Source organism: Oreochromis aureus, linkage group 4 (assembly GCF_013358895.1).
Source record: "Oreochromis aureus strain Israel breed Guangdong linkage group 4, ZZ_aureus, whole genome shotgun sequence".
NCBI lineage: Eukaryota > Metazoa > Chordata > Actinopteri > Cichliformes > Cichlidae > Oreochromis > Oreochromis aureus.
The window spans coordinates 22117155-22189243 of record NC_052945.1 but is presented as its reverse complement, the minus strand read 5'-3'; the positions used below and the strand labels follow the sequence as shown (position 1 = coordinate 22189243).

Sequence of the window (72089 nt, the reverse complement as noted above, 5' to 3'; positions counted from 1 at the left end):
ACACTGAACTCTATCAGTCTGGAAAGGGTTACAAACAATGTTCCCTATAAGCTGCGCACGTGCGCAATTGCGCACTGCTGGCACGGTCTCTGCGCACAAAAAATCTGTGTTGCGCACAAAGAAAATTAACCTGAATTGAAATTAAAATTAATACTTTAACAATTCTGTTTTGCAGTGTTAGTCAGTGAGTGACTGGCTGCTCCCATATTGTATTAGAAGATGCCACCTTATCCCATAGTCCAGCCAATAATGCGATTTACATTCGTATATACGCAGCTAATCAACGTGGTTGACAGGCTATGACAGCGTCCTTATGTGCCGACACCGGTGTTTTAGCTGGCAAAGCGGCGTGGCTGATGTGGAGTGAAGCCACGTTAATGACAACGTGTACAACCGTTGGAGATGTGAACAGGACAGACAGAACAATTGATGGAAAAAGTGTGGACTTTATACCAGTTTTTAAATTGTGTTGATAGGCCACGTAAAACCAGAGTTGTGATTAAAAAAAAATATGCACTGTTTGGTTTTCTTCCTGAATACTGTCATTGTTTATATTTACTGCGGAATAAACGGTAAAACAGCGTTTTATAAGAAAAAAGGCTCGAAAGCACTCTCCGCCTGTGAGCAAAAACAAACTCCACCCCCCTCTCCCTTTCCTATTCGTCCAAAAAAGTACCATGTTGACCAATCAAAAAATGATATGGCAACGTGGCATCTAGTTGTTAAGAAACGGGGGGAAGTTTTAGGAGTGACGGCGGTGCTTTGATATGTGAGAGATTTGCGACGTTTAGCGCAAATCTTGTGTAGTTAGTGTGTAGTGTAGTTTTGTTGTGTGTGTCAGAACAATGAGGCGGCTGCTGAACGTTACAGGTGTTACAGGAGTGATACATCTGCTGTTGTCAGGCCTGCAGGTATCAGGCTGTTGTTCTCCTTTATCTCATAGGGGACAGAAATTATTTTTTGGAGTGGCACAAATAATTTGTGTGGCATCAGATTTGATGCAGAACAGCTGATTGTTCTGTAAATAGTTTGAAATGTTTTTAAATAAACGCCTTGGCTGCATTTAAAAAAAAAAAATAGCTGCAAAACTCTTTGTTGTTTGCCAAACTGAGTTACTTTTTGAAGAAGTAACTATATAATTAATTGCCCAACATTGGTCATTATATACTGTATTTTGCAGACAGAGAGTTACAGGACTCTCTCCCAGACCACAGACTCATAATACAAGTCAGAGCTTTTTTAAAAGAGAGAAAGTTGTGTTTTCAAAACTGGAGTTCAAGTTATTTTTACTTCCAATACTGTTAACATACTACACAGGTCAATGACTAGATTTTTTACACATTTTCATTGTAAGTGGGCTTAAGCAGTTAATTAAAAGTAGTCTAACATAAATGTAAATGCTGTAATTTGATTATTTTAATAAACCATGTAAGTTGGATGGATTAGATATCGGCGCGACCACAGTGCACACGCCTGATGTCGCTCACAGTGGTCCAAGGATCGCTCACGGAGTTTGTGTGTTCGCTCAGACACGTGAAAAATTAGAGGAACATTGGTTACAAAGGCATTTCAAACGCTTTGGGAATCGAACCACGATGAGGGCCATTATCCAGAAAATGTGGAAAACCTGAAGGCCTCACTTGTCTCATTTAATGTGCCCTGAAGCTCAAGTGCACCAGGACAATAATGCAAAACACAGCAGCAAGATCATCTCTGAATGGCGCAAAAAAACAAAATGGAGGTTTTGGCCTGGTCAAAGTGCAGACTGGAATCAGATTGAGATGATTTAGCATGACCTTAAAAACTCAGCCTATGCTAGAAAAAGTGGCCGAATTAAAACAATTCTGCAAAGAAGAGTGGACCAAAATTCCTCCACAGCGCTGTAAAACACTCATCACCAGTTATTGCAAATGCTTGATTGCAGTTCTTGCTCGATGACAAAACCACTTATTAGGTTTAGAAGGATATTACTTTTTCACATGAGGTAAAGTTGGAGAGCTTTTTTCCAAACTAAAATGAAACCATCATTTAAAAAACTACAATCTGTATTTACTCTGACCATCTGTGTTAAAATTTGAAATTGGAAACATGTAAGTGTAACAAACATGTTAAAACATAAGAAATCAGGAAGGGCAAAAAAAAAAAGCTTTCTGCTAAAAAAGATTGAGAGCAGAAGTTTTTGCACTGCATTTTAAATGAAGATATATTGCATTTATTTGCAATTAAAGACAGACAGAGCAGAAAGTGTGTTACTGTTTTACATCCACAGACACACAAGAAAAGAAGCAGGCAACATGAGGTCTCATCAAGTTATGGCAATTTTATTTGTGTATTTAAGTACATGTATTCAGAATAAAGTTTTTAAAAACAAACAAACGTCCCAAGTAAAGTATGGGGGATTTTTAGGAGGAGAGGGACGGTGAAAGAGAAAGTGGGTTAAAGGTGAGAGGTGAGGGTAGAGAAGATGAGAGAGAGAGAGAAGAAGGATGGGGTGAAAGAAAGGTGGAGAGACGGGAAGGAAGAAGATGCTGCTGGGTCAGTTTTTCTCAGCAGTCTGCTCCAGAATCCACTCCTGTCCTCGGCTTTCTTTTCTTTTTCTTTTGCCTTCAGCTCTTTTACGGTTTTTTTAGCTGCTCCTCGGCATCTTGAAATTTTTCTTTCAGCTGCTGTTTGGCCAGTTTCCTTTCTGTTTGAGGAGCTCTTTAGCTTCCTGTTTGTGCTTTTTATTTCTTTAAGTGCATCTTTGCAGTCTTTCTTGGTCACCTCAGAGCCTGTCATTTCTTTCTTGAATACCTTCACCTCAAGTTTCTCTTCTGCAAGTTCTTCTTGCACTTTCATCAGTTCCTTCTTCAGAGTTTCACTTTCCTGTTTTGCCTCCCATTTTCCATGTGTCTCTTTTTCTAGAGCGTCTTGTGTTTCCAGCAACTTCTTCTTCATGTTTTGAGTGTAACTCTTTGTATCTTCCATTTCTTTCTCTGCTTCCTGTAGTTTAATTTTCTCTCCTCCAACACTTTTGAGCTTCCAGCAATTCTTTCTTGATATTTTCACTCTCATTTTCTGCCTCATGTTGACCTTTTTTCTCCTCTTCAAGTTCTTGCTTTACATGCAGTAATTCCTTTCTCAGTATTTCAGCTTCAGCCATTGCATTTTCAGCCTCTTGTGTTGCCAACTGCATTTTCCTTTTTTCCTCTTCAAAAGCTTTCTGCACCTCCTGTAATTCCTGCATCACATTTTCTGCCTCCTTCTTTGCAGTTTGATATTTATTTTTGGCTTCTTGTGCTGTGGTTTTCACTTCCTCCAGTGTTTTTTGAGCTTCCAACAGTCCTTTCTTGATATTTTCATTCTCATTTTCTGCCTGTTGTTTTCCCATTTTCTCTCCTTTAAGTCTTAGACTTACATGCAGTAATTCCTTCAATACTATTTCAGTTTCAAACTTGGAATTTTTAGCTTCTCCTCTTGATTTTTCTGCCTCTTCTTTTAATTTGACATTTTCAGCCTGTATTTTTGAAATTCCTCTTGTAGGTTAGTCAGCTCAGACTGTACTGTACCATATGGTGAAGCACTCACCAAGCCTCTTCTTGATCTCCCTTGATTCATTTTGGCCCTTTAAACAAAGAAACCAACGTATTGTGGAGAAGGGAAGTTTTCAATGGTTTTTTTTTTCCTCAACTGTCGTTTGTCCTGCACAGAGATGCTGCTGTAGATGTGTCTCTAGCCGTGTCTGGATACAATGAAAAATGCTGTAACTAAGTGCTTGTGTTGCACAGTTCTTCTAAACATTCCATTTCATGCATGCGCCGCCCACATTGTCAGGAAGGTCAGGTGCTGCATCACCAAATGCTGCTCCCGTTGCCTAGCAATAACAGCTGTTTACTTTTTGGGGTCTGGTTCATTATTTAATAAAGAAAACATGTCCAAGTATTGCAACCATGGTGCTGAGGCTCAGCGCATATTCTAGCCTGCTGTGTGGGTGGACAACCCGTTCTCACTCCCGAGGCGTAAAATACTGACGATTTGTCACGTCCCTCGGTTGAAATATAAACAATGACAGTATTCAGGAAGAAAACCAAACATTGCATATTTTTTTAAATCACAGCTCTGGTTTTACGTGGCCTATCAACACAATTTAAAAACTGGTATGAAGTCCACACTTTTTCCATCAATTGTTCCGTCTGTCCTGTTCACATCTCCAATGGTTGTACACGTTGTCATTAACGTGGCTTCACTCCACATCAGCCACGCCGCTTTGCCAGCTAAAACACCGGTGTCGGCACATAAGGACGCTGTCATAGCCTGTCAACCACGTTGATTAGCTGCGTATATACGAATGTAAATCGCATTATTGGCTGGACTATGGGATAAGGTGGCATCTTCTAATACAATATGGGAGCAGCCAGTCACTCACTGACTAACACTGCAAAACAGAATTGTTAAAGTATTAATTTTAATTTCAATTCAGGTTAATTTTCTTTGTGCGCAACACAGATTTTTTGTGCGCAGAGACCGTGCCAGCAGTGCGCAATTGCGCACGTGCACAGCTTATAGGGAACATTGTTTGTAACCCTTTCCAGACTGATAGAGTTCAGTGTTTCTTAGCTGTTTCTTTAGATGTCCATGATGTTGCTTTCTGAGATCTTTTAGTCAACTTCACTTTGTCAGACACGTTCTAGTTAAGTGATTTCTTGAGTAAAATATTTTGGCCATATTCCAGCCTGGGTGTTGCTCTAGTTAACTCCTCGTTGGAGGGGAGAGGAGGGGAACAGGAGGACAAATGAGGGCGGGAACAACTGAGCTGTAGTGCTTTTTTTCACTGTGCAATATTTGCAATATTTTTTTTGTGATATTCGACTGTGCAATAGACTCAGTCAAATGTGCAAACCACTGGTATTCCTATTTAACCCTATTATATGTTCTGTATTTATATATGTGTATATATGGTATATTTATGCTCATATCCTTACTCTCATTCCCTTTATTTGGTATTCCAACTCTGTAACATGCAACTTCTGTCGGTGCTGTGCTACTGGAAACGGTATTTCCCGGAGGAACCCACCCGAGGGATTAATAAAGTTTCATCTAATCTCTAATCTAATCTATACTTCAGTCTGGTATGAAGGTGTCTGTTTTGCAGAAGTCGGGTTTTTCTTGGTTTGCAATCTTGCAGTCCATTCCTGTGCAGGCTTCTAGTGATTGTCTTCTTCCAGACTACAATTCCTGACTTGACTAAGTTATTCACTCGTGTCTTAGCATTTTTTATTAGTCTTTAAACACATCTCTTACTAGTTTTCTTTCCAGAGTCTTTGAACTCTCTCGATTCCTGCCTCTGCCAGGCTTGTTCTGTACTGTGTGGCTCTCTTTGAATTTCTTCTCACTCCAGTTTGTCACACTTGGAAACATTGAAAAAACTCTGTATATCTTCTCCTGCTTTGTTAGCATCAACAATTCTTTTTCTCAAGTCTAAACTCATTTTGTTTGTTTTTGGCATGATGCTTTGTCGAGTGACAGCTCGAACTTTTACCTTTATACTGTTGGGTCACAGTTTTAACTTGATTTTAAAAGCTTTGCACATTACAAAGTTCAAGCACATCATTGCCCAGCTCAATGAAAAGGAACCTTTTTGTGGGGCAAATAATATTGACACCAGTCATTTTGTGTTTTTCTGAAATTATTCTGTTATTGTGTACAAAATATTTAAAAAATAAGCTATAGGAAATCCTCTACTTGAAAATCCTGTTTAAAAAAACAAAAGCACTTGGGACAATTGTGTTGGTGACAGCTTTTGTTATAATATTAATAATATTTATATGAATATGGGATACTGTTACATGTCTGCATAGACTTTTGTGGAATATGGAGACACTCCTGGCATTATATGAGCAAAGTGAGACCCATTTTTAGGGTTCGTGGAGATGAGTGTGAAGACCCAAACAATCCCTGTCAATGATGGAGAAGCTTTGATGAAAACATTTGGTAAAAACTTTTCTCCTCACTCATGTTGCCCACCAGTGATTTCTAGCTGTCCACACACACAGCAGGCTAGAATATGCGCTGAGCCTCAGCACCATGGTTGCAATACTTGGACATGTTTTCTTTATTAAATAATGAACCAGACCCCAAAAAGTAAACAGCTGTTATTGCTAGGCAACGGGAGCAGCATTTGGTGATGCAGCACCTGACCTTCCTGACAATGTGGGCGGAGCATGCATGAAATGGAATGTTTAGAAGAACTGTGCAACACAAGCACTTAGTTACAGCATTTTTCATTGTATCCAGACACGGCTAGAGACACATCTACAGCAGCATCTCTGTGCAGGACAAACGACAGTTGAGGAAAAAAAAAAAACATTGAAAACTTCCCTTCTCCACAATACGTTGGTTTCTTTGTTTAAAGGGCCAAAATGAATCAAGGGAGATCAAGAAGAGGCTTGGTGAGTGCTTCACTATACGTTACAGTACAGTCTGAGCTGACTAACCTACAAGAGGAATTTCAAAAAATACAGGCTGAAAATGTCAAATTAAAAGAAGAAGCAGAAAAATCAAGAGGAGAAGCTAAAAATTCCAAGTTTGAAACTGAAATAGTATTGAAGGAATTGCTGCATGTAAGTCTAAGACTTAAAGGAGAAAATGGGAAAACAACAGGCAGAAAATGAGAATGAAAATATCAAGAAAGGACTTTGGAAGCTCAAAAACACTGGAGGAAGTGAAAACCACAGCACAAGAAGCCAAAATAAATATCAAACTGCAAAGAAGGAGGCAGAAAATGTGATGCAGGAATTACAGGAGGTGCAGAAAGCTTTTGAAGAGGAAAAAAGGAAAATGCAGTTGGCAACACAAGAGGCTGAAAATGCAATGGCTGAAGCTGAAATACTGAGAAAGGAATTACTGCATGTAAAGCAAGAACTTGAAGAGGAGAAAAAGGTAAACATGAGGCAGAAAATGAGAGTGAAAATATCAAGAAAGAATTGCTGGAAGCTCAAAAGTGTTGGAGGAAGAGAAAATTAAACTACAGGAAGCAAAGAAAGAAATGGAAGATACAAAGAGTTACACTCAAAACATGAAGAAGAAGTTGCTGGAAACACAAGACGCTCTAGAAAAAGAGACACATGGAAAATGGGAGGCAAAACAGGAAAGTGAAACTCTGAAGAAGGAACTGATGAAAGTGCAAGAAGAACTTGCAGAAGAGAAAATTGAGGTGAAGGTATTCAAGAAAGAAATGACAGGCTCTGAGGTGACCAAGAAAGACTGCAAAGATGCACTTAAAGAAATAAAAAAGCACAAAAAGGAAGCTAAAGAGCTCCTCAAACAGAAAGGGAAACTGGCCAAACAGCAGCTGAAAGAAAAATTTCAAGATGCCGAGGAGAAGCTAAAAAACCTTAAAAGAGCTGAAGGCAAAAGAAAAAGAAAAGAAAGCCGAGGACAGGAGTGGATTCTGGAGCAGACTGCTGAGAAAAACTGACCCAGCAGCATCTTCTTCCTTCCCGTCTCTCCACCTTTCTTTCACCCCATCCTTCTTCTCTCTCTCTCTCTCATCTTCTCTACCCTCACCTCTCACCTTTAACCCACTTTCTCTTTCACCGTCCCTCTCCTCCTAAAAATCCCCCCATACTTTACTTGGGACGTTTGTTTGTTTTTTAAAAACTTTATTCTGAATACATGTACTTAAATACACAAATAAAATTGCCATAACTTGATGAGACCTCATGTTGCCTGCTTCTTTTCTTGTGTGTCTGTGGATGTAAAACAGTAACACACTTTCTGCTCTGTCTGTCTTTAATTGCAAATAAATGCAATATATCTTCATTTAAAAATGCAGTGCAAAAAACTTCTGCTCTCAATCTTTTTTTAGCAGAAAGCTTTTTTTTGCCCCTTCCTGATTTCTTATGTTTTAACATGTTTGTTACACTTACATGTTTCCAATTTCAAATTTTAACACAGATGGTCAGAGTAAATACAGATTGTAGTTTTTTAAATGATGGTTTCATTTAGTTTGGGAAAAAAGCTCTCCAACTTTACCTCATGTGAAAAAGTAATATCCTTCTAAACCTAATAAGTGGTTTTGTCATCGAGCAAGAACTGCAATCAAGCATTTGCAATAACTGGTGATGAGTGTTTTACAGCGCTGTGGAGGAATTTTGGTCCACTCTTCTTTGCAGAATTGTTTTAATTCGGCCACTTTTTCTAGCATAGGCTGAGTTTTTAAGGTCATGCTACATCATCTCAATCTGATTCCAGTCTGCACTTTGACCAGGCCAAAACCTCCATTTTGTTTTTTGCGCCATTCAGAGATGATCTTGCTGCTGTGTTTTGCATTATTGTCCTGGTGCACTTGAGCTTCAGGGCACATTAAATGAGACAAGTGAGGCCTTCAGGTTTTCTACATTTTCTGGATAATGGCCCTCATCGTGGTTCGATTCCCAAAGCGTTTGAAATGCCTTTGTAACCAGTGTTCCCTCTAATTTTTCACGTGTCTGAGCGAACACACAAACTCCGTGAGCGATCCCTTGGACCACTGTGAGCGACATCCATTGTGTAGTAGACTCAGAATGAGAAGACACAACATCATCACAGATAACTTTTTCTCCTCTTGCCCAGTGTGTCCTGGAGACACTATTATGAGGAGTCTACAGTAGGACAAGGCAGACATCCTTGCTCTGATGAAGGCTTCTGAGGTTTACAGCATAGAGTTTAAATTCACTGGCAGCCTTACTATGGTCAGTTATATCAGGAAGAAAGGACTGGCTATTGTATTTCTGAAAACAATTTATCACAGCAAAATGGTGAATGAAAACACCAGAAAGTGAAAAAACACAGTTGATCACTTTCTACAACAAGACCAAGGAGGTATAGACACCCTGGACAAGATGGTTGGCACCTCAACCTGCCAGTGTAAAAGATTGGCCCTTAACATTGACACCCTGAAAGCCTACACCTTTTTCTGCGCAGCATCCAGATGTTTAAGAATGGTATCATCAGTGCATGACACCTCTTTCTCACTGAGCTCTCAAAGGAGCTTTCCACAACATAAATGAGTTGACTGGGAATTTTTACCCAACTGCAAATCCCAACCAGTGATGCAATGGGAAGGTGTGGGGGTGACAAAAGCCACAACTTGGGCAAAGGAAAAAAGCAGACAAGGCCAAACAAAGCCAACAAAATTTCAGATCCAAGTGATGAAGATCTTAACATCAGCAGTTGGTACAGGAAATGCAATCGACCTGTGTGCAGGGATTCCAGCCAGACTTTGTCACAACTCCATACAGTGAGGGGACAAGGCAAAAAAAGAGAGAGGAACTGTTTAGACACACACACACACACACACACACACACACACACACACACACACACACACACACACACACACACACACACACACACACCTGTATTCTCTGCCCGGTGAAGCAGGACAGCAGGAGGTCTGAGTGACTCGGCAAGTTGGAGCCAGTCACGTAGTCAGCACCGCAGAGGAGCAACGCACCTGAGAGACGCAGGAAATGGTTTAATGATGTCATTATTAATATTATCAATGAATTGTATTATTATTATTAATGTTATCATTATCATTAACGTGATGGTTGCCTCCTCGCCCTCTGAGCTGCAGCTGGTGACTGTTTACCTTTGTGGCTCGGCTGGATTCTCCTCTGCAGGCAGCTGAACTCTTCTCTTTGACACTCTGACGGGGAGCTGATGGAGACAGACGGACAGGAAGGAAGGACGTTTGCTGTGAGTGTGTGTGGACATGAGGACTGCGTGATAACAGCAGCATATTCTGCATAACTACAGCTCACAGAAGACAGTTTATAGCATCAGTGTGAGAGTGAGCCGAGCTGAAGGCACTCGGTCATGCTCTGCTTTGTTTCATGGAACAGCAGCAGCTTTCAGTGAGTCCTCCACTTTAACTGTTCACCATATGTAGAATCATCCTACGTGGAGTCTGAGGACTTTCATAGATGATACGTACACTTTGTTTTCTTTATATGAAAACATCCAGCTGTGTGCACCGGGCCCCAGAGACCCACTCAGGGTTAGAATTCATCAGTGGGTTTGCCTTCATAATCCAGCTTCAACACCCGAAAACACTTTAAAGAGAAAACCTGACAAAATACTGAGACGTGACAAATTTACTCAGACTTGTCTGCTACAAATGTGTGTATGAGTGTGTGTGTGTGTGTCTGTGTGTGAGTGTGAGTGTGAGTGTGTGTGTGTGTGTGTGTGTGTGTGTGTGTGTGTGTGTGTGTGTGTGTGTGTGTGTGTGTGTGAGAGTTTCAAACAGCGTCGTTCTCGAAGCTCATCCCTGCTCTGTTCCTCTTCAAAGGCCCGTTTCAGGATCAGGACTCAGGTTCTGGGTCAAAGATGGAGTTATGTTAGCGTAAGGCTCAGGGAAACTGTGGTCTGCACTCTAGGGTGTGGTGTCACCCTCTTTGCAGCTGAGTCCACTCAGTGATGAAGGAATGTGTCCTTACACTGGACCAGACTGGCTGCACTGGCAGCGTCTGAGCTTCTCTGTTGTGGTGATTGTTCCTGTTTTTGGTGGAAGCCGCAGCTTTGACGTCTCTTTAAGATGAATAATCATAAAAGACCTTTAATGACTGAACATCAGCCCAGCGACATGCCTACGTGTGCATGTGTGTGCATGTGTGTGCCTGCGTGTGCATGCCTGTGCCTGCGTGCACTCGCTCATGTCCCCAGCAGTACGTCTGCAGGTGACGGGCTGCTCAGCTGTGGGGATAGTGGAAGCAGAGCAGTTATGTGTACATACAAAGATTTCTGGATTTATTAGGAAGATGCTAATAATGAGTAAACCATGCACTTGCTGGGAGACCGTATGCATGGCTCTTACTGATAGCTTGAGTTCATCTTTCATGCTCTGCTTCCTTAAATAGCAGCTTATGAAGTGCAGTTTCAGAACAGCACCACAAGGTGGAACCGCCTTCACCTGAGTGCTGCTGAGCTGGAGGGCACAGCACTGATGAGACAGTCATATATTTTATTCTGAAGCTCTTCCTGATGTCGACCAGCTCTATGATAAATCATTAAAACTTTACTATCTTATATAAAGTCCAGGATTTCTTTCATTTTAGTTTAAAGCGGTTTGATTTCATCGGGCTTTTCATGACTCATCTTCTTGGCCCTGTGGTGGAAACACAGGTCACCGTGTGCTGCTGGGACGTTCAGCCCTGAGAAGAAGATCCTCATTCAGTGACGAGCACATTTCCACCCAGAACAGAATAAAATAAAATAAAGCTTCCACTTCACTGATTTCAGAGTGGGCCATAATGGCTCCTGGTGCTCTTCATCCATCTAATTTCCCCTCATCAGGAAGTCCTCCAAACCTCAGAGTGACGATTCTTCAGTTAGCCAGTCACTCAGTGACCATCTCAGTCTAATGGCAGATGCACCTCTTTCATGTGTCCTGATGCAGTTGCCTTGGTGACCGGCCTCATCCTGGCAGCTCTTCAGCATCACTGCTACACCTCTGCTCGTTAATGTGAGCACCTTGTAGTGTTATTGATACAACGTGTGTGTGTGTGTGTGTGTGTGTGTGTGTGTGGTGCATGCTGTTAGCTTGCGCGCAGGCCCTCCAGGTGTCCAGCTCCACGGACAGCTGCTCGATCTTCAGAGGGACACACACCTCTCGCCGCTTCAGCAGCTGACTGAGAAACACAAAGAAACACGTTCACAGACGCTGGCGTGCAGCGGCAGAAGGATCAAAAACAATCATCGATGATAATTTCAAATCAAAAGCCGATATTAGCTGACGTCACTGCGCACATTTCATATCTGTTCTTGTTTCTGGAATGAATCAGGAGATGCTGAACGTTGATTTTGATCAAGGAAAAATGTAAACCTGTCTGAATCCTCCCTTAGTTATGCTGCAATAGACGTAGGCTGCCGGGGGATTCCCATGATGCATTGAGTTTTTCCTTTCCAGTCACCTTTCTCACTCACTATGTGTTAATAGACCTCTCTGCATCGAATCATATCTGTTATTAATCTCTGTCTCTCTTCCACAGCATGTCTTTATCCTCTCTTCCTTCTCTCACCCCAACCGGTCGCAGCAGATGGCCCCGCCCCTCCCTGAGCCTGGTTCTGCCGGAGGTTTCTTCCTGTTAAAAGGGAGTTTTTCCTTCCCACTGTCGCCAAAGTGCTTGCTCATAGGGGGTCATATGATTGTTGGGTTTTTCTCTGTATGTATTATTGTAGGGTCTACCTTACAGTATAAAGCACTATGAGGTGACTGTTGTTGTGATTTGATGCTGTATAAATAAAATTGAATTGAATTGTAGTACTCCAAAGCTTCAGCTAAGGTTTAAACCAGGGGTGTCAAACATAAAGCCCGGGGGCCAGAAGGGGCCTGGCAGAGACTCCAATCTGGCCCTTCGGACGGATTTTGAAAATGTAAAGGAGGGCGTACATGTTGGAATTTCAACTATGTTACAACTTTTCCTACTGATGTTTTAGTTTCCTCTTAAAACTAAAATTGTAAAAATTACATTACAAAACGTAAATAAACTAAAGACATTCAGGGACATTGATGCTAAACCAACGTAATGAAGTAACATAAACAGAAAGGATGTTTTATGATCGTGTACCAGACAAACTGCTGTTTTTCACAGTCGGTCACAGTAAAAACATTAATGTGGATTAACAAAAACTTTCTGTGAGTGAACCGTTGGGCTGCTGGTGACGGCTGAAGGTGATTCTTTGACGTGTTTTGCAGGTGAAGCCTTGGAGTGTCACTGTGGAGGCCAGAAGTTCTGTTCAAGCCCTGTGGAGACGTGCTCCAGCTCTAAAGATGTCTGCTCTACTCTCGTCATCACTTCTGGGCCGGGTAAGTCTCGCCTTCCTTTGCTGTGACATTTGTCCAAAGGAAAGAGAACAAATGCATTGCTGGACCGACTCACGGGCACTGTGAGCGGTTGGGATGATGTGATGGTCACTTCTGTCCTTTGATTTTCACAGTGGTAACGCACACAAGGGCTGCTTGAAGTCGCTGGCCTGCAGGATCCTGAATCGTCCGCCCGTGATGACTGTCAGCTGTTGCAGTTCTGATCTGTGCAACAGATAAACCGCTGCCATGCGGGACGTCGCCCGATTGGTCGACGGTCTGCTGCCGTGTGTTGTGTACTGTAGAACAATAAAGATCAGCTGACTGCATTTACTGTCTCTGCTCCATTTTATCATCAAACTGATTTATTTTCACTTTGAAATATTTCTGTCACATGTTACCATAAAGTGTCGTTACACGGTTAGCTCAGGTCGCTAATGATGAGACTTCAGGACGAGAAGCCCAGAAAACAGTGAGTGATGTCACAGTGGCCATGCCCATCGTTTATTTACAGTCTATGATGTCTCTCAACATTGAAACAGTGGCTTTGCTCGGACACAAGAGCCCACGGCCGCATCTGGAGACAGGGTGGCAAAATCAAAGCCTGTCTTTCAAACACATACGCAGGTGTTACATTATGGTAAAATGATTCAAATGCTGTAAGTTTACATGTTTTCACATACATATAGACTATAACTTAATTATTTTCTGCACCCCACATAATTAAACACTTTAGTTACATAAAACATGAATTTTGATGTTATGTACTGTGTAGCCTGTATAATAAATAAATATGTACCTAATAAGTATAAAATCCAGAAAGCTACACAACATGGGGCGGTTACTTTACAAACACAAGTCTAACTTCCGTTTCACGGTATTTGTTAGAAGAAAATCAAATTGTTGCTTAAATTTACACAAAATGTCAGAAATCTGCACCGTCATGAACAAAAATTTAAACCCAGTTTTTAATGATTTGTTGGTTAACCCTCTGAGGTCCAAAATATAAGAGGCCAGCTTTGACTCCTTTTGAGTTTACATTTGTATTTCACCTTCAAATTGTTTCATTTTATTTTCCTGCCTTGCTTGGTATCATTCTGTCCATCTCAACCTCACGCTGTCTGAATTTAGGTGTTTTGTCACTGATATACTGTGTTACTATTACTGATCTGAAATCACACAAAAAACTTAAAATCCTAGTAGTATGTTTTACTGTAAAAACCACAGACATGTTGAGTAAATTATTTGTATAACTTGAAATGCAAATATAAATTGTACATTTTGTAAATATATACAAGTATTTATCTAAAAATGCAGCCAATACACCTGGCCTTTTTAAATTTTGTACAACCATTTAAAAATATTACTAAAACTAAAATGAGACAACAATCAGGTGTCACAATAAGATGCCCCAAAATTATTTGTGCCAGTAAAAATGTGTTTGTCTGCCACAGGACAGAGGAGAACAGCACAGGGATGCACCTGCAGGCCTGACAGCAGCAGGTGTATCACTGCTCTGGGTTTCCACTGCAGTCTGCCTTTGTGACGTTCAGTCGTGGCCTCACTGACACACAAAACAAACAACGACTACACGCTAAAGGTCACAAATCTCCCACATCTCAAAACTCTCTCTCTCTCTCTCTCTCTGCCGTCACTCCCAAAACTTCCCACTGTTCCTAATCAACCAAATCCCACATGTTGACTTTTTCTTTCTCTACTGTTTTCGTTCTGTCCTTAGAAAATGCTTTTAAAAAAACGTGACAATAGTATTTAGAAAAAGCATGGCTGATATATACTTTTTTTAATCATCAGCTTAAATCATTCATGTGATTTGGAGGCACCGACACGTCCGTGGACCCCACAGGGTTAATAACACTCAGCTTTATTCCATTTCCAGAGTGTAACAACCAACCACCTGTGTGAAATCTGGAATTCCCGTGGTGTTCTTCAAAATGTGCTCTGGCACAATCATAAGCATCGGTTGCTACTGACAACAAGAAAAAAGCCGTTCTGCGCTGTGGGCTGAACCATTTGTTAATGGTTTGTGGGGGGGGGGCACTATGCAATATATTCAATTTAAGAATTTATATTCACTGTTAACTGTAACTACGCTCAAAGTGTTAATGCTATTTTATTAAACAACACTGTCATATGCAAACTAGGGCGGCACTTGGGGTGGCAAGAGATCATTTTAGGGTGGCACTTGCCACCCGATGCCACCCTTCTAGATCCGCCCCTGCAAGAGCCTGCGTTTAACCACACACTTTATCATCTTATTCATAAATAAGAACTCAGGAAAAGGGGAGGACTTTTAGAAAGTGTAAATATCAGCTGATGTCGACACCAACCTGCTCCCGTGGTTTCACACTTAATGCTAAACTGGATTTGTGGGTTTTCCCAAATTAGGCAAAAAGCAGAAATAAAAAGCCCAACAGAGAGATGGGATCATTGTCCAGGTGGGAAGTGTTTGTGGTTGAGCTTCCTTTTCTCACAGAAACATGAAGACTGTGATGCTCGCTGTGCTGCTGCTGCTGGCCGTCAGTCAGAGTGAGTTAACCTGCAGACCTGCTCTCTGTTCGTCTGTTTACATTTATTTGTTGTTTGTAAGACACTCTGTCGCGGTGTGAGTGAACCGTTGGGCTGCTGGTGACGGCTGAAGGTGATTCTTTGACGTGTTTTGCAGGTGAAGCCTTGGAGTGTCACTGTGGAGGCCAGAAGTTCTGTTCAAGCCCTGTGGAGACGTGCTCCAGCTCTAAAGATGTCTGCTCTACTCTCGTCATCACTTCTGGGCCGGGTAAGTCTCGCCTTCCTTTGCTGTGACATTTGTCCAAAGGAAAGAGAACAAATGCATTGCTGGACCGACTCACGGGCACTGTGAGCGGTTGGGATGATGTGTGATGGTCACTTCTGTCCTTTGATTTTCACAGTGGTAACGCACACAAAGGGCTGCTTGAAGTCGCTGGCCTGCAGGATCCTGAATCGTCCGCCCGTGATGACTGTCAGCTGTTGCAGTTCTGATCTGTGCAACAGATAAACCGCTGCCATGCGGGACGTCGCCCGATTGGTCGACGGTCTGCTGCCGTGTGTTGTGTACTGTAGAACAATAAAGATCAGCTGACTGCATTTACTGTCTCTGCTCCATTTTTATCATCAAACTGATTTATTTTCACTTTGAAATATTTCTGTCACATGTTACCATAAAGTGTCGTTACACACGGTTAGCTCAGGTCGCTAATGATGAGACTTCAGGACGAGAAGCCCAGAAAACAGTGAGTGATGTCACAGTGGCCATGCCCATCGTTTATTTACAGTCTATGATGTCTCTCAACATTGAAACAGTGGCTTTGCTCGGACACAAGAGCCCACGGCCGCATCTGGAGACAGGGTGGCAAAATCAAAGCCTGTCTTTCAAACACATACGCAGGTGTTACATTATGGTAAAAATGATTCAAATGCTGTAAGTTTACATGTTTTTCACATACATATAGACTATAACTTAATTATTTTCTGCACCCCACATAATTAAACACTTTAGTTACATAAAACATGAATTTTGATGTTATGTACTGTGTAGCCTGTATAATAAATAAATATGTACCTAATAAGTATAAAATCCAGAAAGCTACACAACATGGGGCGGTTACTTTACAAACACAAGTCTAACTTCCGTTTCACGGTATTTGTTAGAAGAAAATCAAATTGTTGCTTAAATTTACACAAAATGTCAGAAATCTGCACCGTCATGAACAAAAATTTAAACCCAGTTTTTAATGATTTGTTGGTTAACCCTCTGAGGTCCAAAATATAAGAGGCCAGCTTTGACTCCTTTTGAGTTTACATTTGTATTTCACCTTCAAATTGTTTCATTTTATTTTCCTGCCTTGCTTGGTATCATTCTGTCCATCTCAACCTCACGCGTCTGAATTTAGGTGTTTTGTCACTGATATACTGTGTTACTATTACTGATCTGAAATCACACAAAAAACTTAAAATCCTAGTAGTATGTTTTACTGTAAAAACCACAGACATGTTGAGTAAATTATTTGTATAACTTGAAATGCAAATATAAATTGTACATTTTGTAAATATATACAAGTATTTATCTAAAAATGCAGCCAATACACCTGGCCTTTTTAAATTTTGTACAACCATTTAAAAATATTACTAAAACTAAAATGAGACAACAATCAGGTGTCACAATAAGATGCCCCAAAAATTATTTGTGCCAGTAAAAAATGTGTTTGTCTGCCACAGGACAGAGGAGAACAGCACAGGGATGCACCTGCAGGCCTGACAGCAGCAGGTGTATCACTGCTCTGGGTTTCCACTGCAGTCTGCCTTTGTGACGTTCAGTCGTGGCCTCACTGACACACAAAACAAACAACGACTACACGCTAAAGGTCACAAATCTCCCACATCTCAAAACTCTCTCTCTCTCTCTCTCTCGCTGCCGTCACTCCCAAAACTTCCCACTGTTCCTAATCAACCAAATCCCACATGTTGACTTTTTTCTTTCTCTACTGTTTTCGTTCTGTCCTTAGAAAATGCTTTTTAAAAAAACGTGACAATAGTATTTAGAAAAAAGCATGGCTTATATATACTTTTAATCATCAGCTTAAATCATTCATGTGATTTGGAGGCACCGACACGTCCGTGGACCCCACAGGGTTAATAACACTCAGCTTTATTCCATTTCCAGAGTGTAACAACCAACCACCTGTGTGAAATCTGGAATTCCGTGGTGTTCTTCAAAATGTGCTCTGGCACAATCATAAGCATCGGTTGCTACTGACAACAAGAAAAAAGCCGTTCTGCGCTGTGGGCTGAACCATTTGTTAATGGTTTGTGGGGGGGGGGCACTATGCAATATATTCAATTTAAGAATTTATATTCACTGTTAACTGTAACTACGCTCAAAGTGTTAATGCTATTTTATTAAACAACACTGTCATATGCAAACTAGGGCGGCACTTGGGGTGGCAAGAGATCATTTTAGGGTGGCACTTGCCACCCGATGCCACCCTTCTAGATCCGCCCTGCAAAGAGCCTGCGTTTAACCACACACTTTATCATCTTATTCATAAATAAGAACTCAGGAAAAGGGGAGGACTTTTAGAAAGTGTAAATATCAGCTGATGTCGACACCAACCTGCTCCCGTGGTTTCACACTTAATGCTAAACTGGATTTGTGGGTTTTCCCAAATTAGGCAAAAAGCAGAAATAAAAAGCCCAACAGAGAGATGGGATCATTGTCCAGGTGGGAAGTGTTTGTGGTTGAGCTTCCTTTTCTCACAGAAACATGAAGACTGTGATGCTCGCTGTGCTGCTGCTGCTGGCCGTCAGTCAGAGTGAGTTAACCTGCAGACCTGCTCTCTGTTCGTCTGTTTACATTTATTTGTCGCTTGTAAGACACTCTGTCGCGGTGTGAGTGAACCGTTGGGCTGCTGGTGACGGCTGAAGGTGATTCTTTGACGTGTTTTGCAGGTGAAGCCTTGGAGTGTCACTGTGGAGGCCAGAAGTTCTGTTCAAGCCCTGTGGAGACGTGCTCCAGCTCTAAAGATGTCTGCTCTACTCTCGTCATCACTTCTGGGCCGGTAAGTCTCGCCTTCCTTTGCTGTGACATTTGTCCAGAGGAAAGAGAACAAATGCATTGCTGGACCGACTCACGGGCACTGTGAGCGGTTGGGATGATGTGTGATGGTCACTTCTGTCCTTTGATTTTCACAGTGGTAACGCACACAAAGGGCTGCTTGAAGTCGCTGGCCTGCAGGATCCTGAATCGTCCGCCCGTGATGACTGTCAGCTGTTGCAGTTCTGATCTGTGCAACAGATAAACCGCTGCCATGTGGGACGTCGCCCGATTGGTCGACGGTCTGCTGCCGTGTGTTGTGTACTGTAGAACAATAAAGATCAGCTGACTGCATTTACTGTCTCTGCTCCATTTTTATCATCAAACTGATTTATTTTCACTTTGAAATATTTCTGTCACATGTTACCATAAAGTGTCGTTACACTTTTAGCTCAGGTCGCTAATGATGAGACTTCAGGACGAGAAGCCCAGAAAACAGTGAGTGATGTCACAGTGGCCATGCCCATCATTTATTTACAGTCTATGATGTCTCTCAACATTGAAACAGTGGCTTTGCTCGGACACAAGAGCCCACGGCCACATCTGGAGACAGGGTGGCAAAATCAAAGCCTGTCTTTCAAACACATACGCAGGTGTTACATTATGGTAAAAATGATTCAAATGCTGTAAGTTTACATGTTTTTCACATACATATAGACTATAACTTAATTATTTTCTGCACCCACATAATTAAACACTTTAGTTACATAAAACATGAATTTTGATGTTATGTACTGTGTAGCCTGTATAATAAATAAATATGTACCTAATAAGTATAAAATCCAGAAAGCTACACAACATGGGGCGGTTACTTTACAAACACAAGTCTAACTTCAGTTTCACGGTATTTGTTAGAAGAAAATCAAATTGTTGCTTAAATTTACACAAAATGTCAGAAATCTGCACCGTCATGAACAAAAATTTAAACCCAGTTTTTAATGATTTGTTGGTTAACCCTCTGAGGTCCAAAATATAAGAGGCCAGCTTTGACTCCTTTTGAGTTTACATTTGTATTTCACCTTCAAATTGTTTCATTTTATTTTCCTGCCTTGCTTGGTATCATTCTGTCCATCTCAACCTCACGCGTCTGAATTTAGGTGTTTTGTCACTGATATACTGTGTTACTATTACTGATCTGAAATCACACAAAAAACTTAAAATCCTAGTAGTATGTTTTACTGTAAAAACCACAGACATGTTGAGTAAATTATTTGTATAACTTGAAATGCAAATATAAATTGTACATTTTGTAAATATATACAAGTATTTATCTAAAAATGCAGCCAATACACCTGGCCTTTTTAAATTTTGTACAACCATTTAAAAATATTACTAAAACTAAAATGAGACAACAATCAGGTGTCACAATAAGATGCCCCAAAATTATTTGTGCCAGTAAAAATGTGTTTGTCTGCCACAGGACAGAGGAGAACAGCACAGGGATGCACCTGCAGGCCTGACAGCAGCAGGTGTATCACTGCTCTGGGTTTCCACTGCAGTCTGCCTTTGTGACGTTCAGTCGTGGCCTCACTGACACACAAAACAAACAACGACTACACGCTAAAGGTCACAAATCTCCCACATCTCAAAACTCTCTCTCTCTCTCTCTCTCGCTGCCGTCACTCCCAAAACTTCCCACTGTTCCTAATCAACCAAATCCCACATGTTGACTTTTTTCTTTCTCTACTGTTTTCGTTCTGTCCTTAGAAAATGCTTTTTAAAAAAACGTGACAATAGTATTTAGAAAAAAGCATGGCTGATATATACTTTTAATCATCAGCTTAAATCATTCATGTGATTTGGAGGCACCGACACGTCCGTGGACCCCACAGGGTTAATAACACTCAGCTTTATTCCATTTCCAGAGTGTAACAACCAACCACCTGTGTGAAATCTGGAATTCCCGTGGTGTTCTTCAAAATGTGCTCTGGCACAATCATAAGCATCGGTTGCTACTGACAACAAGAAAAAAGCCGTTCTGCACTGTGGGCTGAACCATTTGTTAATGGTGTGTGTGTGTGTGTGTGTGTGTGTGTGTGTGTGGGGGGGGGGGGGGGGGCACTATGCAATATATTCAATTTAAGAATTTATATTCACTGTTAACTGTAACTACGCTCAAAGTGTTAATGCTATTTTAATAAACAACACTGTCATATGCAAACTAGGGCGGCACTTGGGGTGGCAAGAGATCATTTTAGGGTGGCACTTGCCACCCGATGCCACCCTTCTAGATCCGCCCCTGCAAGAGCCTGCGTTTAACCACACACTTTATCATCTTATTCATAAATAAGAACTCATGAAAAGGGGAGGACTTTTAGAAAGTGTAAATATCAGTTGATGTCGACACCAACCTGCTCCCGTGGTTTCACACTTAATGCTAAACTGGATTTGTGGGTTTTCCCAAATTAGGCAAAAAGCAGAAATAAAAAGCCCGACAGAGAGATGGGATCATTGTCCAGGTGGGAAGTGTTTGTGGTTGAGCTTCCTTTTCTCACAGAAACATGAAGACTGTGATGCTCGCTGTGCTGCTGCTGCTGACCGTCAGTCAGAGTGAGTTAACCTGCAGACCTGCTCTCTGTTCGTCTGTTTACATTTATTTGTTGTTTGTAAGACACTCTGTCGCGGTGTGAGTGAACCGTTGGGCTGCTGGTGACGGCTGAAGGTGATTCTTTGACGTGTTTTGCAGGTGAAGCCTTGGAGTGTCACTGTGGAGGCCAGAAGTTCTGTTCAAGCCCTGTGGAGACGTGCTCCAGCTCTAAAGATGTCTGCTCTACTCTCGTCATCACTTCTGGGCCGGGTAAGTCTCGCCTTCCTTCGCTGTGACACTTGTCCAAAGGAAAGAGAACAAATGCATTGCTGGACCGACTCACGGGCACTGTGAGCGGTTGGGATGATGTGTGATGGTCACTTCTGTCCTTTGATTTTCACAGTGGTAACGCACACAAAGGGCTGCTTGAAGTCGCTGGCCTGCAGGATCCTGAATCGTCCGCCCGTGATGACTGTCAGCTGTTGCAGTTCTGATCTGTGTAACAGATAAACCGCTGCCATGCGGGACGTCGCCCGATTGGTCGACGGTCTGCTGCCGTGTGTTGTGTACTGTAGAACAATAAAGATCAGCTGACTGCATTTACTGTCTCTGCTCCATTTTTATCATCAAACTGATTTATTTTCACTTTGAAATATTTCTGTCACATTTTACCATAAAGTGTCGTTACACTTTTAGCTCAGGTCGCTAATGATGAGACTTCAGGACGAGAAGCCCAGAAAACAGTGAGTGATGTCACAGTGGCCATGCCCATCGTTTATTTACAGGAACTGCAGCTCGCTTCATTTTTCTGCTCCAGAGGTTCCTGCGTGATTATCAGGCGGTGCAGTCCTAAAAATAACCTTTGGAAAGATGGACGTGTGAATACAATTATCTACTTTGGATTTATCCAATCATTTTACACGCAAATGTATAGAATATGTTTTTCATGCATGTCAGCGGTATCTCTTATTTGAACCGTGTGATCTGTAACTCTAAGCCTTTGTTGCATCGTGGGAATAAAGAAAAACATAATAATTTGGTTAAAGTGAAATCTGCATTTCCACAGTGGAGAATAATTTAAAGCTGTGTTATTTAACCACTTCATCGTGTGTGTTCTCTGTGAGCGAGTTTTAGTCCAACAGCCAAGAAAACGTGAATGAATTAGAGCGCACACAGGAAGCACAGCAGCGGCTGCAGACTGAGGACGAAGCAAACAGAAACTTTGATTATGACGTCAGGGCGAGTTCCCGTGGTTTCACAGTTAATGCTAAACTTTATTTGTGGGTTTTCTGTGGTTGTGCAAATAAAAAGCCTGATCTTGAGGTACAGGGTCATCCAACGGGGTCATTGTCCAGGTGGAAAGTGTTTGTGGTTCAACTTCCTGTTCTCACAGAAACATGAAGACGCTCGCTGAGCTGCTGGACGTCACAGTGAGTTCACATGCAGACCTGCTCTCTGTGGGTTCATTCTTATCTGTTTAGAGTTATTTGTCGTGTTGTGTTGTGTTGGCTTGCATGATGTTTTTTAAGCTCTGACGTGTTGCTGTGGAGGTGATTGTTGACATGCTGTCTGACTACGTCTGTGCTTCATGTGTCGTAAATATGGAGTTCCTGCAGCGTACTGTCAGGATGAAACATGCAGTAAAACTCACGATCCATCCTGTCCTGTTTCTTCTTGCATGAAGGCATCTGACTGCAGAGTGTGGGAGAATGACACTCCTGCTGATAAACTGACACCGTGCACATTGGCTGTTTTTACTTTTTTATCATTTACTTTGCTGGTGTGAGGTGAATTTAAATGAGTGGTTGTGGAAACGTCACACGTCACTCCTGGTTTGTCTCCTGTTCATCAGCAGCAGCACATCGAGCATTTCCAGGTAAAAGCTTCGTCACTTTTACAGCCACAGGGTTTCTTCTGTTTGGGCCAATCTGAACTGCATTCTTCCTCATGTCCAGCAGGGGGCGACTCCTCTGTTGGTATAAAGAGGCGATGAGCTGTTTCTGTGTTTCTTCTTCATTCTTCACGTTTTCAGGTGACTTCAGTTCAGGAGATGAGGCCGGAGGTGAGCAGACACAGATTTAAATGTCCCTCCACGGCACGAGAGACCGCCTTTGCGTGCTATAGCCGGTCTGCAGCCATATACGAGGAACACGTCCTTATCCTTAAATGTAGGGGGAACGTGGCGGCTTCCACAAACTGCAAACCCACTCCTTATTTTTAATACATGAATTATGAGTTTATGAGAACACATCAGATTATCAGAAGACACTGATAGGTTTGTAGCTTAAACCTATTCGCTGGAACGTTGAAGACAATGTAATTACACAGCAAGCAAGACACGAGTAGGCAAAGTTCTTTATGTTTCCGTGCACGGGAGAGAACTGAACAAACGCCGTTCCTTCGCTTGACCCCAGTTGCTCTCGTCCGCTCTCCCGTAACACTGCTCTTTTATTGGGGTTACATGAATATGCATAGGTTCATTAACATATGACGTATACATACACACAAAGAGTACCTTGCCTGTGCGTTGTGTAAGTGTGTGTGTGTGTGTGTGTGTGTGTGTGTGTGTGAGTGTGTGTGTGGGGTCAAGATATGACCCCGTGAAGACTCCCCAAAGCTGGTGCCAGGAGTCTAGCGGTCCATCTAAACAAAAGGCTCTTATGCTCAACCAGATACAGAGTAGGTGTCCTCCTATACCATAAAACAATAAGACAAGGCACGGCCTCTCCCATGCTCCCTGAGTGCTCTGGAATGCACACAACGTGCCTCTGCAGACTACTAAGGATCAAACCTCCTATCACTACACAATCGATTATATACTTCTAAGCATATATGGGTAGATATTTCTAAGCATAAATGACAATCACAATACAAAACCTAACAGACACCATTACACACTGTTCAAAGTATATCTACAAGAACTATATCATTTTTTATATTAAATAACCTCAGAAAATGACTGACTGCACATGTAAGGTTTTCAAAAAAAAAATTTTTTTAATGATCTGCATTCATGAAGTTTTGTGTAGCCCAGCGCTGATCATGTATCGACTGTGATGTAACACAAAAACAGCATGTTATTCATTTGTAATTCCTAGTTTTATATCTTTTGGAGATATATCTTTTATAAACTTATACATGCACCATGGAAAGCTCGGAGTGAAACAGCATTTTGGTGCGCTGCATACTGTGTATACTGTTGTACTGACAATAAAGCTCTTGAATCTTGAATTGAAATCTTGAATTATATCTACAACAAGCTGATAAAGCTGAGAACAGCCTCACCGAGTCGCTCCGGAGGTTTTACATATCACAGAGGTTTCACACAGTTATGTGTGTGTGTGTGTGTGTACGTGCATGTGTGTGTGTGTGTGTGTGTGTGTGTGTGTGTGTGTGTGTGTGTGTGTGTGTGTGTGTGTGTGTGTGTGTGTGTGTACGTGCATGTGTGTGTTTGTGTGCGTGCGTGCAGCTAGCCTACCCGGAGCCCAGGACAGGGAGTAGACCACTCCTTCGTTTCCAGGGGAGGTGTAAACAGCTGTTAGAGTGTTTGTGTCCCAGATCTTGATGGTTCCATCGAAACTGGCTGTGGCGAGCAGGTTGGGATCATCGGGCTTAAACTTGCAGTCGAAGATGGTTTCTATGTGGTCCTGAAGAAGAAGCGACACAGTGAGCTGAAGCTCCTTTTTTGTCACTCACATTTGAGGATGCCACAGAATACCAAGTCTCGCAGGAAGTCCCACTTCTTGGCTCCCATGTCATAGAGCCCCACGCCTCCGTCCATGAAGCAGCAGACGGCGTGGCCCGGAGGCAGAGAGAAGGAGCGGTTCTGCGACAGGGTCGGGGGAGGGACCGCCTCACTGGTGGAACTGGTGTACTAACTCTTACTGGGGGAGCAGGAGCTCTGAGCTGCAGAGAGAAGAGGGCTGTGACACAAAGTCACCTGTGGAAAGCGTTAGCCGGATCCAGGATTTTAACAACAGAACCTGATGCAGGCTGAAACAGATGAGCTGCAGCTGTAATCCTGTACGTGCAGTGCAAAAACAAAATCCTGCTATCTTATAAATAACATTTTTAACATCAGATCCTTTGGAATGTAGTGTTTCACCGGAGAACAGTCACTGTGAGCTCAGAACTTCTGGCCTTCATTAACACTTTCGTGATGCTGAATTTAACCTTTTAGACAGCAGATACACAGAAAAATCTACTTTTCATCATTGGAAAGTGGAAACAATCCAACACAGGCAGTTCGGTTTCTGCAGAGTTTGTAAAACTCTCTGTATTAATGTGAACGTTCACCCACATCCACTGTCAGGCCTGAGGCTCCCTCTGCTGTTCAGGATGTTGGCAGAGCTCAGGAGTGTGACGGGCGGCTGAGAGGAAAGCAGGCCTTCACCTGGCCTTTAAAAAGATCCTTACATCTTTGTTTAACTGCTGAGTAACTTTCTGCTCTTTAAATGTCTAAAGGATGTCTAACACTGCACAGCTATCAATCTGTTTAGACATTAGTGAGAAATGAATGATAAATAGTTGGATAGTGCATATTTAATCTTTGCTTCCACCTCAGATGGCTGGATGGATGGATGGATGGATGGATGGATGGATGGATGGATGGATGGATGGATGGATGTTGGGTGGATGGGTGGATGTTTGGTGGATGTATGTTGGGTGGATGGATGGATGGATGGATGTTGGGTGGATGTTTGGTGGATGGATGGATGTTGGGTGGATGGATGGATGTTGGGTGGATGGGTGGATGGATGTTGGGTGGATGGATGTTGGGTGGATGGGTGGATGGATGTTGGGTGGATGGATGGATGTTGGGTGGATGGGTGGATGGATGTTAGGTGGATGGATGTTGGGTGGATGGGTGGATGTTGGGTGGATGGATGGTGGATTAATCATTTGAATAAATCAGCCGTAGATTTTGTACGTGTCTGTTGGGTTCTGCTGTGACCGACTGCTCCGTCTTGACTGAAACTGAAGCTGTTTCAGTGTTTCTCATCTCTCCTGCCGTTACAGCTCATTTACTAAAGACGGTACCTTTCTTGGCCAGTGGGGAGTTGAGGACATGCAAAGCGTGAAATCCCATCTTTTTCAGCTTAAAGCTGTCCAGCGGAGTCGAGCGAGACACGTTCCACACTCTCAGCACGCCGACCTGCGAGTCTGAGGGACAGAAACTGTCAGGATCTGTGTCGTGGATGAGAGAAGGAGGACCCAAACGCTGGACTCACAGGTAGGTAGGTGAAGGTTGGTATTTATTGCCGATGGAATGAACAAACAGAACAGAGGTAGGAAATGGCTGGCTGGCTGGACGACTGACTGAATGACTGAAGGACTGACTGAAAGGCCGAATGGCTGGCTGACTGAACGCAGGCGTGGCGACAACATAACATCACCAGAACATCAATGACACGACAGAGAAGTGGTAAAACTGAGGAACTTAAATACACAGACTGGATGATGACGATAATTGGACACAGGCGAATACACAGCTGAACATAATGAAACAGGAAATGGCAGGAGTGGTGAAAACAGAACATGAACTGAAAACGCTGGGTCAATGACCCAGGAATCCTGACAGAAACAAATCACTGAACACGCCTCGGAGGCTCTTTCACACTGTAAATATATTCAGTGAACCAAACTGAATGTGTTATTGTGGACTTCACAAATCAAATGTTCTCATTATCATGCAAATTCAATTCAATTCAATTCAATTCAATTCAATTTTATTTATATAGCGCCAAATCACAACAAAAGTCGCCTCAAGGCGCTTTATATTGTACAGTAGATAGCACAATAATAAATACAGAGAAAAGCCCAACAATCATATGACCCCCTATGAGCAAGCACTTTGGCGACAGTGGGAAGGAAAACTCCCTTTAACAGGAAGAAACCTCCGGCAGAACCAGGCTCAGGGAGGGGGCCATCTGCTGCGACCGGTTGGGGTGAAGAAGGAAAACAGGATAAAGACATGCTGTGGAAGAGAGACAGAGATTAATAACAGATATGATTCGATGCAGAGAGGTCTATTAACACATAGTGAGTGAGAAAGGTGAGTGGAAGGAAAAACTCAATGCATCATGGGAATCCCCGGCAGCCTCGTCTATTGCAGCATAACTAAGGGAGGATTCAGGGTCACCTGGTCCAGCCCTAACTATATGCTTTAGCAAAAGGAAAGTTTTAAGCCTAATCTTGAAAGTAGAGATAGTGTCTGTCTCCCGAATCCAAACTGGAAGCTGGTTCCACAGAAGAGGGGCCTGAAAACTGAAGGCTCTGCCTCCCATTCTACTTTTAAATACTCTAGGAACAACAAGTAAGCCTGCAGAGCGAGAGCGAAGTGCTCTAATGGGGTGATATGGTACTACAAGGTCATTAAGATAAGATGGGGCCTGATTATTTAAGACTTTGTATGTGAGGAGCAGGATTTTGAATTCAATTCTGGATTTAACAGGAAGCCAATGAAGGGAAGCCAAAACAGGAGAAATATGCTCTCTTTTCTAGTCCCTGTCAGTACCCTTGCTGCAGCATTTTGGATCAGCTGAAGGCTTTTCAGTGAGTTTTAGGACATCCTGATAATAAAGAATTACAGTAGTCCAGCCTGGAAGTAATAAATGCATGAACTAGTTTTTCAGCATCACTCTGAGACAGGATATTTCTAATTTTAGAGATGTTGCGCAAATGGAAGAAAGCAGTCTTACATATTTGTTTAATATGTGCATTGAAGGACATGTCCTGGTCAAAAATGACTCAAGGTTCCTCACAGTGTTACTGGAGGCCGAGGTAATGCCATCCAGAGTAAGAATCTGCTTAGATACCATAGTTCTAAGATTTTCAGGGCCGAGTACAATAACCTCAGTTTTATCTGAATTAAGAAGCAGAAAGTTAGCGGCCATCCAGGTCTTTATGTCTTTAAGACATTCCTGCAGTTTCACTAATTGGTGTGTGTTACCTGGCTTCATGGATAGATAGAGCTGCGTGTCATCTGCATAGCAGTGAAAATTTATGCTATGTCTTCTAATGATGCTGCCTAAGGGAAGCATGTATAATGTAAATAGAATTGGTCCTAGCACTGAACCCTGTGGAACACCATATTTAACCTTAGTGTGTGAAGAGGACTCTCCATTTACTTGAACAAATTGGAGTCTATTAGATAGATATGATACAAACCACTGCAGTGCAGTACCTGTAATACCTACAGCATGTTCTAATCGCTCTAATAGGATATTATGGTCAACAGTATCAAACGCAGCACTGAGGTCTAGCAGGACAAGCACAGAGATGAGTCCACTGTCAGAGGCCATAAGAAGATCATTTGTAACCTTCACTAAAGCTGTTTCTGTGCTGTGATGAGCTCTGAAACCTGACTGAAACTCTTCAAATAAGCCATTCCTCTGCAGATGATCTGTTAGCTGTTTGACAACTACTCTTTCAAGGATTTTTGATATGAAAGGAAGGTTGGAGATTGGCCTATAATTAGCTAAGACAGCTGGGTCTAGAGATGGCTTTTTAAGTAAAGGTTTAACTACAGCCACCTTGAAGGCCTGTGGTACATAGCCGATTATTAGAGAGAGGTTGATCATATTTAAGATCGAAGAATTAATTAATGGCAGGACTTCTTTGAGCAGTTTTGTAGGAATGGGGTCTAAAAGACACGTTGATGGTTTGGAGGAATTAATTATTGAAGTTAACTCAGAAAGATCAATTGGAGAAAAGAGTCTAACTTAACACCGATGGTACTAAAAGTAGCTGTAGATAATATTACATCTGTGGGATGATTATTGGTAATTTTTTCTCTAATGATAAAATTTTATTTGTGAAGAAGTTCATGAAGTCATTACTAGTTAACGTTAAAGGGATTGTTGGCTCAGTAGAGCTCTGACTTTTGTCAGTCTGGCTACAGTGCTGAAGAGAAACCTGGGGTTGTTCTTATTTTCTTCAATCAGTGACGAATAGTAAGATGTTCTGGCTTTGCGGAGGGCTTTCTTATAAAGCAGCAAACTATTTCTCCAGGCTAAATGATAATCCTCTAAATTTGTGACACGCCATTTCCTCTCCAGCTTACGAGTTATCTGCTTTAGGCTACGTGTTTGAGAATTATACCACGGAGTCAGGTACTTGGTTTGAGGCTTTAGTTTTCACAGGAGCTACAGTATCCAGAGTCGTGCGTAGAGAGGAGGTAAAATTATTAACAAGATAATCGACCTCTGTTGGAGTAGCGTTCAGATAGCTGCTCTGCTCTATGTTGGTACAGGGCATTGAAGATGATAACAGTGGGTGGATTATATTCTTAAACTTAGTTACAGCACTTTCAGAAAGACATCTACTTTGATAAAGTCTACTCTCCACTGCTGTGGAAAGAGTTAGCTGGTGGGGTTGTCGATCAGTCAGATAGGACTCTGCAAAAAAAAAAAAAAAATTAAAATAGACGGGTGGGGATGGCGTTGAGGAGGGGCGGCCGTTTTAATGTGCTGCCCCAGTTTATCCGGCGATCTCTGTAAGAATCTATGGATAAAAGATGGCAGCAGGAGAGCGGCATGTCCCACACACCGGCTGCCTGAAGCACACGTCCACCCGCGCAAACAGAAGGGAACACACATCCCACGTGAACACGCGGGCTTTAACTCTGGTGATGAACATGCCGGGCGCAGACGGGACCCAGGCGAGACACTGCACGGACGCGGCAGCTGAGGGGAAGCAGAATGACGTGATGCAGGCCAAGGCCTCGCTGTCCACCAGCCGGATGCCGTTATGGAGGTTAGACACTGAAAGAGATGGCACCAGTTCATTGCTTCTGTGGGCGAATAGGCCACAGACCAGAAGAAAAGCTACTTTACCGCTCTCAGATCTGACCTAGTAAACAGTCGGTCCCACTCCAAGGCACTGACAGGGTCCTCCTCATCCGTCCCCTCTAAAGACTCCGGACGAAGCACGTGCTTTTGGCTTTTACTCCCTCAAGAAGAGAACAGGGGGGTAAAAGTATTTTCTTTGGACACACTGAATTTGCATGATTCACAGTTCAAAATAATCCTTCTTTATCTAAATTTGGTGCAGGTTCCTCACTTGGCCCTCTGTCTGACACAAACTGATTTAGCCCCTCCCACTTTTTCCTCTGATTGGATAAGCTGGTTTCAGGGCGCTGTGTGCCAGTCACGATCATATTAGGAACGAGCACCCGCCTGACTTCCTGTAAGAACGGCCTTTAATACGAATGTTTGTGCAGATCTCTGCGACATGAAAGCTGCGTGTGCTCTGCATCACGTCTCTAATCTGGATACAAAACACTGAAAACTTACAAATATAAAATCAAAATACTTTCTTAACATAGTAACACTTCACACAGTAATCTCCTGTAATTAAGTGGAATTTAATTGTATTTAATTTGAAGTATCAGAGTAATTATAATTACACACAAATGCTCAAAAGTAAAAACACTAAGAGGCTAACAAGTCAGCTTTTTACAGGAAACGAAGACATAACAATATTCTAAATAAAACCATAAAATATGTCTCCGCCCTCCAGTTTAAGTGCCCTGCACTTCCAGGTTTCTTCCAGTCACTCCTTTTGAAAGTTTTGTTTGAACAGTGAGTGTGAAAGAGCTCAGAAACGCCTTTAAAATCAAAGAGCAGCTGAATAATAGATGCTCATCGGCATAAAGAATAATAAATATAGGGTTATGATACAGCCGGCTTGCAGCGTGTTTACGCTGAAAGATGGAAAAATAAATATTTATTTATTTGCAAAATTACCATGAAATTACACTCTACTTAAAATTATGTACTTAAATGTACTTTTTGGTTTCCTGTGAAACTTTTTACCTGTAGCTTACCTGTAAGTATTTTTGTGTAAATATAATTTATTGTGATTTCAAATAAAATCCACTGACATTCCTTCTCTTTTCAGGGGAATGACACTTGTTGTAAGATCACAGACCTCCAGACGTCCACACACTCCAAGCCCGTATTGGTCGGGCTGAAACACCGACAGGCTCCCGTCTGTGTGTCCAAACACCAGTTTCCCCTTCTTGGTGGGGTACCATCTGAAGAGACAGATGTCAGACAGGAAGGAGTGGGCTTCTTTATGCACCGTGACCCCAGGATCGGGACCTCGGTAGACCCAGATGTACAGCGGACCGCGCTGGGAGACGAACGCCACTCCGTCGGCCGAGTTCCAGCACCAACTGACTGACACAGGGACGCCTGAGAAACAGGAAGAGGCTGTGAGGCTTTACAGATTCTGTGCAGAAACAACCCGGCGTGGATGATCCAGCTACCTTTAGTGTTGTCGAGTCGCGCCACCGCCTTTTTCTCTGCTACGTTCCACACGATGAGGAGGTTATCTGCTGAGGCTGAAGCAAACAGGTCAGGGTTGTCGGGGCACCAGCTGATCGCTGTTATGGTCTTCTTGTGTTCTGACATGATTGTATATATGATGAATTCATCAAATCCCAGCCTCTAACACAGTGCGCTGAACCTTAGCTTTGAATGTCCAGTATATTCTAATCAGTGCAATTTAAGCATTCACTGAACCTACAGTATCTACACCTGTGTGGTAAATGTGTGGTAAAGCCACAGATAATGAAATTTAATTATTAATACAATATACATCATGAAAAACGAAAGCTGAAATTGATTCAGTTTAGTACTTTTCTCTGTATGCTCTGTGATTTTAGAGGCCTTAAATTCTGTGATATATGCTGTAAATGATTTTCACAGAGGTCTTAAAGTAGTTAAATCACTGCTGATAGTCTGGTTGTTTATATTTTCACATGTTTTTGTGTTTGTAGGGCTGTTTGATGACGATTTGGACTCCTCTGGGAGATGACGACACACCCACATCTGTTCCATACTGCAGCCATGGATGGTGTTACGGCTCTGAGTCAGATTTGGGGCATCAGACGCACACACTGGAAAACCAGCACCTGGACTTCATGCAGGAGAGACGGCCTCAGCACAAGTGCCATAGATCATTAGAGGAGAGGGATTAAGGGACTCTGACCCGAAGGATGGAGAGCCGGTCCAGACCACCTGTACAGGGGTAACTGGGATCTAACAACTGCAAACAGAGAAATGGTTAGGGCATGCAGCGATCCACTGTGTAACTCAAAAAACTTTCAGGCAGTGTTTTAAAACTCAACCATGATTCAAAAAAAGAAACAGCATGTGGCATAAACGCTAATCACACTTGGCAATCTTTCTTCAATCTTTAAAAAACTTATTAGATCAGATATTGACAGTGGCTGCTAGAATTACACTAAAGAAAAGAGCAACAGTGAATAATTCATATGCTTTACACAAATGCTTAAACTATAGTAAACAAAAAAAAGGAATAAAAGTTCTTAGATAACTACAGGGCAATCCATATCCACAGTGCCTGGGATCAGCAGCCCATGTGATACCAAATATGCAAAATGGTAGCTTTTAAAACTGGTTGCATTATTATTATTATATTGCTACAAGATTTGAGAACTAAAATCTTTGGCAAATTGATAAGAAAATATGGATGTGGTACACATGCAAACTGACATGAGAAATTTAAATGTGCACTTTGTTTCTCTTACTGGCATAAACACACCTCACACCTGCTGTTTGTGATGCTCCGTTGCACTTTGCATTCTTTCACTTCTGTGTTTTGGTACTTTTTTGAGACCTAGTTGTTACTCAATGCTTCCGCTTGCTGCTTGCCCTGATCACACTGCCTTATTATGCATAACAACTGTGCAACAGACTTCCTGCCCTATTTTCGCCTTGCTGAACAACTCTAAACAATGTAAAAGTACAACTCTAACGTAGCTTAATGACAACTGAAATTGAAGAGTTCTGCATTCACCAGAATCTGAAGGTATGTATAATTTAGATAAGATTAAAGTTGTTCCTTGTTGTGTTCACACATGATATTTATAATGAGTTTTGTAAATCAAACTAATCTCTTCTTTATTTCAGTGCCATGGATTGTGTCACCAAACATCACATTGTACCCAGTCTCAGATGGGGAATTTGGAATCTCACCAGTAAGGCTCATCTGCTAAATGGTTTCTTTCCAGACAAACTGGCTTTGGAGTGCTTTCAGGACAAATCACCAATGAGTCAAAACAAGAAGCCAAGCAGAACGAAGCTACAAAGTGAAGGGACAGAGCAGAAAACCTTTAGCCTGAGCAACAAACTCTCAGTGTGGGGAAAAGGATCAACTTTTACCTGCAAAGCTAATCACAATTATACTGAATATAAGAAGACAATAAGCATTTGTCAGAGTAAGTATGTACAGCTACTGTCTCAAAGCCCATATTCAACATGAACATTTGCAGGTATATCTAAAGCAAATTAAGAACAGTCTTAAGATAAAGTTTATTAATTAGCATGTTTTTCTTTAATTCCACAGAAATTCACCTTCCATTCATGTAAAGATTCCCAAGTTTAAGACTTAAGCGTCAGACTCTAATGTGCAAGGAACATGTTGGGTCCACACTAATTTTGATGCCATGATCTCCCGGCTGAGAGATTGGCACCACAAATGAAAAAAATGTGCAGAGAGTAAAACACAACTCTTATTATCAGTAAACTTTTTTCTTGAGTCAGAGGAAGCAAGTAAAGCATTTAACATGCAGAGGAGAGCAAAGGTGTGTCAGATCTGCTGAGAAGACTATAAATATTGCAGGTAAGATGATATTAGCATTACAGGAAATTCAGGCATCTTATGACCAAAGAGGACCTTAAATAATATTTTTACTTTTTTTTTTTTAAATTGTCCTCCAGGTTAAACTCCATAGAAATCAGGATCTTGCCCAGATCTGCTGAAGGGAACAACTGTCCTCATGTGACCTCTACATCACCTTACAAGTCAATGGTGATTAAAATTAAAAAAAAAGAAAAAAAGATTTTCCTGAAGGCTGAAGGCCCTGGCCTTCTTTTAATCAGTAATCAATTCACAGTCCCTCAGACGTACTGGAAGAAAGACAAAACATTTACCTGCAAAGTCAATAAGTTTATAGTCAAACTCTACCAGCTATATTTTTGGTAACAAGCTACTCTTGCTTCACTTTTAGGCAGCTGATTTAACTTTGTTGATTTATACTTTAATGGTTTCTGTTAAATAGATTAATTGATGCCCTGATTTGTCTCACTTTAGTGGACCCATCAGTGGAGCTTCTTCTGGTCCAAAGTAAGGAGTCAAGATCACAGAGAGTCTTATGCTCTGGATGGGTCTTCAATGCTCATATTAGATGGTTTAACGAGTCTCAGCAAAGATCTCCAACAACCACTGATATCAGCATGAGAGTAGATGGACATGCTAGAGTGACCAGCCAACTTATAATTGATCACTCTGAGTGGAAAACAGGAAAGATCTTCACTTGTACAGTATCTGACAGGTCTCTGAATAAAAATATCACAAGAAATGTCAATCTCTGTTCAGGTAAAGTGAAAATACTATTATTGTGATACACATTAAGATTTTTTTTGTTTTTGTTTTGTTTTGTTTTCGAGTACCTCCATCATCCTCACAGCTAGTTGGGGTTTATGTTCAGGGACCATCACCACTGTAGCAGCCTGAGAACAAAGGACCCGTGACTGTTATCTGTCTTCTTGTTGCCCCTAGTCTAAACGATTTCTCCATCACCTGGAAATTAGCTTGCAACAAAATTCCTGACTGTTATGTCCTTACTAATCCTGCAGTGAGTCACAACAATAGGACAGAGACTCAACAGAGCTTCTTTAATGTGTCAGCAGAAAATTGGGATGCAGATAAACAAGGGTTTTGTGAAGGAAAACATCCATGTTCCAATCAGGGCAATGAAGACCATATAAGCAAAAACAGAGGTAATGTTTGAAATGTAACAAATTGATTACAGATCTTTCTAAACTTCATGTTCCTCTGGTTGTGACTATATTTTTATGGTTATCTCTCTTTAGTGTTTTTCAAGACCTTCATGTGCCAACAGTGAAGACAATGCAACCAACTGTCTCTGAACTTTCAGTGTCTGACATCCTAACGCTTGTTTGCCTAGTGTCTGGATATTTCCTTGCTAACATCAAAGTGTTCTGGGAAGAAGATGGCCAGACTCTCCCATCCATGCATTACGTTAACAGTCCTCCATGGAATTACTCAGGGAGCAGCTCTTACTCTGTGAGCAGCAGACTAAACATATCCAAAACTGAAGACAAAAGGTCTACGTATCCTTGTGTTGTCAAACATGAGTCATCTGAAGCACCTGTTGAAGCCACTATAACTGATGTGTTTGGTGAGCTGCTGTTTAGCATTTAACATTAATCTTTTATTTCCATTATATTAATTTGAACAAAACTGACTAAAAATGATTAACTGATTACTAAAACTGTAATGCACATCTTTCCAGCCTCAGTGATCTACAGCCAACCATCTGCCTACTTGCTTATGGGCTCTAACTTGCTTTAACTTGTGTGCCTGGTTTTTGGCTTCAGCCCTGTATCCATTAACATCACTGGGTTTCCAAATGGAGACAAAGAACTGCTGAACTACAAAACTAGTGACCCCAAAGATGCCCAGATGGAAAGTTCAGTGTCCAGAGCCACCTTGACCTGTCCCAAGTAAAAGAAGTGTGATTTATTTGATGATATTGAGCATGCTGATGTGAGCTGAGGAAAGCTAGAATGCGGTGTTCACCCTCATTTTCATCATCACCACCTTATTTGGTATCATAGTTACATTGATTAAGGTAAGCGCCTGTCATTTAATTGTGTAAAAGTAAGATTCCAGTCTAATTTTTAAATTATACTGTGCATTTTTACTATAATAATAATAATAATAATAATAATGATAATGATACTAATAATAATAATAAACACCATGTTTATCCTTCAGAAAATTGCTTCATGCACCAAGATATTTTAAGTCTCAGATTTTCCACAAGAGTGAGACAAAGCTCCATGTGCAGAAGCAGCAATATAGTTTCCACCTCTATGTAAAAAAACTACTCACTGGTTGTAACTATATTTGTAATTTCAAGATGCCGATAAATGTGTTGGTATGCCAGTGGTGTTATGAAGAGGTGCATTGATTTAAAAGCACAAAGACTGTTGTTATAACTCTTCTTCATTGCAAACATATGTAGTGTCCTTGTAAATCTGTAAACTCCCTGTCTTTATATAAATTGCATTTGTGTACTTTGTGGGTTTAGAGGAATTCACAACTGGCAGGGAGAGCACTAAACACACTAAAGCTTACTATTGGCAACCTCTGAAGTGATCTGTTGCGCATTCAAACTATCCCATATTTTCACATTAAGAAAAACACATTTATTAACATTGGAATACCAGTATTTAATACACTACCAGGACATCTCTCTCATTTAATGTTTTTCTTTATTTTCATGACTATTCACATTGTAGATTCTCACTGAAGGCATCAGAACTATGAATGAACACATATGAATGGCCTGACATCATGGCTCGTCCTTTCCATAGCATTTGTGTTGAACCTCATCGATTGCTTTTTTGCTTCCCCCTGAGTTCTTGTGCTGCTCACTATTTCACCATGTACCAGGACACACTGATTGATGGTGAGTTAATGATACTTAACATTTTATCTGTCTCACTCGTTTCTCTGTTATCATCTCATCAAATGTTACAGGTCAGAGTATGGAGTCCATTCCTTCCAGTCGTGTAGAGAAAAGGCCTGGGGAGACTCTCAGTTTCTCCTGTAGAGGATCAGGCTTCAGTTTTGATTGCTGTGTTATCTGGTCTTATCTGATCTGGGACAGAGAACCTGCAGGAAAACCCCTGGAATTGATCGGGAGCGGCTTTTTCAACTTCCAGCAGAAACAGTTATGCAAGCAGTTTGAGAGGACGTGTAGAAATCAGCAGAGATGATAGCAACAGCATGGTGTATTTGATCTGATTTGATTCAAATTTGAGGCCAGATGATTCTACTATTTATTACTGTGCCAAAGAGAAACACGGTGGTTAAAGCAGCTGAAGAGGCTTTACAAAAACATCCTGCCATCTATTTTTAGAAGAACCTAAAGGAAGCAGTTGTTCATCAAAAACAGGGACACCGGCTGATGAGACAGTTGTAAGAAATTTCTTTAATAAAAAAGATGATAATGATAATAAGAAACATTATTTAGAAAAAAAGCAATTTTCACTATATTTTTACTATATATATAGTATATATAGTATATATCTACTATATATCTTACTATCTAATTTTCACTATATGTACTTTTTCCTCTGGTCAACCATTCATAAAATTTTTAATAAGTTGACTTAACGAGGAAATAAAAACTTTAAGATCAAGGATCTCTTCTAAGAGAGTGTTTGTCAGTGTTTTTCTGATATCAGACAAACACAGAATACTGTACCCAGTTATGCCAGTTATTCTTTAATTTATTTTTATGTGGCTACTTCTCAAATTCTTTTAAAAATATGAATTTAAACCACATTATCTCATTTTTGTTTGTTTTTTATTAACCATTTTGACTAAACATTAAGCTACGTACACAAAGCTGTGTTTGTGTACGTACACTCAGACATGACTCGCTCACTGCTTAAGATTCCTTAAAAATGCAGTTTTCCTTTGTTTGACCCAAAATCATAGATCTAAAATCCATCTGAACAGATAACAGTCACATTTGACCCAGAAAAGAACAAAAACATTCTCAATACTCTTTATTAGTAGAAGTAACATCAGCCTGCCTTTTGTTTCTGTTCATACTTCACTGCTCGCACAACTCATCAAAACAGCTGTACTTTTATCAGTTAGAACTTTAGAGCTCTCACTTTCCTGTCCAGCATTTTTAATGTTTTCAGTCAAATTACTTCAAACTATTTTCAAATATGTATGAGAGAGTATATACAATAACACACGGTCAACAGCAGCAGTGAAATTGCTTTTCAATTGAAAGCAAATATGAACACATGCTCTCAGAACAGGTTTAACTGCAACAAATCTGCTGCTGTTGCTCATCTGCTCAAAGGTTCAGATGTTCTTCTGCATATCTTGGTTGTACTGAGCGGTTATTTGAGTTACTGTTGATTTCGGCTCAAAGCTGTCTGGAAATTTTCCTCTGACCTCTGACATCAGCGAGGCCTTTTCTCCTGCCACACACTGAATATTTTCTCTTTTTCAGACCATTCATGGCAGATCAGCAGTTTCTAAAACACCTAATAAAATGGCTGCTTAATGCACTTTATGTGATGTTATTGGACAGTAGCTGTTGCTATAATGTCACATTATATCTGAGCATTGATTAATTATTGAGTACCTTGTCTGTGAAGGTTCTCAGTCATCCAGGTCATCGTAGTCAAAGGAGCTTGGAAAGAAAAGCGTCTGGACTTCTTTAAGTTGCTTGAAGACGTTTCACCTCTCATCCGAGAAGCTTCTTCAGTTCTAAGGTCAAATGGCCGAGAGTCCCAGATTTAAACCCAGTGGGAGTATGCAAATGTGAACATTGGCATCCTTTCGAGGATGCCAATGTTCACATTTTGGACAGAGAGGACAGATGGTTTGAAAGAGGAGTGAAAGAGGCCATCTATGTCCACTGTGAGCGACCATCTTTGAACAGAGGCGGTGGTTTACGACACCAACTGTCTGCCATCTATAATCCAGTTTTGAGTTCCCTCCCCAGACGACTTAACGCCCACTCACATCCTGGGCCATCTGACCTCAGGAAATCACATGATAGGGTGGGGCCAGGTTTCACAATGAGCTCACCCGAAACCCTGGCTGATTAGGTCCCACACCCACTTTCACACCTTGGCGCATGTGATTAGAGGATCACCAGGGGGTCTTTTGTCCCTCCTTGGGGGGATACTCCCACTGGGTTTAAATCTGGGACTCTCGGCCATTTGACCTTAGAACTGAAGAAGCTTCTCGGATGAGAGGTGAAACGTCTTCAAGCAACTCAAAGAAGTCCAGACATTTATTAATGATAAATTGTCAATCTATTTTTGTCAGATGTTAGGGCATTTATATAATAACAGACACACTTATGGGGGAATTCCTGACATTTGTCAAAGTTAGTCAGAGCCATGATATCATGATATATAGAATATGAACAGTCACTCCAAAATTTTCATAACAGGTTAGACTAATCTAGTTTTATTTTCTGCGGGGTGGAGTAGATGCAAAACCCGAATGTTTTTCTTCTCCATATATCTGACTTCAGAGAAGATAACAGACTTAAGGACACACAGTCTAACAGTATGGAGTACAGGACAGGACTGCTGCTGTTAACTATCTGCTGGGCAGGTGACAATATTCATAGACCCTGATATTACACAAGATTTATTTCTGTCAACAAACTATTTAACTTAGTGTGATTTGGTGCTCTTGACAGGTGTTGATGGTCAGACTCCGACAGAATCTGAACCAGCACTTAAAAGGCCTGAATCCCACAGACTGACCTGTACAGGCTCTGGATTCACATTCAGCAGCTACCCTATGAACTGGGTCTGACAGGCTCCTGGAAAAGGACTGGAGTGGATCGCATTTATACACACATATATTACTCATATCTATTACTCCCAGTCAGTCCAGGGTCGATTTACTATTTCCAGAGATGACTCCAGCAGTAAAGTCTATCTACAGATGAACAATCTGAAGACTGAGGACACAGCAGTTTATTACTGTGCCCGACAGACACAGTGAGAAACAGTGAGACACAGCAACAGGAGAGTCATACAAAAACTACTTCCTCTATTTACCAATAACATGTGGAATACTGAATGTTGTCAAAAAAGGTGGCATTTTCTTTAGAAATGCGAGATGAAATTTTCCTCAATGTACTGACACTAAGTGGTAATACACATGTCGCATACAATGCTATTCTGTATTAAAAAGTGAAAACAACATTTTCAGAATTTTCAGAATCAATAAAGTATTTATGAGCAGTACATGTGGTCAAAATTTAACTGTGTAAAATAATGTCGACTTCTGTGTTGCAGTATTTATATAATAAATATATATGTTTAAAAACTTTATTTGAAGTAAAATTGATCTAAAATTTAGGGAAAACACAAAAAAGTGAATTTCTATTCTTTTCTTTTTTGTGCGTAAACAAAAAGTGTGAAGAAAAAGACACCGGAAGATTAATTAAACAAGTGACTAGAGCTTTTTTTGTTATACTGTTTTCTTATGCACTTGAAACAAGTGTTAAAAACTACTAAATGTCAATTTGACTTCTTGTTTTTCAATGTTTTTTTTGTTTTTTTAGATTTATGTGTAAAATGTTTCAAGGGGAGTGTTTTTTTGTTCTTCTAATCCATTGCAGGTTTATGGAAACCTGGCCTGTATTATTACACTGAGACAATGAAACACTCTTGATATATAAAACATTTTCTAGAAACATTTTTTAGAAAGATAAACTGAAACTAAAGGACAAAAAACATTGCATTAGATTAAATGTATTTCATGTGAGGAATTTTAACAATAATTCATTTGAAGTTGTGTGTGTGGCTTTCTGATAAATAGGTCCCTCCCTGGTAATGTGACAGTGACACAGTTTGTTGCTGAGAAAAGCCATCTGGGGCGCACTTACGCCTGTGGTGTGCTGTCAAATACTGTACATTTGTGTGTTCTATAGAAATAAAGAATAATAAAGGAAATCATTGAAAAAATGATGAAGTACATAAAGAGGACAGTGGACAGCACTACAAGCAGTATAAGACATAATGGTACGATTGTCTTGAAAAAATGGTCAGTTTTAATATTTGAAAATTAAAATTTGCTTTAAAATTACAAACAATATACCAAACACTGACAGAAAACTGGCAAACTGTACATGTTCATTTTTTTAGTTTTTTACTTGTCAAACAGCAGTATTTTTTCCAGGGAGGAGGAGTCAATGCAAAACTCATATATTAACTAACTTTATAAGTGTTCAAGCCTAAATCAGGGACCCAATCTCATATAGACACAGCAGACTGGGCAAAGACAACTGACTTTAACAATGACCGGACCTGTTCATTTAGTTATTTTCCTGATTCTGTTTTGTTTCTTGGCTGGTAAGGACATGCATTTTGCTGAACAAATTAAATGATATGAAGAAATGCGAAAACTAATGAGCTATTAACATTTGTGTAGGTACTGGGGGTCAAACGCTGACGCAGTCTGAACCAGTGGTTAAAAGGCCTGGAGATTCCCACAGACTGACCTGTACATACTCAGGGTTCAGCAGTGATATTGATGCTGCTTGGATCAGACAGGCTGCTGGAAAAGGACTGGAGTGGATTGCTTATATTGAAGATAATAGTAGATATATCTACTACTCTCAGTCAGTCAGAGGCAGATTTACCATTTCCAGAGACAACAGCAGAAAGCAGGTGTATCTGCAGATGAACAGTTTGACGTCTGAGGATTCAGCTGTTTATTATTGTGCCAGATACCCACAGTGACACAAGAGGAAGAAACGCTGTACAAAAACTCAGCACATCAAACCTATTCCTGTTTTTTTTTTTTTTTATCATCCATAATCGTACATCATCAACACTTTTAAAGAAGCTTTATCAAGAACTGTCAACAATAAGCATTCTTTTGGCATCTTTCTATGTGTTAATGTTAACATCCCCTGTGTAAATATGTTAAAAACTTTTTTTCTTCTCCTTCTTTTTTAAGAAATGCCCTATAAAACTTTGGATTTATTTATTTATTCTTTTTTTTTTCCGGGGGGGGGGGTCAGCGTCCATCTGAATGCAAAGTAAACTTCCTCACAGACTGATATAAAGACTTGATATACTGCAGTTGGTTGCAATAGTGGCAACATGTTCTCTGTAGCTCTGCTGCTGCTGCCGCTGCATGTCGTGAGTCTCTGTGATAGTGCAGCCAATAAAGCTTCTGACCTTCACCTGTCAGATCTCTTATTCTGTGACCACCTAGTGGGCAGCTTGGGCAGTCTGCAGCAAAAGGACTGGAGTGGATTGGGCTTGATACACTGGGGCACTCAATTTAAACATTAACTGTTGAACACATTCAGTATTAAATGAGAAACTTTAATCAACAGAGTGACACAGAAGTGACAGAATATGGAGCCTGAAGTCACTGCTGTGTAACAACCATCATTAAACCTGAGCAAAAACCTCTCAACTGCCTGAATAGTTGTAACATGAACCCACAAGAGGAGGAGCTCTCAGACCACTGATGAATTTGAGAATAATGAAAAATGAAAGTCCTTCACAGACTTAGTGTGCGAAAAGTCTATGAAATGCAGATCTTAAATAAAATATTATATTATGAAACTAATTTCAATTTAACGTTAAAGTTTAGTATCATTCTTAATAAACTGGTTTTAAATGGATCTTTGATTATAAAAACATTTGGGTTAACGTGACATTATATCAGTTAGTGGATGTTCATTTATTATAGTTTACTTTTTATATTGCACTGTTTTGCTTTCAGCTATTTTTCCCCTTTAAATTTACAGAAATTACATTTAAATCATCAAAACTCAAAGATACAATAACACAGCTTCATTGGGAAATGTTTTTTTTGTGATGCTATAATGTTCTGCTGTTTTACATTATATATTTTGGTGGCATGTGTTCATGTAAAGTGAATATTTTCATCTGCCTTGCATGTAAAGAATTTTTAAGAAATAATTATAAAAAACATTCAAATTTAGGTTTTAAATAACAATTTTCTTTTAATAATGCCAACACTATTTTTTTTTACTGTTAGTACTACAGTAAGACCTTAAGGTGATACATAAAAAAAGAGAGACAGTGACTTTTGGAATTAATATTAGATTCTACAGTTAATGATACTTAGTGACATAAAAATCAATACAAATATATGGTATAATTTTTCTGTTACTTCCACCTAGTGGTATGGTTATGCAAATCTTCAGGCTATGCAGTTTGTATCTTCTCCCTCTGCTTGTAAAGATTTTTGTTTCCTGTTTAAATAAATGTATGAAAGTTGGTCATCTCATGAAGGGAGGAGAAAAATATCTCACATTGTTTGTGCATTTCTAAGGTTAGTCTGAATTATTTAACATACAATGTGTTATGTAGAAATTGCAATGACAGAGTTTGTGTTTATCTGTGAGGAGGAGGAGCTGATGCAAACAACGACCTATATGAAACTATGATGGTTTAATATGTGATAAAGAATAGAAGGCAGGCAATACATGATTAACTCACACAGTAGTTTTCAGGCCCAGCTGAGGAATTGCATCCTCAATAAAACTAATTATAATATCAATCACAAAAGCACAAAGCCCCAGTGTTGACAAGGCAGAGTCATGGCAAGTTAATCTCAATAATTTATTTAACAAATTAGATCAAAAATAAGACCTGAGTTGCAACAAAAAGAAAAGTTAATTTACAGGGCAAGAACAATACCAATATAAGTCACAGCCACTCAGTCTGAGGCACACTTATGTCTGTGGTGTGCTGTCAAATACTGTACGTTTGTGTGTTCAGTACAAATGAAGAATAACATTGAGCAAAAAAAACAAAACAAAACAAAAAAACAATGAGTGGATGCAAAACTTGATGAAGTACAGGTGGAGCACAGTGGCCAGCACTAGTATCAGCATACGATACAATGTTATGAAACGACTGTCTTAATACATTGTCATTTTTAATAAGTAAATATTCTGTTTTTTTTTATTACAAACAGAATATAATAAAATCATAGAAAACTGGAAAATTGTACATAATAATTTTCAGTATTTTCTACTGAGGAGGAGGAGTCAATGCAAAACTCCTATATTCAATAACCTTATAAGTGTTCAAGAATACAAGTCAGGGAGCCAACCTCACATACCCACTGAAGATTGCACAAAAACAACTGACTCTTACAATGACCGGACCTGTTCATTTAGTTGTTTTGCAGATTGTGTTTTTTGTCTTGGCTGGTAAGGACTTTTTTTAAACAACTGATATAACTGACATAAAAAAAAAACTGATTAAACCAATGAATGGTTAACATTTCTGTAGGTACTGATGGTCAAACACTGACAGAGTCTGAATCAGTGGTTAAAAGGCCTGGAGACTCCCACAGACTGACCTGTACATACTCAGGGTTCAGCAGTGATATTTATGCTCACTGGATCAGACAGGCTGCTGGAAAAAGACCGGAATGGATTGCTTATATCAACCCTAGCAGTAGCAGCATCCACTACTCTCAGTCAGTCAGAGGCCGGTTTACCATCTCCAGAGACAACAACAGAAAGCAGGTGTATCTGCAGATGAACAGCTTGACGACTGAAGATTCAGCTGTTTATTATTGTGCTCGAGAGGCACAGTGACACAAGAGGGAGAAACTCTGTACAAAAACTCAGCACATCACAAAAGGAACAATTTACTTTCTGCTGTTCACATTGGCAGTAATGAACTGCAAGTCAACATCATTAACACAAGACAACAAAGGCACAATGATCTGCAAAATATTTAACAATATCTGTAATTAATTTGATAATCTATTTCAAATATTTACTGAAATTGCATTCTCTTATTTAGTTTTCAGACCACATGTATTGATCTTTAATAGTATCTTTTTTAATAATATAATTATTATTTATCATTACTTATTGCAGCCTGCAGGGAAATGATACCTGCTTATTCATACTGCAAAGATTTAGTAAAGAACAACTTTAGCAGCAACTTAGACTCTTCCAGCAAAGCACTGACTGCAAGTGGACAGATGGTGGAGACTGAAGACACTGCTGTGTATTACTTTTCAAGAGAACCACAGCAACAAAACATCCGTAGAGTGGAACAAAAACCCCTCAGTGGCAAACAGTTATAACATGAAGCCACCAGAGGAGGAGCCCTCACACCACTGATGAATTCAAGATATTACGTAATTAAATGGATTTTACAATGTGAATTACATTTAAAATGCTAGAAAAACAATGACTGATGTGAAAATGTGCGAGTCAGTAGATATTCCTTTATTATAGTTCACTTTGACATCTACAAACTAAAACTCTGCACAGATACTTTTGGGCTACTGTGTTTACCTCAGATTGTTATTAAATAAGCAAGCATCAGAATTTGTTTGAGGGTGTTTTTAATGTTGTTGTTTGTTTTTCACATGCTGTCAGAAATCCCAGTTAAAAAAAACAATTTTAACTGACTTTGCACTGTATATAAAACAGGTTAAAAAATATAGTTAATCAAAATTTCTTTTTTTATTCAGTTAAAAGTTAGGTTGTTTTTTTTTTTTTTCCGATAATGCTTAGTTTTAGCTTAGATTCATTGATTTTAGTTTTTTTTGTTTTTTTCGTATTACTGTATGGAGGACATATGTCAGAGGCAGAGGAAAATCTGTGTAGGAATTTTTACTACTTAGCTAAATTATAGACATTTTAATAATTTTATTGTACCTTTGCTGTTACACCCTATCTTCATTGTGATGATCCATTTATAAGCAGTATGTTTCTCACTGTTATGTTGTCATGTTATATTACAGTTCAAACAAGTGTGTATCACATGCCTGTTGTGTGAAGTGGAAGTCTAGTTTTCTAATTATGCAATATTGAGAAAATATAGATGTTTGTTTAAAGAACTGTTTTTGTTTCTTGCTTTGTGCTTTTAATATTTTAGATATTTCTTGTTAAATTTTACAGATTTACAGAATTTATGTATCATTGACAGTCATTGAGAGCAGGTTAGCCAGTGAATATTTATAAGAGTAATTTGATTAAATGACAAGAAACATAATATGCAAACATGTTTTAAAGCAGTTTAGCAGATATAATTGAATAAACAATTATCAAAATGAAATAATTAGGTTGGTTTCTATAACAATGAAAACTCAAAAAATAAAAATAAAGAAAATGTGAAAATTACAATAATGTTATTCAAAAACAATTAAAAAACGCTGATATATGCTACACCCATTAGGCCTAACTTTATAGGCCCAAGTTTAATCAAACTCGCTTCTGCCCAAAATATAGACATAACATAAACAATTATAATACAAGTCTTTAATGAAATGTCTTCAAAATAGAACTTAAGATTTAAGTTGTTTTGACTTCAATGAAGTGAAAGTTTATAAAGCTCCACATACCCGTGTTTCTAATCTGTCAGTGTTTTTCATGTTTACTTATTGACAATTTACTTTCATTTATAATTAAATGGCCATTAAATTTAGCATTAAAAAAATAGCAAATGGCTTTAAAATATTTTTGGTTGCAGCATGATTTCTGCTAAAGCTGTATTTAAAAGCCATGTTCTCATAAAATAAATATTGTCAACACTTCATTGCTTTGAAATTTAAAAAAACAATGTTGGTAAATCATACACATTGTCTAAAGCGGCACAAAATTAACCTCCTAGGACCTGCCGTCCGCATATGTGGACATCACATTTTGGGTTATTTAGACCAAAATACTGAATTTTGCTTTACAAGGGCCTGATACCCACTTACGGGGACATTATACTGCTACTGTTCTATCAAAATTTTAAATGAATATCCTCATATGTGGCTCTTATTTTTCTTAAAATCAAAAATAAGGTAAAAAAAAAAAAATCTGGTAATTCTTTGTTATTACATTCATCAGGCCCCAATGTGACCAAATATCAAAGAGAAATTAAAATTGCATGCCATGGAAGAGTTCGGGTCTTAGGAGGTTAAAATTATAATTAGCGCACACACAAAAAAAAAAGCAAAACAAATTGTATGATTCAGTTTAACTATAACTGGCTGTGATAAGTGCCCCTCCCTCCCCATGACTCTGATGCAAAATTTCCATTTGTGTAGAGTACTTCTATCCTGCACTAATTGTGGATCATTAGAGGTCAAATCCCCAGCCTCAGGATGATGGACACACTTACTCTCTTGCTTGTTGCCCTTTCTCTGCCCTGTGAGTGATCTTGTTTCTTTCTTGTTTATTTTATTCGACAGGACTGAGTGATGACACCTGTAATATTTCTCTCTAGGTGTTACAGGTCAGAGTATGGAATCCATTCCTTCAAGTCCAGTAGTGAAAAGACCCGGGGAGACTCTGAGTCTCTCCTGTAGGGGATCTGGCTTTACATTTAGTTGCTGTGAAATGCAGTGGATTAGGCAACCTGCAGGACAAGGACTTGAATGGATGGGTCGTGTTTATAGTGATGCAAGTGGAACTGACTGTTCAAGCAGTCTGCGAGGACGTATAGAAATCACCAGAGATAACAGCAACAGCCTGACCTATCTGAGACTCACAGTGTTTCAAGTAATCTGAGAGGCTGTACAAAAACTCCACACAAACTATTTTTTACAAAGACCTGAGTGGGCCAGTGGAGAATCACACCCAACCCACTATGAAAGCACCAGTTGACTTTGTGTCTTACAACACAAATTCAGCAAGTATAAAATAAATATATTGATATTAGTTTAACTTTTAAAATAAGTTAATTTTTTTATGGAAATGTGTAATAATTGCTTTTCCCTTTAATGACAAGTTTGCAATACTGTAAAATTAGTCAATCAGTCAAATTAGGTCTTCTTGTTTACTTTAAATTAATAGTTGATGTGGAAATAATATAAAAAAGATACATTATTATAGTGGTGATAGTCACATATGGTTTCATAACTTATTCATTTGTTGAAAAAAAGGGGTTTTTCCATCTTAAATACAGATATTTAACTAAATGTTACAATAAGTGATTTATTGTAGTCATTTACTTTCACCTGTAATTAGGTGACAAACTATGGTTTGTCAGATTATTATAATTATTTTATTATTATTATATAATAATGGATGGATAAAAGCATTTGTAAAAAAATCTGCTCCAAAGCATGCAGATGTTGCACCCTCAGAGTGTCGTGATGCAGCTTTTGTTTTTTTCATTTCCAACAATTCAGTTTTGGAGTTTCCATGAAGCAGGCATGCCATCGCTAACCTGTTCTCTATTGTCAAAAGTGTTAAAAAAAAATCTCCACAGAAAAAGCACTTGCAATAAAGTAAAAGTGGTGAATGTCAATTATGTATGAACACATAGTATAGTTGACTAAATTCTGCTGAAATATAGAAATATATTTTTCAAGCTGCTGGAGCAATTTCAGGCTGATCAGAAATTTGTGCAGCTGAAAGAATGTTAAATTAGAAATTTGAATTACTTATGGTTAAAGTCTTTAACCATGTTTGGAAAACCTCAAAAAAGTATCCCCTGGTCAAAATTCTTTGGTAAGATGGAAATGATGGCCAAGTTAAAAAAAATTCAAAATTCAAGTGGCTGATGGGATTTTTCAAATTAATGACACCCAGAGAGAAACCATTCAAGCACAGATAAACACCCATAGCTTTTGAAATATGAGGTGACATAGGCAATGAAGATTACTACTGCACACTCATTTTGTTCCTGGCCCTCATGTTGTTACTGTCTAAATAAAATAATAGGTTCTCACATCATGAATAATTCTAGTACACATGTAGACAGCTTTTCTTTTCCGTAGGAGGAGTCAGTGTAAAACTTTCTGATCTCACCTCTACTTATTTGACTGCTTGGAGCAGTGTGCACACAGTTTGACATGATGGACTGCATGACAGGGCTGCTGCTTTTAACTCTCTGCTGGGCAGGTGAAGAGTTTGATCGTACTTTAATAAAGTTTTCTTTGTGTTATCGACGTATTTCATATTCTGTTTTCTTGTTTGTAGGTGTTGATGGACAGACTTTGACAGAATCTGAACCAGTAATTAAAAGGCCTGGAGAATCTCACACATTGACATGTACAGCCTCTGGATTCACATTCAGCGACTATGAGATGGTCTGGGTGAGACAGGCTCCTGGAAAAGCACTGGAATGGATTGCTTATTTAACTCAACCAACTGGTAGCACTAAATACTACTCTCAGTCAGTCCAAGGTCGGTTTATGATCTCCAGAGACAATGACAAACAGCAGGTGTATCTAGAGATGAACAGCCTGAAGACTGAAGATTCTGCTGTTTATTATTGTGCTCGAAGGCCACAGTGACTGAAGTCATTTTAAAAGCTGTACAAAATCCTACTGTACTCATTTTTGAGCTCATTCCAAATATAGAAATACAGTGGCTTGCAAAAGTATTCGGCCCCCTTGAACTTTTCCACATTTTGTCACATTACAGCCACAAACATGAATCACTTTTAGTGGAATTCCACGTGAAAGACCAATACAAAGTGGTGTACACGTGAGAAGTGGAACGAAAATCATACATGATTCCAAACATTTTTACAAATAAATAACTGCAAAGTGGGGTGTGCGTAATTATTCAGCCCCTGAGTCAATACTTTGTAGAACCACCTTTTGCTGCAATTACAGCTGCCAGTCTTTTAGGGTATGTCTCTACCAGCTTTGCACATCTAGAGACTGAAATCCTTGCCCATTCTTCTTTGCAAAACAGCTCCAGCTCAGTCAGATTAGATGGACAGCGTTTGTGAACAGCAGTTTTCAGATCTTGCCACAGATTCTCGATTGGATTTAGATCTGGACTTTGACTGGGCCATTCTAACACATGGATATGTTTTGTTTTAAACCATTCCATTGTTGCCCTGGCTTTATGTTCAGGGTCGTTGTCCTGCTGGAACGTGAACCTCCGCCCCAGTCTCAAGTCTTTTGCAGACTCCAAGAGGTTTTCTTCCAAGATTGCCCTGTATTTGGCTCCATCCATCTTCCCATCAACTCTGACCAGCTTCCTGTCCCTGCTGAAGAGAAGCACCCCAGAGCATGATGCTGCCACCACCATATTTGACAGTGGGGATGGTGTGTTCAGAGTGATGTGCAGTGTTCGTTTTCCGCCACACATAGCGTTTTGCATTTTGGCCAAAAAGTTCCATTTTGGTCTCATCTGACCAGAGCACCTTCTTCCACATGTTTGCTGTGTCCCCCACATGGCTTGTGGCAAACTGCAAATGGGACTTCTTATGGTTTTCTGTTAACAGTGGCTTTCTTCTTGCCACTCTTCCATAAAGGCCAACTTTGTGCAGTGCACGACTAATAGTTGTCCTATGGACAGATTCCCCCACCTGAGCTGTAGATCTCTGCAGCTCGTCCAGAGTCACCATGGGCCTCTTGGCTGCATTTCTGATCAGCGCTCTCCTTGTTCGGCCTGTGAGTTTAGGTGGACGGCCTTGTTTTGGTAGGTTTACAGTTGTGCCATACTCCTTCCATTTCTGAATGATCGCTTGAACAGTGCTCCGTGGGATGTTCAAGGCTTGGGAAATCTTTTTGTAACCTAAGCCTGCTTTAAATTTCTCAATAACTTTATCTCTGACCTGTCTGGTGTGTTCTTTGGACTTCATGGTGTTGTTGCTCCCAATATTCTCTTAGACAACCTCTGAGGCCGTCACAGGGCAGTTGTGGAGCTGTTTTGCAAAGAAGAATGGGCAAGGATTTCAGTCTCTAGATGTGCAAAGCTGGTAGAGACATACCCTAAAAGACTGGCAGCTGTAATTGCAGCAAAAGGTGGTTCTACAAAGTATTGACTCAGGGGGCTGAATAATTACACACTTTGCAGTTATTTATTTGTAAAAAATAAATAACTGTAAATAAATAACTTGTAAAAAATGTTTGGAATCATGTATGATTTTCGTTCCACCTCTCACGTGTACACCACTTTGTATTGGTCTTTCACGTGGAATTCCACTAAAAGTGATTCATGTTTGTGGCTGTAATGTGACAAAATGTGGAAAAGTTCAAGGGGGCCGAATACTTTTGCAAACCACTGTATATGAATATTCAGGCACAACATTTATATTTCACAAGTCTTTTATATTCTTCATATTCAATGTATAGATATACAATCTATCTATCTATCTATCAGATAGATAGATCGATTGATCCTCAAGGTTAGCAACACAACATCTGACTTTAGTACTTCACCTGTGGGTTTAATTTAACTTTAACTTTAAATTTGACTATTTAACAGTTATCACTTATACATTATAAGTATAACACTACATGAATTGTCCATCCATCCATCCATCCTCATCCGCTTTATCTGAGGTCGGGTCGCGGGGGCAGCAGCCTAAGCAGAGAAGCCCAGACCTCCCTCTCCCCAGCCACCTCCTCCAGCTCATCCGGGGAACACCAAGGCGTTCCCAGGCTAGCCGAGAGATATAATCTCTCCAGCGCGTCCTGGGTCTGCCCTGGGCCTCCTCCCGGTGGGACATGCCCGAACACCTCACCCAGGAGGCGCCCAGGGGCATCCTTGTCAGATGCCCGAACCACCTCAACTGGCTCCTTTCGATGTGGAGGAGCAGCGGCTCTACTCTGAGCCCCTCCCGGATGGCCGAACTTCTCACCCTATCTCTAAGGGAGAGGCCAGCCACCCTTCGGAGGAAGCTCATTTCTGCCGCTTGTATCCGCGATCTCGTTCTTTCGGTCACTACCCACAGCTCGTGGCCATAGGTGAGGGTCGGGACGTAGATCGACCGGTAAATTGAGAGCTTCGCTTTTACACTCAGCTCCCTCTTCACCACGACGGACCGGTGCAGCGTCCGCATCACTGCAGCCGCAGCACCAATCCGTCTGTCGATCTCCGGCTCCTTCTCCCATCACTCGCGAACAAGACCCGAGATACTTAAACTCCTCCACTTGGGGCAGGAACTCATCCCGACCCGGAGTGGGCACTCCACCCTTTTCCGGCTGAGAACCATGGCCTCAGATTTGGAGGTGCTGATCCTCATTCCCGCTGCTTCACACTCGGCTGCGAACTGTTCCAGTGCGAGCTGGAGGCCCCACCCGATGAAGCCATCAGAACCACATCATCCGCAAAAGCAGAGATGAGATTCTGAGGCCACCAAGTGAAAGCCCTCCGCCACTTGGCTGCGCCTAGAAATCCTGTCCATAAAAATTATGAACAGAATCGGTGATAAAGGGCAGCCCTGGCGGAGCCCATCACCCACCGGAAACGAGTCCGACTTATTGCCGGCAATGCGAACCAAACTCTTACAACGGTTGTATAGGGATCGAATGGCCCGTAGCAGTGGGCCAGACACCCCATACTCCCGCAACACCTCCCACAGGACACCCGAGGGACACGGTCGAATGCCTTCTCCAAGTCCACAAAACACATGTAGACTGGTTGGGCAAACTCCCATGCACCCTCAAGTATCCTTGAGAGGATAAAGAGCTGGTCCAGTGTTCCGCGACCAGGGCGAAAAACCGCATTGTTCCTCCTGTATCCGAGGTTCGACTAACGGACGAACTCTCCTTTCCAGCACCCTGGCATAGACTTTCCCAGGGAGGCTGAGGAGTGTGATCCCCTGTAGTTGGAACACACCCTCCGGTCTCCCTTCTTGAAGATGGGGACCACCACCCGGTCTGCCAGTCCAGGGTACTGCCCTGATCTCCACGCAACATTGTAGAGGCGTGTCAACCAGGACAGCCCTACAACGTCCAGAGCCTTCAGGAACTCGGGGCGGACCTCATCAACACCAGGGGCTCTGCCACCGAGGAGTTGTTTAACTGCCTCAGTGACCTCGACCCCAGAAATTGGCGGGTCATTCCCCTCATCCCCAGACTCTGCTTCCTCCTCGGAAGACGTGTCAGTGGGATTAAGGAGGTCCTCAGTATTCCTTCCACCGTCTGACAATTTTCTCAGTCGGCGTCAGCAGCGCACCGCCAGCACTATACACAGTGCAGGTAGAGCACCGCTTTCCCCTCCTGAGACGCCTGACGGTTTGCCAGAATCTCTTCGAGGCAGTCCGAAAGTCTTTTTCCATGGCCTCTCGAACTCCTCCCACACCCGAGTTTTTGCTTCAGCCACTGCCCGAGCCGCATTCCGCTTGGCCTGTTGATACCTGTCAGCTGCCTCTGGAGTCCCACAGGCTAACCAAGCCCGATAGGACTCCTTCTTCAGCCTGGTGGCTCCCTTCACCTCTGGTGTCCACCATTTGGTTCGGGGATTACCACCACGGCAGGCACCAACCACCTTGCGGCCGCAGCTCAATGCAGCAGCTGGCAATGGAGACGCTGAACATGGTCCATTCGGACTCAATGTCCCCAGTCTCCCTCGGAATGTTGTTGAAGCTCTGCCGGAGGTGTGCGTTGAAGATCTCGCGGACTGGGGCCTCTGCTAGACGTTCCCAGCACACCCTCACTACGCGTTTAGGTGCACCGGGTCTGTCCAGCGTCCTCCCCCACCACCTGATCCAACTCACCACCAGGTGGTGATCAGTTGACAGCTCAGCCCCTCTCTTTACCCGAGTGTCCAGAACATATGGTCGCAGGTCTGGTGATACGATTACAAAATCGATCATCGACCTGCGGCCTAGAGCATCCTGGTGCCACGTGCACTTATGGACACTCTTATGTTCGAACAAGGTGTTCGTTATGGCCAAACTGTGATTTGCACAGAAGTCCAATAACAAAACACCACTCGGGTTCAGATCAGGGAGGCCGTTCCTCCCAATCACGCCCCTCCAGGTCTCGCTGTCGTTACCCACGTGAGCATTGAAGTCTCCCAGTAGGACAACAGAGTCTCCAGGTGGGGCACCTTCCAGCACCCCCAGGGACTCTCTAAGAAGGCTGGGTACTCTGAACTGCCACTCGGCGCATAAGCGCAGATGACAGTCAGGACCCGTTCCCCGACCCTGAGGCGCGGGGAACAAACCCTCTCATCCACCGGGAAAAACCCCAACGTACCGGGCAGTAAGCCGGGGGATATTAGAATACCCACCCCAGCCCGCCGCCTCTCACCAGGGGCAACTCCAGACTGAGACAGAGTCCAGCCCCTCTCCAGGAGACTAGTTCCAGAGCCCAAGCCATGCGTGAGGTGAGCCCGACTATATCTAGCGGTACTTCTCAACCTCACGCACTAACTCAGGCTCCTTCCCCACCAGAGAGGTGACATTCCATGTCCCTATTGCCAGTCTTGGCAGCCGGGGATCGGTCCGCCAGGGCCTCCGCTCCTGGCCGCCGCCCGACACACATTGCACCCGACCCCTATGGCGCCTCCTGCGGGTGGTGGGCCTGCGGGAGGATGGGCCCATGTCTCCTCTTCGGGCTGTGCCCGGCCGGGCCCCATGGACTAAGGCCCGGCCACCAGACGCTCGCCCTCGGGCACCCTCCCCGGGCCTGGCTCCAGGGCGGGGCCCGGTAACCTATCCCGGGCAGGGTAAACTGTTCCCTCGATGTTCTTTTCATACGGGTCTTCTGAATCGCTCTTTGTCTGGTCCCTCACCCAGGACCAATTTGCCATGGGAGACCCTACCAGGGGGCAAAAGCCCCCAGACAACATAGCCCCTGGGATCCCTGTGACACACAAACCCCTCCACCACGATAAGGTAGCGATTCACGGAGAGGAAATTAGTTGCATTAATTTTAAAATATTTTTTCCATGACAATGTGATTTTTTTTATATTTTATTTGTTGTTTGACCAGAGACTGCAGATGGAAATTAGCTAGGAGCATCACTTATCTCAGGAGATGTTTTTGTTCATGGTCCCTGGAAAACAAATAAATATCAGTTACAGTTTTTCACCTGCAAATCTCTGCTATAGATGTACGAAAAGACAGGTGCAGGTCCATCCCTGCTGATAGTGCATGGAACAACTTTGAGCAGAAAAAGTTAGGAAAATGTAGTTTAATATTCACTTTCATTGTGGGGGGCTGTGAAAGTGTGAATACAATTAAACAAATATTAGGCAAAGTTATCATGAAATTTTTTTTTTAAAATAGAACAGTCACCCTTCTGTTGGCTCCAGATAATGCCTCGTGTGGTTTATTCTATGCAAACTCAGTGAGCTTCCTCGCTACTCGCACCGCTGCCTACAATGAAGGGCTCGTCTCCGGTAATATGGACCTATACAAGGCTGCGTCCTACAACGTGCGCAGCGCGGTCAGAAAGGCAAAGCGGAGCTACGGGGAAAAACTAGAGTCACAGCTACGACAGTGCGACTCTAGGAGCCTGTGGAAAGGACTGCGGACTATAACGGACTATAAACGACCAGCTTCTTCAATGATGAATGCCGATGCTTCACTGGCTGATGAGCTGAACACGTTTTATGCTCGCTTCGACGCCGCAGCAATTAAAACAACAAACGGCTGCGTGCGCTCGGAGTGCACCAGTGAAGACAATGCATTCATCATCACAGAGCATGCCGTGAGGAACACCTTCAGGAGGGTGAACACCAGGAAGGAAGCAGGACCAGATGCAATCCCTGGCCGGGTCCTGAGAGCCTGTGCTGACCAGCTAGCACAGGTGTTCACGGAGATCTTCAACCTTTCCTTGGCCCAAGCAGTGGTTCCCACGTGCTTCAAACAGTTCATTATTGTTCCTGTTCCAAAGAAACAACAGCCCGCTTGCCACATTGACTACCATCCAGTAGCACTGACTTCAATTGTGATGAAGTGTTTTGAAAGACTGATGAGAGATCACATCACTTCTTCACTTCCTGCCACCATCGACTCACTTCAGTTTGCTTACCGGACTAATCGTTCCACAGACGATGCCATATCTCACCTGCTCCACACATCCCTGAGTCACCTGGACACTGGCAGAGGGAATTATGTTTGGATGTTGTTCGTGGACTACAGTTCAGCATTCAACACAATAATTCCCTCTAAGCTTTTCACCAAGTTGACGGATCTAGGACTCAGCTCAGCACTGTGTCAGTGGATCCTCAACTTCCTCACAGACAGACCCCAATCAGTGAGGGTGGGAAAACAAGTCTCCCCCTCCATCTCACTCAGCACTGGAGTGCCTCAGGGCTGTGTTTTAAGCCCCCTGCTGTACTCACTGTACACTTATGACTGTGTAGCCACATCAGACACCACCTCCATTGTTCAGTTTGCTGATGACACTGTTGTTGTAGGCCTGATCTCCGACAACATCGAGACGGCCTACCTGGAGGAGATTAGGAACCTGGAGAACTGGTGACAGGAGAATAACCTCCTCCTAAACGTCAGCAAGACTAAGGAGCTGATCATGGACTTCACTACAAAGCAGGCGAGGAATTACAAACCCCTCATCATCAGTGGCACGCCAGTGGAGAGAGTGGACAGTTTCTGATACTTGGGTGTCCACATCACTCAGGACCTGTCATGGTCCTGTCACATCAACACCCTGGTTAAGAAAGCCCGTCAGCGTCTCTTCTTCCTCAGAAGACTCAGAGACTTCCATCTGCCACTGAAGGTGCTCAAGAACTTTTACTCCTGCACCATCGAGAGCATCCTGACGGGAAACATCTGCACCTGGTTTGGGAACAGCACCAAGCAGGACAGACGAGATCTGCAAAGAGTGGTGCGCTTTGCCGAACGCATCATTCAATCAGAGCTCCCTGACCTGCTGTCCATCTACACCAGGGGTGTCAAACTCAAATACACAGTGGGCCAAAATTCAAAACTGGAACAAAGTCGCGGGCCAACATTAATATTTATTGAAAAAAAATCTTCCTCCAGATATAAGAATGAATCTTTTCTTATGGACTCAAACAAGTTTTGCTGAAAAACTGAATATGGAACAAGCAAAGCTTAATACTAAACAATATATATATTAGCTGTATAATACCAGTAGGCCAGTATTAATAGTAATTTGGTATGGCTTCGCGGGCCAAATGTAATTAGGCTGCGGGCCAAATTTGGCCCGCGGGCCAGAGTTTGACACCTATGATCTACACCAAGCGGTGCAAGTCCAAAGCTAGGAAGATTATGATGGACCTCTCCCATCCCAACAATGGACTCTTCTCACTGTTGAGGTCTGGGAAGCGCTTCCGCTCCCTTAAGGCCAAAACAGAGAGAATGAGGAGGAGCTTCTTCCCCCAGGCTATTCGGGCCCTGAACCAGGTGTAGGACTGGACTCTCCCACACACATCACATTAACACACTCACCACCACACATTTCCTATAATTTATAATCTTTATAATCTCTTTCTGCTATTTGCACATTTTTTACTGTAAATTTCTAAGTTAATTTGTAAATTTTGTAGTAACCTGTAAATTGTAAATCCTGTAAAACTTTTTTCTGTCATTTAATGGTCGGGCATTGTACAGCTACAAGCATTTCACCCCTATGTCATACTGTGTATGGTTGTGTGTGTGTGACAAATAAAATTTGAATTTGAATTTGAATTTAAAAACCTCTACATATTTTTGGTTGGAGATACCAGAAATCTCAGCATAAACAATGTTTTCTGTAGCTCTGCTACTGTTAGTAGTTGGGTCATGTAAGTTTCTCCGGATTTGTCACACATGGTTTGCATTTGTCATAGTAACCAATTTATCTCTAACTGCACAATTTGAAATATGCTTCTCTCTTTACAGGTGTAAAGTGTGAACAGCTGACACAGTCAGGCCCTGTGACTTAGCAGCCAGATCAACGTCTGACCATCAATTGTCAGGTTACTTATTTTATAAGCACTTACTGGACAGTTTGGATCAGACAGCCTACAGGGAAAGGACTGGAGTGGGTTGGAGGGTCAGGTGTTGGACATAGCACACTCTACAAAGATTCATTAAAGAACAAGTTCAGTATCAGCCTAGACTCTTCCAGCAAGACAGTGACTCTAAATGGACAGAATATGCAGCCTGAAGACACTGCTGTGTATTACTGTGCCAGAGAGTCACAGTAACAGAAACCATCAGCAGGCCCGAACAAAACCTGTTAGTGGCTGAGCAATTGTAGCATGAAGCCACCAGAGGAGGAGCCCTTAGACCACTAAAGAATTTATGGGTGAATTTACTCAAAAAAATAAATGGGGAAATTCCTTAGTGGGTCACTATTCTTGATCGAGATAGTCGTAGTAAGAAATTATGCTCACGGCAGTTCAGCACCAGTTTACCATCGCCAAGGGAAACAACAGAAAGCAGCTTAACATCAGAGGACTGTTTATTATTGTCCTCAAGAGACACAAAGCAAAGACCCCCTAATAGTTGTAACAAGAAGCCACCAGAGGAGGAGCCTTTAGACCATTTATGGTTTTGGAGTGGTTAAATGAGAAAAGACTTGTGTACTTTCTATAACAATGAAAACTCAAAAAGTAAAAATAAAGAAGATATGAAAATTACAATAATTTTATTCAAAAACAATTAAAAAATGCTGATATATGCTACACCCATAACTTAACTTGATAAGCCTAAGTTTAATCAAACTTGCTTGTGCCCAAAATATAGACATAACATAAGCAACTATAATGCAAGTCTTTAATGAAATGTCTCCAAACTAGAATTTAAGATTTAAGTCAAAGCCTTCAAAGCCTCTTATTCTATATTATTAGACTTTACGGAATTAACAAACTAAAAAGTGTGCTGCTTAATATTTGCAGTGTAAGAGCACATATTCAAGTATTCAGACATAATAGCAAAAGATTACAGCAGAAGAATAAGATGAACACATACGCAGACATGCTGCAGCTCATGAATTCCTGCAAAAAATTTAAAAATTATGAGTGCTATTGACATTTTTGCATGAGCTAAGGTGTGGTTCTCTAACAGATGGAGGAATTGACACAAGGTTCACTTTTCCCTAATTAGCTTGTTTGTTTGTAGGTACTGTTAAATCCTAACTGAGTGTGAACCAGTGGTCAAAAGGCCTGAAGAATCCCAGAGACTGATGGGTATAAAGTGAGAGTTTGACAGTCATTACTGGAACCCTTGAGTCAGACATGCTGCTGGAAAGGTAGTGCAGTGCTACTCTGATTGAAATGAATGTTACTCTCAGCAGTTACCATCTTCACAGACAGCAACTGCATCTGCTTATGAATAATTTAAAGGTTTGTGAAGCATAGTGATTGAAGTATAAATGTATATATCTAAGCTGTCAGTAAAATAATTTTGTAAAACTAGGTGGGAGGAAAGAGGGAGAAATACATATTGTAAATTCAGTCACACTGTCTTGTTGTTCATTTTGATCATTAGAAATTCTGCATCACAATTATTTATAGTACATAGTCATATTACAGACAAATATGATTTATACATTTTCCAGCTTCTGCTTCTCACTTTGTGAAAAAGAGGTATTTTTGTAGAGTAGGAGAAGCCAATGCAAAACTGATATGGCCAATGCCTTCAAATATTCATCTGCAGAGTAAAAGTCACAGACTGCAGAGTGGACACCAACAATGACTTTTACAATGATCAGACCAAACTGTTTAGTTGTTTCCCTCATTTTGTTTTCTACCTTGGCTGGTAAGGATACATAAATCTGTTGGACAAACAAACATTTTTTTTGATAAAAATGTGATCACAACAATGAGTTAATATTTCTGTAGGTACTGAGGGTCAAACACTGACTGAGTCTGAATCTGTGGTTAAGAGGCCTGGAGACTCCCACACACTGACCTGTACATACTCAGGGTTCAGTGATAATAGACACGCTGCTTGGATCAGACAGGCTGCTGGAAAAGGACTGGAATGGATTGCTGTAATCTGGAGAGACAGTAGTGGCAGCTACTACTCTCAGTCATTCATCTCCAGAGAAAACAGCAGAAAGCAGGTGTATCTGCAAATGAACAGCTTGACCACTGAGGATTCAGCTGTTTATAATTATGCTTGATACTCACAGTGACACAAGAGGAAGAAACTCTGTACAAACACCCATCAAACTAAGTCAAACACTGATTTTAGTTTATTTTCCCCCAAATTAAAAATACGTTTAACTCACTCACACAGTCAGAACTACAATAAAATTGATTTTGTGAAGCCTTTGTGTTGAACAGTTTTACAATAAATAGTTTTTTTGGTGGATGTTTAAATGTAAATATTTTTTTCTGCCATGTCTAAATTGAGAGGATTTTTTTTGTTTTTTCAGAAAAACAAATCCAACACTATATTGGTTTTTAAATAATATATCCTTTCATTTGTACTAAATTGTTTCTCACTTATACTGACAGCCACAGTGTGATCTGTTTTCTCTTATAATCTGTCGGCATCCATCTGCATGCAAATAAAAATTCCTCACAGGCTGATATAAAGTCTGACATCATGCTGTTAGTCACAGAAGATGAGAAGCTCCCATCAGATCACCTTCAGCACCAACATGTTCTCTGTAGCTCTGCTGCTGCTGCTGCTGGATCCTGTGAGTCTCACTGAACAGAAACACTATGACCACAGCAGACTGATTCTTACTGTTACTACATTCAACATGTTTTCTCCACAGGTGTAAACTGTGAACAACTGACACAGCCAGCCTCTGTTATACTGCAGCCAGGTCAGCATCTGACCATCACCTGTCAAGTCTCTTATTCTCTGGGCAGCTACTGGACAGCTTGGATCAGACAGCCTGCAGGGAAAGGACTGGAGTGGATTGGGGTGAAAAATACTGGGGGCTCTTACTATAAAGATTCACTAAAGAGCAAGTTCAGCATTGACTTGGACACTTCAAGCAACACAGTGACTCTAAATGGTCAGAACATGCAGCCTGAAGACTCTGCTGTGTATTACTGTGCCAGAGAGTCACAGTAACACAAACTGTTAAGACCCCTGAACAAAAACCTCTCAGGGCCTGAACAACTGTAGCATGAAGCCACCAGAGGAGGAGCTCAAAGACCATGAATGAATTTAAGATGTTTTTCTAAGAAACTTACTCTTGTTCTAGTCTCATAACTGTTTAAATATGGTGGGTTTAAATGATAAGTAACAAACACTTGAATAAAATAATTGGGTGAACAAAACTTAAAGACTCCTTGTCTTTACTTCTGTTATTCAAGGTAATCAATAATTAATCAATGCTCAGATATAATGTGAGATTATAGCAACAGCCACTGTCCAATAACATCACATAAAGTGCATTAAGCAGCCATTTTATTAGGTGTTTTATAAACTGCTGATTTGCCATGAATGGTCTGAAAAAGAGAAAATATTCAGTGAGTGGCAGGAGAAAAGGCCTCGCTGATGTCAGAGGTCAGAGGAAAATTTCCAGACAGCTTTGAGCCGAAATCAACAGTAACTCAAATAACCGCTCAGTACAACCAAGATATGCAGAAGAACATCTGAACCTTTGAGCAGATGAGCAACAGCAGAAGATTTGTTGCAGATAAACCTGTTCTGAGAGCATGTGTTCATACTTGTTTTCAGTTGAAGAGCAATTTCACTGCTGCTGTTGACCGTGTGTTATTGTATATACTCTCTCATACACATTTAAAAATAAATTGAAGTAATTTGGCTGAAACATTAAAAATGCTGGACAGGAAAGTGAGAGCTCTAAAGTTCTAACTGATAAAAGTACAGCTGTTTTGATGAGTTGTGCGAGCAGTGAAGTATGAACAGAAACAAAAGGCAGGCTGATGTTACTTCTACTAATAAAGAGAATTGAGAATGTTTTTGTTCTTTTCTGGGTCAAATGTGAATGTTATCTGTTCAGATGGATTTTAGATCTATCATTTTGGGTCAAACAAAGGAAAACTGCATTTTTAAGGAATCTTAAGCAGTGAGCGAGTCATGTCTGAGTGTACGTACACAAACACAGCTGTGTGTATGTAGCTTAATGTTTAGTCAAACTTATAAATAAAAAATCAACCAAAAATAAGATCATGTGGTTTTATTTCATATTTTAAAATTTTTTTTTAAGGAGAAGTAGCCACATAAAAATAAATTAAAGAATAACTGGCATAACTGGGTACAGTATTCTGTGTTTGTCTGATATCAGAAAAACACTGACAAACACTCTCTTAGAAGAGATCCTTGATCTTAAAGTTTTTATTTCCTCGTTAAGTCAACTTATTAAAAATTGTATGAATGGTTGATCAGAGGAAAAAAAAGTCAGTACATATAGTTTCTGCATTCAGAAGGCTGGCCTGAATAATTAAAAATACAATGTGTTAACTTGAAGAAGAGGATGTGTGTTTGTCTTTGAGGAGGAGGAGCTGATGCAAGCTATGATCTCTACCATGTTTGAAGACATGATGCAGAATATAAGACAGGGAATACATGATTAACCACCACTGTACACAGAGCAGAGACAAATGGCCTTGACAATGAATCATCCTGAGTTTATGGTTGTTTTTCTTACCATTTCAATTTACTGGGCTGGTAAGGAAAGTGCAGTCGTTTTACTAACATTGTTGTGAAAGTAAAATGATATGCTTGCTTGGAAAACAGTCACTAACTATTCTTGTTTGTTTGTAGGTACTGAGAGTCAAACACTGACTCAGTCTGAATCAGTGATTAAAAGGCCCGGAGACTCCCACAGACTGACCTGTACATACTCAGGGTTCAGCAGTGATATTCATGCTACTTGGATCAGACAGGCTGCTGGAAAAGGACTGGAATGGATTGCTTGGATCTACTATGATGGTAGTGACATCCACTACTCTCAGTCAGTCAGAGGTCGCTTTACCAGAGACAACAGCAGAAAGCAGGTGTATCTGCAGATGAACAGACTGACAACTGAGGATTCAGCTGTTTATTATTGTGCTCGACACTCACAGTGACACAAGAGGAAGAAACGCTGTACAAAAACTCAGCACAACCAAGTCAGAAAAACAAAACAATGCTCAGTTTGCTTTCTGCAGTTCACTTTGAAAAATTATTAAAGATCAGCGCACCGAAAAAAAGAAATAATACAGGATTATCAGGACCTCATATCATTAAATATTGTATCTTGTGTGTGCTCATTTGCTCTATGTTTTATAATAACATAATAATAATAATATAATCTGAACTAATGTTGGGAATTATAATTTTCTTTTGCATAGACCAAAACATTTTTAGAACTGCCAGTTTTAAAATTTGAATTTGAAATTTATCCGCAAACTTCCTCACTGACTGTTATATTTATCCTAAACAAGTGTTGTTAAACCTAAATAAATTCTCCCTGTTCACTGAAACGTTTATGAATGATGTCTTGATGAATGCTCAATCATCCAGTTAAGGAAATCACCAAAAGTTGTTTCTGTTCATCTGGACGTAACGTTTTCAGTGGGAGAAACTCGTCAGAGTGACGTGTTCAGTCTCAGCTGACTGCAACCTTATAAACAGTACATGTGCACAATGACTGAAACTAGCACCACTGATAAACAATGAGCTCTGAGTCCAGTTTCTTCATCATTAATATGGAAATTGTCATTCACTTTGACCAACAACCACTGACCAAAGACCATGGATGAGTGATGAAATGTTTGTCATCCATGGTCCACTGAAAACGCTATGTCCAGATGAACAGAATCAACTTTTTGGGATGTATTAATGATTAATCACTATTTATTAATGTCAGAGGTCAGACTATTTACACCATTTTAACAGATATGTAGATCAAAATCAGGTAGACATTTTGTAATAACAGAAACGTATTATGGGGAATTCCTGACCTTGGTCAAAGTTAGCCAGGGCCATAATGTGAAGGCATATAATATGAACAGTTTATAAGGGTTTAAACTAATATTTACTTGTGCATTTTTAAAGCATATTAGAATAATTCATTTTTGTTTCCTGTGGAATTGATGCAAAAGCCTGATTTATTTCTCTTCTACTTATCTAACTTCAGAGAAGTTGACAGCGAGTTAAGGACATGCAGTTTAACAGTATGGACTACAGGACAGGACTGCTGCTGTTAACTATCTGCTGGGCTGGTGGTTAAGAATACGTAGCCACATAAATATAAATAATGTTAAATTTTATAATTCACTCGTCACTCCCTAACAATCCTGTTACAGATCTTCAAGCTTTGGAGTTTGCAACTTCTATCTTTGTCTCAGGGTTTTCTCTGTTTTTATCCACCATAAGAAAAGATGGTATAGAGGCTAAGCCTAGGCTTGAAGCCACTGAGGTGTTCGTTGGCAGGGGTGATGCAATGTCACTGGTATGCATGAACTTATTAAACTTGATACAGTCCAATAACTCAGCCGTACTTATCTTGTCCTTTAGAGCTTTGTTCCAACATCATTTAACATAATAGGGCAGCGGTCACAAACATTTTTGCCTCCTTCCAATCAGCAACACACCTGCAGCTAATCACGAGTGTCTACCTTAAATACCTCCACATAAACATAACATACAGAAAACTCCAAAGGTGACCTCTAGCAACATACATAAGGTATCAACCCAAAAATGGCTTCTACAGATGGGCTAATGCTTTCTAAGTTGGACCAAACTGGTGACATGAGGAAAAAAAATAAAGCAATATAAGTATATTATTTGTCCATTATAAAGGTTAGCATTAATAAGTAAAAATGTGTTTGTCTGTCTTTTAAAGGAGAGTGAACTGTACATACTTGGGTTGTGGTGGTGATATTGATGCAGCTTTAGTCAGACAGGCTGCTGGAAAAGGACTGAAGTGAATTATTTGGATCACTTATGAAAGTAGTAGATCCTGCTACTGTCAGTCATTCAGAAGTAAAGTAAAAATTTTTTACAAAGCTTCACCACAGTTAACCGCTTATCATTTATTAATACTAATTACAACCTGCAGGGAAAGGACTGGAGTTGAGTGGAATGAAATGCTGGAAATTTACACTCCAAAGAACAAGGTTAGCATAAGCTTAGACTCTTCCAGCAAATCATTAAGTCAGGGGCTGAGTCTGAAACCCAGCATTTTGAGTTCATTTTGTATTTTTGATTTTTTATATTATATTGGAAATATGTTAAGTCTTATGTTGGTATCATCAGTCAGGATTTAGTTGAGCGTTATTCTAGATTAGGTTTTAGACGGTACCATCGGTACAGTGCTGTCTCCTCCTGTGTCTGTGTTTTGGATCCGTTTAATAAAAACACCAGGATGCCCCGCCATGACACAGTGACAGCATGTAGACAGATTGTGCAACCTAAAGACACTGCTGTACATTACTTTCCCAGAGACTGACAGAAATCAGACATTAAGTGTAGATCAAGAACCCCTAAGTGCCTGTTTACAACATGAGCTCTCAGACCACTGAACAATTCAAGATCGTTTTTCTAAGAAAAAACAGTCCTGTCTGCTTAAAAGATCCATGCTACATATTTTCTGTAATCCAGTTTTTTTTAATAAGAAAAAAAAATCTAATTCAGTCATACTGTATGACTTGAATATACAGGATTTAGTTTTATGATATCCAGTGATTTTTTTCCTTCTTCCTTTTAGGAGAGGTGACTGTTGATCTTAATGATGTTTTATACTGACACTGTCAAGCAGTGTGAACTGGTGGTTTTTTCTTTCACAATTCCTCACAGCACTTGGGTGGTACAGTGTTTACAACAAGGTTTAACATCTGAATCCCCCTTGCCCCATTTTTCAATATGTGTCATCAAATTCTTTTGTCATGAACGTCAAGTCCCTTTTTCTCTCAGAACTATAAAGTTTCTCACTGTGATAGTCATAAAAACCTGTAGTTTCCTGTGTGCCCACGTGCCACTGTTGCAACCTTTTCCTTCACCAATTCACCACATTGGAAGGAAAATGTACCATGTGAGTTCTCCTGCTTCTTTCAGGTTTAACTTTTGTCCCAAAACACTCGGGGGTAACAGAAAGCTTCTATCTAACTTCTCAGTGTGGGATTTGTTGGAAGCAAAAGCAACTGATTATCATATATCAGGCACTGAGAGCTTTCACTTGATGTATTTTTGAGACTTTTGCAGAGGAAATCTTCAAATGATCTTAGTTAATGTACTTTAGCATTTTGTTTTATTTACAGGACATTCAAAAATAAAAATACTGCAAATGTACATATATATTATATTCAGTAAACTGAACTTAAATAGTTGACCTATTAATTTATCTTATTACTTATTTAGACCTGTAGCAGTTTGACAGTCACTGGTTTGAAGTTGTGTTTCTGATGCCTGGAAATGATTTTATTTCTCTTTGGCTTTAGCAGTTTGTTAAAAGGAATTTTACGGGCTCTTAATGGCACTGTTGTACACTTGAAACCAAGTTTTCCAGTAGCTTCTGCTGCACATAACTGGTTTACAGCTGAGTCAAGTAAAGTGTTTCCCATATTACACACAAGTGCTGCGGTAGAAATAATGGATCCATATACTGCACGCAAATACCATCAGCAGGCACAAAACAATGTTCCACAACAATCAGAGCACAGCAGCCAGTGCAACATAAATTTTGGGTCATATACTTATTGTAGCAGAAGATAGTAAGAACAGCATACTGCTTTCTAAGTAAAGGGGCGACTGAGCTGCTAAATGCTTCAAACTGCTCATTAGTATTCACACAAACCTTGTGCTACTTTCTTTGAATACTTCTGAGTTTGAGATCTTTCCTAAAAAAACTGATGGATACAATATTGGACCTGTCGTATGAAACAAGTCACTGTATGTTTCAATATTTGAATTTATGTATAATAAAGTAAAATGAAACTAATCCAAAAATCTAAAAACTTCTCAGTGAGGAGGAGGAGTCAATGCAAATCTCTTACTTTTAGTTGATTTATATATGTTGAAGAGTAAGTGTTGGAACTCAATCGAATAGACGCACTTTTGACTGGACAACAACTTTCACGACTTTAACAATGATCAGATTTGTTTATTTAGTTATTTTACAGATACTATTTTGTTTCTTGGCTGGTAAGGACATATATTTTGTTAAACATTTAAACTGACATAACAAAAAGTGATTGAACTAAAAAGTTAACATTTCTGTAGGTACTGAGGGTCAAACACTGACTGAGTCTGAACCAGTGATTAAAAGGCCTGGAGACTCCCACAGACTGACCTGTACATACTCAGGGTTCAGTACTGATTATGCTACTGCTTGGATCAGACAGGCTGCTGGAAAAGGACTGGAGTGGATTGCCTTCATCTGGGGTGACAGTAGTGGCAGCTACTACTCTGAGTCAGTCAGAGGTCGCTTTACCATCTCCAGAGACAACAGCAGAAAGCAGGTGTATCTGCAGATGAACAGCTTGACGACTGAGGATTCAGCTGTTTATTATTGTGCTCAATACTCACGGTGACACAAGAGGAAAAACTGCTGTACAAAAACTCAGCCAAGTCAGAAGTTGCTTTCTACCATTCAAAGCATGTCCAGCACATTAAAAACAACAACAACAACAACAACAAGAAAACAATCAAACAGCTTCGTCAAGAACTTTGAACATGAAATACTGTGTATTTAAATTTTAAAGTGTAAATATTAAAATTCACCTTGTATAATTGTGTTAAAAGTTTTTAATGAATAATAAAGAAATACTTTGAGTTAGTCTTTCAAAACTTTCTTTTCTGTAGTTTATAGAGTACACTAAAAATAAACTTCCTTCCAGACTAACATAGAGACTTTATATAAGACACTTGGTTGCAACAGATGGAGAGAAGCTCCCTGTAGAAAACTGTAGCTCTGCTCTGCTGCTGGATGCTGTGAGTCTCATTGAACACAAACACTGACAGCATGGACACTACACATGGTTACTTGTATTAGAACTGTGTTCAGCATGACCTGAAGAAAACACACACAAAATGTGCCTGAACAGTTATACCATGAAACCACCAGAGGGGGAGCTCTAAGACCATGAATGAATTGTAGATTGTTTTTATGACGTCATATTATGTGACTTTTAGTGTTTTTTGTGTTCATGATATCGTCAGTTTAAATTATGCCCCATGAATTAAAACGTTATAGTATGAAACCACCAAAAAGAGGAGGAGACAATGCAAAACTGCTAATGTCACTTCATATATACGGCAGCACAAAACACAAAGACTCAACATACACTCTGCAGACTGAACAACAACAACAACTGTTACAATGATCAGATCTTTTTATTTAATATTTTTTCTTTTTCTGTTTTATTTCTCAGCTGGTAAGGACAAACTAATTAACTGGAAAAATAAAACTATGTGAGGAAAATTTGATTACACTAATGAACTCTTAACACTTTTAGGTACTGAAGGTCAAACACTGACTGAGTCTGAATCAGTGGTTAAAAGGCCTGGAGACTCCCACAGACTGACCTGTACATACTCAGGATTTGGTGGCAATATTGTTGCAGCTTGGGTCAGACAGGCTGCTGGAAAAGGACTGGAGTGGATCGCTTTGATCTACAGTGGTGGTAGCAGCACCTTCTACTCTCAGTCATTCAGAGGTCGCTTTACCATCTCCAGAGACAACAGCAGAAAGGAGGTGTATCTGCAGATGAACAGCATGACAACAGAGGATTCAGCTGTTTATTATTGTGCTCGAGAGCCACAGTGATACAAGAGGAAGAAACGCTGTACAAAAACCCATCAAACTAAGTCAAACACCGATTTCAGGTTTTTTTCCCCAAAGTTACAGAAAATACATTTAACTCAATCCTCACACTCAGAAATGCAATAAAGCTGGTTTTGTGAAGCCTTTGTGTTGTATAGTTGTTTTTGGTTTTTTTTGATGGATGTTTACATGTAAATATTGTTATCTTCCGTGTCTGAATTGAGAGTTGAAGGACTTTTTGTTTTTAAGAAAAAGAAATCCAACACTATATTTGTTTTTAAATAATATTTCCTTTTAATTGTACTAAAATTGTTTCTTACTACTTATACTAAATGCCACAGTGTGATCTGTTTTTTCTTATAATCTGTCAGCATCCATCTGTAAGCAAATCAAACTTCCTCACAGGCTGATATAAAGTCTGATGTCATGCTGTCAGTCACAGAAGAAGACGAGAAGCTCCCATCAGATCATCTTTAGTACCAACATGTTCTCTGTAGCTCTGCTGCTGCTGCTGGATCCTGTGAGTCTCACTGAACAGAAACACTATGATCACAGCACACTGATTCTTACTGTTACTACATTCAACATGTTTCCTCCACAGGTGTGGAGTGTGAACAGCTGACACAGCCAGCCTCTGTGATTGTGCAGCCAGGTCAGCCTCTGACCATGACCAGTTAGGTCTCTTAATCTGTGAGCAGCTGGAGGACTTATTGGATCTGAGAGCCTGTAGGTAAAGGACTGGAGTGTATTGGAAGTGCACAATATGGATACAGCACATACTACAAAGATTCACTAAAAAACAAGTTCATCATCAACTTAAACACTTCCAGCAACACAGCTACTCTAAATGGAGAGACTATGCAGCCTGAAGACACTGCTGTGTATTACTGTGCCAGAGTCCACAGTAAAAGCTATTAAAGTTATAAAAACTCGTAATATGTAAATCATGTGTAAATCATGTTCAAATAAAATTAAATTTGTTTTTTTACAATAAATGTCAATATAATGCTTTAATAAGTTTTTGCCAGATTTTTAAAATATTGTACTAAATAAATAAATAAATGCTGCAGTATTTATTTATTTATTTATAGCCTGAATAATGTGAAATTTGTTGCACAGAAATTTGTATGAGACAGAATATGTTTCTCTTTGAGGAGTAGCCGATGCAAAATGATATTTTGTCCATTTACTGCTTCTTTTACAAACATTATGCTTTGACAACAAATTATATGCTATATACAGAAGCTCATTATTGACTCAGAGTCAAACTCTGGCTGAGTCTGAATCAGTGGGTAAAAGTCCTGGATATTCAGCTGTTTGTTATTGTATCAGAGAGGCATGGTGGCAGAAGAGGAAGCAACAGTGTACAAAACCTCACAAAAAAAACATTCACATTCAGCAGTTCACATTTTAGTAAAATAAACTGCACTTAAATATTATCAGCACACTGAAAGAAACAATAAAAGTGCAGAAGCATTCAACATATTTAGCATCAGTTGAGCTTAGTAAGTGTTTTGATGACACTGTTCATAGTTGCATACTAAAATGTAAAATTACCTCAGAATCTTATTTACCTTTCAGACCATATTACCCCATGTTTTAAACTTGTTATCACGTGTTACAGTCTGCAGGAAAAGGGCTCACAGGGATTGGATTTATTCCTTGAAATTCATACTGCAAAAATTCAGTAAGCAGCAAGTTGAGCATCAACTTCGAGTCTTTCAGCAACACAGTGACTGGTTGTGCAGCCTGAAGACATTACTGTTTATTACAATGCCAGGAAATCACAGCATTGTAACATAGACCATAGAGAACATAGAGGACCTAGTAGAGCTGCTCAGAACCCCTCAGTGCTTGTTTATAATATGGAGGCAACAGAGGAGGAGCCCTCAGACCACTGATCAATTCTAGATAATTTTTCTAAGAAAAAAATGGCTTTTACGGCTTAAAATATGCATATTAGGCTATATATTTTCTGAAATCTATTATTTTTCTTCTGAAGAAAAAATCAAACTCAGTCATACTGAGTTGAACATACAGGCTTGAGTTTGGTCACATCCAATTATTTTGTTCCCCTCCTCCCATTTCAGAGGGGTGAATGCCAATCTTAATGAGGCTTTAAACTGACAAAAAAGCAGGATTAGCTGGTTGTTTTCTGTCATGAATCCTTAAAGCACGTGGGTGGCACAGTGTGTGTGTGTGTTGTTGTGGAAGTTTTCCACTTAAATAAAGCCTGCAGATGAGCGGTGAGCGGCAGCTAACATTCTTTAATCAGAACACACAGAACAGAAAACCAAGCTTGGTGGAGAGCCTGCATGACCACGGGGCAGGGTCAGCAGAGTCTCACTGAGAGTAGGGTGGCTCTCACTTAAATACCTTCTCCAGGAACAAAAGGCAGTACACAGATGTTTCACACCTTAAGATTCACCACTCCCTGGAAGAGACAAAAGACTCTTCCTGTGGAGTTGTCTGCTTCCCCAACTTCCTAACTAGACCCACCATTTGTCTTACAGTATGGGTGTCAGACATGTTAAAATCCAGTGGCACCAAGGCATTACAATAAAATAATGTGATTAATACATAAGTGAAAGAAATTCCTATACAATCCCACCCTTTGATTCTCAAATCAAGAATCACATTAAAACCAGAATTTCTTTCCCGACATTCTGTAATCACATCAACATTATTTTACACTTAAAGGAGTTTCACACTGTGTATCCTAACTTCACTGGTCTCCCACCACCCTTTGTTCATCTTTAAACTTCCCCCCAATCTAAGCTCTCACATGCTAATGGCAACAACAATGATACAGAGGAAAGGTCTTCTCCAGAGTGTCAAAGTACTTTGCATGGCAAAGTGAAAAAGCATTAGATGGTCATTCTCAGTTCCTGTCATGGCTCCTGGTGTCTGTGCCATTTACAGAGTTGTAATTCCAACGCTGATCTCCCTCTGTGCTGTCACCTTTGGAGCTTGGCACGCTCTCTCCATCCCTCGATTTCCATTCCAACGCGGCTGTAGATTTAAGGCAGAGCACGTCGTACACCTTAGTTGTCTTCCTCAACGTCAACGTAGAAACTTTTCATTTTATTTTAAGATTTTGCTGTTCAAAATCTTCTCGTGACAATCATTTGGAAGCCCAGTGGTGCAGCCCACTGTCGTTTGTCTGCTGTCCTGCAGATGGTCCGTGCTTCTCACTGGTCCTGTTGAAGCGTTCTCTCCCGGTCGTGGTCTGTATCTGTGTCAATCCTTCCATATCCCTCATGTCACGGTCTCTGCAATTTAAAATGAAAGCTTCCACGGAAAACCCTCTTTTGCCCTATATCAGCTTAGCACAATTAGACATGCACAATGAAGTCGTGCATTGTCTCTTAAATTCCCAGGGATTCTCCTCTGGAGTAGCATCACTCCAGGCCCTGTCGTAAGAAAACATTAGCCAGTGGTGTGTCCTGCTGTAAATCATGTGATTAGATCAGATGATTAGCCCTCTGCTGTGGAAAAATAGATGTTAGCGCAGCGCATCTGTATGCACACTTTCTCACAGTGACCTCTGCACTGTAAACAATATAAGGTCATGAATAACACACCGCTGGTAAATTCAAAGACACAGAAAGTGACAATTAAAAGGTTAAACCAGCATGGCCCAAAAGCCCATGCAACCTGTTGCTGTCACCTTTCTGCTCCTGTAAAAGAAACATACATACATCCACCCTTTTGTCAGGTCAAGGTGGAGGTGCAATCTTGCATACTGGTGTCAAGTCAGTCAAAGCTTTTGTCAGTCCAGTCAGTCCCCATTTTTTATTTGCTGACAGTAGAACCTCGTGACGCAATAAGTTTCTACTGCCAGCAATGACGTCATTTCAAAAAAGAAAAAAGAATTTAGACTGGATTACCTCGCTGAATCCTTTTTGGCAGGGACTTGTTTTCTGATTGTCCCAAATAAGTGGCTTTCTCCCGAGCCCATTCTAATTTTTGGAGAAACTCACTTGCAATTGTTCAACATGTTGTGTAGCGCTTTCGGTCCCGATCTTGCAGGCCTGCTTCAAAAAAGAAAATTGCCAAACAAAAAAAATATCTCAGTGCACTGTTAAAAATCAAAACAATATGAAGGCCTCTTTTTAGAAGTTGTCTAAGCATATTCTTAGAATGATAGATCAAAACAAAACTAATTGGCAGTTTCAAA

The 72089-nt window shown here is 40.6% G+C and overlaps 2 protein-coding genes, 3 long non-coding RNA genes and 2 pseudogenes across 6 annotated transcripts; all 7 read left to right on the top strand.

Annotated features, from left to right (window-relative positions):
* Positions 1-12683: 12683 nt before the first annotated feature.
* Positions 12684-13155, top strand: LOC120439907. The gene is made up of 2 exons (XR_005612822.1): positions 12684-12829; positions 12961-13155. It is a non-coding gene; the product is annotated as an uncharacterized LOC120439907 (long non-coding RNA).
* Positions 13156-15241: 2086 nt separating this feature from the next.
* On the top strand, positions 15242-15949 carry LOC116314881 (lymphocyte antigen 6D-like). Its single transcript, XM_031733022.2, has 3 exons — positions 15242-15373; positions 15510-15620; positions 15754-15949. Exons 1-3 carry the CDS (start codon positions 15325-15327, stop codon positions 15858-15860), a joined length of 267 nt encoding a protein of 88 aa, XP_031588882.1. The 5' UTR covers positions 15242-15324; the 3' UTR covers positions 15861-15949.
* A 4946-nt stretch (positions 15950-20895) lies between these two features.
* LOC120432703 (lymphocyte antigen 6D-like) lies at positions 20896-21581 on the top strand. Its single transcript, XM_039611197.1, has 3 exons — positions 20896-21005; positions 21142-21252; positions 21386-21581. Exons 1-3 carry the CDS (start codon positions 20957-20959, stop codon positions 21490-21492), a joined length of 267 nt encoding a protein of 88 aa, XP_039467131.1. The 5' UTR covers positions 20896-20956; the 3' UTR covers positions 21493-21581.
* Positions 21582-24514: 2933 nt separating this feature from the next.
* Positions 24515-32048, top strand: LOC120439909. 2 transcript variants are annotated; one of them, XR_005612828.1, is made up of 4 exons: positions 24515-25005; positions 26002-26215; positions 30886-31343; positions 31769-32048. It is a non-coding gene; the product is annotated as an uncharacterized LOC120439909 (long non-coding RNA). The 2 variants fall into 2 exon arrangements; XR_005612827.1 differs by lacking the exon at positions 24515-25005 and having other exon boundaries at positions 25780-26215.
* A 1224-nt stretch (positions 32049-33272) lies between these two features.
* On the top strand, positions 33273-38317 carry LOC116329291 (annotated as a pseudogene).
* A 502-nt stretch (positions 38318-38819) lies between these two features.
* Positions 38820-39933, top strand: LOC120439910. Its single transcript, XR_005612829.1, has 2 exons — positions 38820-39204; positions 39293-39933. It is a non-coding gene; the product is annotated as an uncharacterized LOC120439910 (long non-coding RNA).
* A 19884-nt stretch (positions 39934-59817) lies between these two features.
* LOC116314824 lies at positions 59818-60264 on the top strand (annotated as a pseudogene).
* The last annotated feature ends 11825 nt before the right edge of the window (positions 60265-72089 follow it).

What these genes read in the sequence shown, in the direction of transcription:
- LOC116314881 (XM_031733022.2), top strand. Translation starts at nt 15,325, where the DNA reads ATGAAGACTGTGATGCTCGCTGTGCTGCTGCTGCTGGCCGTCAGTCAG. An exon ending in GCTGCTGGCCGTCAGTCAGA is followed by an intron (nt 15,374 to 15,509) that starts GTGAGTTAACCT and finishes CGTGTTTTGCAG; the next exon opens with GTGAAGCCTTGGAGTGTCAC. An exon ending in CGTCATCACTTCTGGGCCGG is followed by an intron (nt 15,621 to 15,753) that starts GTAAGTCTCGCC and finishes TGATTTTCACAG; the next exon opens with TGGTAACGCACACAAAGGGC.
- LOC120432703 (XM_039611197.1), top strand. Translation starts at nt 20,957, where the DNA reads ATGAAGACTGTGATGCTCGCTGTGCTGCTGCTGCTGACCGTCAGTCAG. An exon ending in GCTGCTGACCGTCAGTCAGA is followed by an intron (nt 21,006 to 21,141) that starts GTGAGTTAACCT and finishes CGTGTTTTGCAG; the next exon opens with GTGAAGCCTTGGAGTGTCAC. An exon ending in CGTCATCACTTCTGGGCCGG is followed by an intron (nt 21,253 to 21,385) that starts GTAAGTCTCGCC and finishes TGATTTTCACAG; the next exon opens with TGGTAACGCACACAAAGGGC.